The sequence below is a fragment of the Eschscholzia californica genome, unplaced genomic scaffold (genome assembly GCF_041429995.1).
Source record: "Eschscholzia californica isolate CP2 unplaced genomic scaffold, dmEscCali1.0.p SCAF_3, whole genome shotgun sequence".
NCBI classification, from domain to species: Eukaryota; Viridiplantae; Streptophyta; class Magnoliopsida; order Ranunculales; family Papaveraceae; genus Eschscholzia; species Eschscholzia californica.
The window spans coordinates 22,853,350-22,925,438 of NW_028238420.1; the positions used below are offsets into that span (position 1 = coordinate 22,853,350).

At 41.2% G+C, this 72,089-nt stretch overlaps 5 protein-coding genes across 5 annotated transcripts; 4 read left to right on the forward strand and 1 right to left on the reverse strand.

The window, feature by feature from the left end:
* The first annotated feature begins 1,155 nt into the window (after nt 1-1,155).
* LOC147549073 (uncharacterized) lies at nt 1,156-2,932 on the forward strand. Its single transcript, XM_086668216.1, has 2 exons — nt 1,156-1,755; nt 2,270-2,932. The coding sequence occupies exons 1-2, from the start codon at nt 1,156-1,158 to the stop codon at nt 2,930-2,932; spliced, it is 1,263 nt and encodes a 420-aa protein (XP_086524342.1).
* Nucleotides 2,933-13,637: 10,705 nt separating this feature from the next.
* Nucleotides 13,638-14,390, forward strand: LOC147549074 (uncharacterized). Its single transcript, XM_086668217.1, has one exon. It carries the CDS (start codon nt 13,638-13,640, stop codon nt 14,388-14,390), a length of 753 nt encoding a protein of 250 aa, XP_086524343.1.
* Nucleotides 14,391-23,995: 9,605 nt separating this feature from the next.
* LOC147549075 (uncharacterized) lies at nt 23,996-24,833 on the reverse strand. The gene is made up of 2 exons (XM_086668219.1): nt 24,466-24,833; nt 23,996-24,251 (listed from the first exon to the last, which is right to left on the reverse strand). Exons 1-2 carry the CDS (start codon nt 24,831-24,833, stop codon nt 23,996-23,998), a joined length of 624 nt encoding a protein of 207 aa, XP_086524345.1.
* A 223-nt stretch (nt 24,834-25,056) lies between these two features.
* Nucleotides 25,057-25,809, forward strand: LOC147549076 (uncharacterized). The gene has a single exon (XM_086668220.1). The coding sequence runs from the start codon at nt 25,057-25,059 to the stop codon at nt 25,807-25,809; it is 753 nt and encodes a 250-aa protein (XP_086524346.1).
* A 30,209-nt stretch (nt 25,810-56,018) lies between these two features.
* On the forward strand, nt 56,019-56,969 carry LOC147549077 (uncharacterized). The gene has a single exon (XM_086668221.1). It carries the CDS (start codon nt 56,019-56,021, stop codon nt 56,967-56,969), a length of 951 nt encoding a protein of 316 aa, XP_086524347.1.
* The last annotated feature ends 15,120 nt before the right edge of the window (nt 56,970-72,089 follow it).

The window sequence follows — 72,089 nt, forward strand, 5'->3', positions numbered from 1 at the left end:
CCTTCTATTTACCCTTTTAGCCCTCAACTTTCCACTTTTTACCAATTTTAACCCCAACTCAACCCTAATCCTATATAAACACTTTTAGAAGACCAACCAACTTCTCTTTTCTTAGCCCCTCTTTCCTCCTTCTTGTAGTTGTAAAACCCTAACCCTTCTTTTCCCCTCTTATCCTCTCTTAGCCTCCTTTTCTCTCTACCTCTTCTCAACTAAAAACCCTAGCCACCATTCTTTTCTCTACCACCTTCATCTTTTCTCTAGATTTACTTTCTCCTTCTAATTTCTTCTTCTAACCTTCTAATTTCTCCATACCTTCTTCTCTAAAATCTCTTCTTCTTCTATCTCTCTTCTAAATTTCTCTTCTTTTATCTTCTAATAAGCTATTATTTGGAGTTTTGAGCAATATTCTTGAGATACTTGGAGCTTAAATTGGACATCAAAATGGAGATACATGGGAATATGGATTGTGAACATTCTTGGTGATTTCTTTCCATTAATCTTTTGTAATTTCATTTATTTTATGAATTCAATGAATGTTATTTTAGATTCCATGAGTAGCTAAATTTTGTATCTAGGGTGTAGAGGAAACCCATATTTGGGCTTATTTTGAGATATGTTGAATCCTTATTTTGAGCTTCAATGCCTATTGATTGTCATTTCATGTTGATTCTATAACCTTGTTATCATTCATGTATTATAATTAGATATTTAATGCTTTTATTGATTTATTAGATGAGATATGCCTTTTAGATCTTGAATGATAGTGTAGGAAATTAGTTTTATATGGTAGTCAATCATACATTCTTGATTTTGAATTGTGTTATTAAAGAATATATTCCGAAATCTAAATAGTTTATTATGTTAGATTTTGAGTTATACATGAGAAAAGGGATTTGTTAATTAATGCATGTTTTAAGTAGTCCATTTATGTGGTGAAATCGAAAACCCTAGATTCTTCTTCTCATCTTGATTTCATTCTCATTAGTCTATTAGTATTGCTTTCTTTTTTTCATAGTAGTTTCCAAATCAAATCAAAAGTTTGAAAGGGGGTGTAATTCGAGATTTAGATAAAATAGCTTGTCCTTTGGAACGAAACTCGACTTATTAGAAGTACTATAACTTGACCCCGTATACTTGCGGGAATAGGCCTATTTTATGGCAGGTCAAGTAGATGAAGCTAGGAACCGTATGCATGAATGTCAGGAGGAGTTATTTGGTGACCCAATGAATCCAGAATTACGTAGAACCGAGAGGAGATTGGTTCATGAGTATGTGGTGAAGATGACGGTTGAGAGCTCCATGAAGAGGCAGCAGTCCAGAGTTAAATGGCTGACCTTAGACGATCAGAATACAAAGTTTTTCCATAGTTCAGTAAAGGAGAGAAGGGCCCGAAACAACATCTCAAAGCTACAAAATGATGATGGTTCACAGGTAGCAGACCCTGATGTTATTCCAATGTTGTTTGTGGACTATTATATAGTTCTTCTTGGTACTGACTCCCCGAATGAAGAAGAAGACGTTATACTAACAGGGTTTGAGTTTGAGCATACTATTAACCCGGATTCAGCAAGTATACTTGAAAGGGTGGTGACGCGAGATGAAATTCTTGAGACACTTTCCACCATAGGTTCTGAAAAAGCACCTGGGGCAGATGGTTTCTCGTCCTTGTTCTTTAAGTCTTTATGGAAAGTAGTAGGAGATGATTTTACTCGAGCAATTCAATGTTTCTTCCGCTCCGGGCGGCTTCTTAGGAAGGTAAACTCAACTCTTATTTCATTGGTTCCTAAAGTGTCTAATCCTTCTTCTCTGAGTGATTTCAGGCCTATATCGTGTTGTAACGTCATTTACAAATGTATCACCAAGATACTTGCGAACAGATCGAAACAGTATGTAGCCACACTAGTGAGCGAAAACCAATCGGCGTTTATCTGAGGCAGGTTAATCTAAGATAATATTATGTTGGCGCATGAATTAGTTCATGATTATGGTAAGGCTCGGGGACTTGACCGATGCACGGTGAAGATAAACCTTCGGAAAGCTTACGATACAGTTCGATGGACATATTTACTCAAAATTTTACAGAAATTTGGGCTCCCGAACAGATTTGTTGGTTGGATAAGATAATGTATTACTACCCCACGATTCTCAGTTATGGTAAATGGAGGCTCCCATGGTTACTTCGGGGAAGAAGGGCTTACGGCAAGGCTGCCCGCTTTCTCCTTACTTATTTGTTATGGTTATGGAGGTTTTTTCGGTTTTACTTCAACAGGAACACCAGCAAGGCAATTTTAGATTGCACCCTCGTTGCAAAGACCCAGTTGTTACTCATTTGTGCTTTGCATATGACCTTATGGTCTTTATGAGAGGCGATGTCGGATCAACAAATGCACTACAATCAGTGGTTAGTAAGCTCTATAAGGGTACAGCCTTGGCTGTGAATATTAGCAAAAGCTCCATTTTCTGTGCTGGTATGACTGAGGATCGGAAGGAGGCAGTCCGGACTGTCCTCGGTTTCCAATTGGGTGTTCTACCAATCAGGTATCTTGGTGTCCCTCTCCTAGCTTCCCGATTGGCGTATAAAGATTGTATCCCACTTATAAATCAGGTACAAACCCGAGTCCAATCTTGGAAGGTCCGTTATCTCTCTTATGCAGGGCGTCTTGTTCTTATTAAGACGGTTCTGGGCAGTATGTTGGTTTTCTGGGCATCGGTGTTCGTTCTTCCAAAGAGAGTTTATAAAGAAATCGATAGTATCTTCAACAGATTTCTTTGGAAAGGGCTTGAAGGAAGTAACAGACCAGCGGTGAATTGGCTTGAGGTTTGCTTACCGAAAAGTGAAGGTGGGCTGGGTTTACGAGATATATCAACGATGACGCAGGCATTGAATCTTAGGCATATATGGGATATTATTAGTGAGAAGAACACTCTCTAGATCCGATGGGTGAAGCGGTATCTGATAAGAGGACAGAACTTCTGGACTATGAAAATTCCGACTAGCTGCTCGTGGTGTTGGAGGAGGGTTCTGGGCAACAGGGTGTTAGCTCAAAATTTGGTCACATATCTTATTCATGATGGTAGTAAGACCTATTTTTGGCGGGATATATGGCTTCCTACAGGTTCATTAGCTGCGAGTTACAACCACTATCGTTGTTTTGATACAAACATAAGAGAAGACTCTCTAGTGCCGGAATACATAATGGATGGTAGCTAGGTTTTTTCGGACCAGGTCCGCCATGCTCTCGGGGATATTTTCGACACAATACAGCAGGTAGTAGTGGGTGGTCTGACGAAGGATACTATTGTCTGGAAAGTCACTGATTCAAGGGAGTATACAATCAAAGACACATACAACTCCATTCGGCGCAAGGGTAGCAACGTACAATGGTCAAATCTGGTTTGGTGCAATGAAGGGGTCCCAAAACACTCCTTCACTACCTGGATTGCACTAAAGACGGGCCTAAAAACAAAAGCAAAATTGAGGGAGTGGGGTTTAGAAGTGGATTCTATATGCCCTCTATGTCATAATGAAATAGAAACAGATGAACATCTTTTTTTGGCTGCGCTTTCTCACTCTCTGTTTGGACTGAGTTGTTATTGTTATTGGGTATACGAAGACATCATACGGATATTTAGGCTGAAGAATTGAATTGGTGTATCAATACGTTCCATGGAAATTCCATTCTTGATCGACTGTGGAGCCTGATTTTTAATGCATACTTCTTCCATATTTGGACAGAGAGAAATCATCGTATTTTCCGGGGTGCAACATGCACATGGCAGATACTTCTTCAGGTGATTAGTAGTGAGGTCAAAGTAAAGACAACATCATGGAAGAAGAGGCCTAGTGCGGCAGGTGGGGGCCAGCAGATTCTCAATAATTGGAACATTACTGTACCGGTTTCCGTAAAAACACCCAAAATGTGTAAATGTCAAGGCCCATTGCCAGGTCAAATACTAATTAATATTGATGGTTCGTTTGCTGACTCCCGAATATGATTTGTACCACTCCCTGGCACCTCATCTTCAGACTCCCGAATAGGGTTTAAAGAGTCTGAACCATCTGGTTGTGAGAGAAACGAAAAAGAGTTACCTGAAACGGGAGTATGTTGCCTTTCTCGACCATGGACAGGAACGTTCATCCTTGCCATTTTTCGACGCGATTGATCGGGCTTATCGGGTTGTCCAGCTCCTACACTGAACTTATAAGTTTTCAAAATCACCATTGACCACCCCTCGTCCTTCTCTTGATTCCCATGTCGGTTGTGCTGATTTTGATCTCGATCACTAACTGTGGCTGGTCTCTTTTTTCCCATACCATTTCTCCGATCAGGTTGGTTATTGGTTTGCTTCCCGGTGTTGTTGCTGCCCGGCTTAGTCATCACCGAGTTTCGCTGGCCTGATCTGAGTGGTTGAGGGTTATTAGCTAAGTGGGTGTTATTTGGTCGCATAACACGGACTGGTTCAATTCCTATAGGGGCAGTAGGTTTCGATTGTTTAGGGCAAATGGACCCCTCGTGCCTAAACACTTGCACACCCCACACTTAGCCGGTTTCCACGAGTACTCCACCTGTACCTTTGCCTTGTATTCTGACGTACCATCCTTAACTTCAATATCTATCTCATCCAGTAATTCCTTTTTCAACACTAACTTCCACGCATACTCGTGCAAACGCCATTCGCTCTTTCGATTTCGTACGGCTATCCTGCCTTAAAGGCACACCCAACCCACTAGCTATTCGAAAAATACTTTTAGAATCCCAAAGAATGAGAGGTATGTTTATCAAGTTAACCCAGATTGGCATTGATTTCATTTCTCGTAACTCTTGTTCCACGTTTAGGCGCCAAGGTCTTACTACAAAAAGTCGACCAGCAATAAAGATAGGCTTGTGTTCAAGCGCTCGTCGTCTATCATTGGAAGAAGAAAACTTGATTACGTAGGCTGAGGTTCCATGTACCGTGATCTTCATATCTCCTTTCGGGGTCCACTTGTTCGAGAGCACACTATAAACCAGGCCATATGCTAATCTCTCACCAACAAAGCTCCCTATGATCATGTCCTCAAACGATTTGATTTCGGTTGCAAAGTCTGAAACATCAAATTCGGCTACTACACCACCCTCCATTTCTCTTGGTGGAATATAGGTTAATACAAAGACAATGATCAAAGCATTTATTAAACTTAGCAGTTTGGACGTTGTTCTTGCTGAATTCTTCCCTTGGACTACGAAGAACTCCAGCAAACAAGTTATCACGTATTGCATCAACAAAAGGGTTATTACCCAGGACTTTGTTTTTTGCAGCAGACACATTGGTTCCCTTTGCACGAACAGCACTTCCATTAACTTGACCAGACTTTTGATATTGGTTTCCTTTTGATCGTGATGCATACTCGTCCCTTAGGTTAGATGGTTGTGCTGTTGCTTGGAACTTCATGCCAACTAATGCAGGAGCAACAGTGTTTGATCAACCAGGGCTGGAATAATCAGAGCTAGAGCAAGCAGCGCTGGACAAGCCTCCCAAACGTTACTTTGCTGAAGTTGGACCAACTAAGCAATGATTAAATATGGGCTTTAAAGAGGATTATCGAAGACTTGAAGAGTCATTTTCGTTTTTAGTAATCTGCATTAAATTTAGTCTCGTCTTTCTACATACATGCATTTAAACTAAGTTGTTCCCAATGTAACTAGTTTCTATGCATGTAGACTAGCTTTTATTTCTCATTTAATGTATTCTCCTCTATATAATGAGGCTTATTATGAATGGAAAAATCAGAGAATATTGAATTGGAAATTATAGAGTCTTTATGACTTTGGATCTGTTTAGATCAACTCCTTTATCCTCTGGTTTTGGAAGAGCCATTGGTGGTGGATTTCGAGCGTCTTTATCATCTGGTGGTGGCAACTTTATCCAGGTGTGGTGTTAGCTCAACCGGTTTCTTTATCACTTTGTGGTGGCAACTTTATCAAAGTGGGGTGATCCGGATCTTCCTAGTTACTTGTTACGATTTTACATTCACTCCAAACTCACACTTCCGGGAAAACGCATCAAGTGGTATCAGAGCTCTAATTCAGGTTGGTGGAGTGAAATTATAATTCAGAAGCTTATAATTCAAGTGGTATCAAGTGAAATTATAAATCTCCTGTTTTGATAATATGGAATTTCCAAGAGGATTGACTCTCGACCAAGCATACGCTGAGCGTATTGGTAGAGAAATGGAGGAAATGAGGCAGCAAATGCAATAAATGGTTCAGGCTTTTAATGGCATGAATGTGCAAGCGCAGCCAAGAAGACAAAGAGTTGGAGATAACCATTCATCTTCTGATGAAGACGGACGTGTTTCTCTTAGTTCTAATGATGATCATAGTGTTAGTTCTGGACGTGGGAGAAGAAGAGATAATCGACCACATCAACAACACACTCGGCAAGCACCAGTGAGAGAAAGGCAGTGAGATAGAAAGGAGAGAGAAGGAGTGAGGCGGCGCATTTTTTTAGGATTTGACGGCGTGTGTTTCTGGCTGGGGCTCCGACCAAGTTTCTTGGAGCTGGTGTGTCTCCTTGGTTTCCGTGTGGTTTTGTTGTCTGTCTGGTTCCGACAACTTCCTCTTTGTTGGCATTTCCTTCTTCTGGGGTGAATGCCGGTGAATGAGGGAGCAAAGGTTCCTCTCTCTTGGATCGGCTTCCCTCCCTCTGGAAGGTGATGGTGAAACCTCAAAATGATCCATGATGGATGAGGGGAAGTCGATGGATTTTGGTTCTGATCAGGAGAATAATCGTTTTGGCCGTTCTAGTTAGGCTGGGTTGTTTAGGCAAGGTGCTGCCAGTTCGAGGGCAAAGCTTAAGTTCTCCCCTCCTGTTGTGATTAATGGTGAGAAGGTTGCTCTGGTTTCTGTGCGAAATTTTTCTTCTCAGATTCGTCAATGTGAGAAGGTTCTGTTCGGTTATTTTCTGGGTGATAGGTTGTCGTATATGGTTGTGTCTACTGCTCTTAAGAAGGCTTTCAAGCTTAAGGGTGGAATGTCACTTACTGTGCATGGGGTGTCTGCATTTGTGCTCAAATTTGATTTGGATGAGGATCAGAGGTTGGTTATGGACCATGGTCCTTTATATATCTCTGGTCGGTTGTTTGTCATTCGACCTTGGAAGATGCATATTGAGGAAGAAATTGAGGAGAGGGTCTCTGTCCCTGTTTGGGTTAATCTTCATAACCTGCCTTATGTTCTTTTCAACCCTGAGGGAATTGGCCTTGCTGCTAATGTGCTTGGTACTCCTATTATTCTGGATGTTCCAACAGAGAAACAGACTAGGATGGCTTATGCTCGGGTTTGTGTGGATATGGAGCTTGACCACTCTATGCCTAGTACTATAAAGCTTATGATTGATGAGGAGTAGATTATTGAAGTTGATGTTGACTACTCTTGGAAGCCTGAGAAATGTCAGACTTGTGGCGTTTTTGGCCATTCTGCTAGAAGGTGCCCTCAAGGTGTTCGAGTTAATTCCAAGCCTAGGGGTGGACCTGGTGCTCGGCCTATGACTGGTGGTAAAGGGGCTGTTCCTGGGAAAGGGTCAGCTGAGGGGGAGGGGAAGACCCCTATGCACCCTGTTGCTGGAGAGGTAAATGAGCGGAGGGGGGCCCTCCTGGAGATATGGTACCTGTTGGACAGGGGGATTTGCTCATGATTGAATCATCTGAGCCACTGTCTATGATTACTGATTCCACTGGAGTGGCTACTGACTTATATGCTCAAGGAGGGGGTGAGCAGTGGTCTGTGGTTAGCCACAAGAAGAAAAAGGGGGTCAAATCTGGTGTGTCCACCTTGTCAATTAAGAAGAAGGAATTGAATATGAGTGCTACCAAGAGGCAATGTATTGGTACTAGCCAGGGTAGTCCATGGCCAGGTAAAGGAGTTGGTGGCCTTGTTCAGAAGGTTGGGAAGGAGGTGCAATATGGAGTTGGGACTCAACAGGAGGGTGACACTAAGGGTATAGCAGGTAAGATATCACTCTTTAGCTCTACTGCTAAGTCTCTTAGGGCTACTGGTGGGTCTCTTGAGCAAGAGCAGAGTTTAGATAAGCTAGGTGAGGGTTCTCTCCCATCCCATCTTGATGGATAAGTTAGCTTGCTGGAATGTGAGAGGACTTAATGGTTCTCTCAGAGTGAAAGAGGTCAGAGACCTCATTAGATTTAATAAACTAAGTTTGTGTGGCTTGTTGGAAACAAAAGTTACTAGGTTCATAAATGTAGGGTTCAGAAGAGTATTAGCCCTTATTGGTCTTTTCTTGATAATGGTGTTGAGGCTGAGGGGGGAAGGATTTGGCTTGGCTGGGATCCTCTGCAAGTTAATGTTGTTCTTATTGCTAGTACCAGCCAAGCCATTTTTGCTAGCATGGACCTGCCTGATGGGGAAGAGGTCAATGCTATGTGTGGTTTATGCCAGAAACACTGTACCTGAGAGAAGGGAGTTGTAGAGGGATGTTCAAAGGTTCTGTTTCAATTATGATATGCCTTGGATTGTCTTAGGGGACTTCAACTCTATTTTGAGCACTGAGGAGAAATGTGGAGGTGAGGTTGTGAGGTCTGAAAACTATGCTGAGTTCTTGGACTTCACTCAGACTGCTCAACTTTTTGAAGTGGCTTCGGATTCTGCTTTGGTGGTGATGCTGCTGTCTGATGTCAACAGGGAAGCTCCATGGAAAGTATGGGGTATTCTTAAAGAGGTGACAGATATGTGGAAGACTTTTGAGAGCTGCAAGGTTACTCATGTGTATAGGGAGACAAATGAGGCTGCTGATTTCTTGTCCAGGCTGAGCAGCAGTGGAGTGATTCACTTAAATGTTAAGCAGTTGCCGAGCAGACTTGCTGATATTGTTTCACAGGATGTGAGAGGTGTCATTAGACTTAGGAAATTTTGGCATGTAGAGTCTTAATTGTTGGTTTTTTTCTTTGGGGTTGTTTGGTTCGTTATAGTTTTTCTACAATGAGAGTTGTATGAACAATAGTGTTTTTGTTTCAATAAAAGGGTCGGGGTCCCTTTAATCCCCGCTGACTCTTTCAAAAAAGAAAAAAGGGGGGTTGAGAGTTAGAAAGAAAGCTTGGGGAGAGGCAAAGAGAGAAGAAGGAGAAGGGGGCCGGCCAAGCTTAGGCCGGCAAGCACTAAGGCCGGCCAAAGCTTGGCCGGAACAGCAGCTCGGGACAACATATAACAGCAGCCCAAGCTGCATCCTAGAAGATAAAGCACGGGAGTTGCTCGTAGCACGGGACGCGACCACGGTAGCAGCAGCAGAAGCGACCAGCAGCTGCTCCGGCACGACAGCATCTCGGGTGGAAGCTTCCCATGCCCGGATCTTCACGGGATGCGGCTGCTGCTTGCTTGGGACGCATCCGCATGCTCGGGACTGCAAGGCTGCTTTCACGAGACGCTTCCACAGGATGCATCCGGCTCGGATCTAAGTTTTCATGGCCGGATTCCATGTATTTGGCCGAAAAATTGGCCGGATTTTCTTGTTTTTCCGGCAACCTTCTTGGTCCCAAAACTTAGGGCTTTTACTCCCCTCATTCTTGGCTAGCTTCCCATGTGGTTTGATTTGATTTTGGATTACAAATTTCTAGAGAGAGAAAGCTAGGGTTAGCTTTAATGAAGGTTGTGTTCTAAATGGAGAAGATGATGGTGGTCGCTATGGGGAACCCATAACTTGCTAAGGGGAGATCGGCTGCACCTTAAAGACTTATTTTTTCCGACGATCTTAGCCTCGAACCACATCGAAAAAGGGGGATTCTCTCATCATTTTCTTTTCAATTCTTATTCAATCACCATGTTAGCTAACTTTAGTGTGTCGATTATATGAGATGAATTCGTGATTATGTTTAATATGATTTGATGTTTTGATTACAAATTGATGTTCATTTATTTCGATTATCGTTTCGATCGTATTTTCATGTGTCTTGTCAAGCACTTCACATAGTTAATAGACGAAACGAAGTATTCGATATCGATCGTAGTCTAAGTCATATTTTCATGTGTCTTGTCATGCACTTCACATAGTTAGGCGACTAGACGACACTTTCGATGACTCGGGATTAACCGGTTTAGGCGTTTGTTTGACTAAGTATGATCTCCGGATATACGTAGTACTTAGAAACATCTACTTTAGGAGTCGAATATCGATTGTACCTCGACACATTAAATCGGACTACACATAGGCGTAGGTTTATTATTATGGATTCCCAGACCTCGACACCTCTCTAACTTATTTGTTTCCCGACTCTTGTTGCCTCCCGACTCTTGTTCCTCCGAACTCTTCTCTCGAATCTCTCTCGCCTATTTACATTAGATTATCTAGTTAGTTTTACTTGTTTTATTCTCTTATTACTTATTCGATCGAAACCCCCATTTATCTTTGTTCCTTTCCTTTTTAGTCTAAGTTAGCCTTTAATATCTAGACCGAGGGATAAGACCCTTCGATATCCAAACTACCTTCATATCCTCGGATCGATTCCGGTTTTACCAGTTACTACTTGATACCTCCGCTTGGGTGTGCAACTTTTTCGGGTGCATCAGTAAGCAGCTAAACACATGATGTTCTACCAAAGATCTTTGAAGCTTCAAGCGTTTCTGAACCTGGGCTCTGAAAGTGGTTTTTGAACATATTTTTTATCCTTTTGGTGCTATTGCAGGTGGACATTGTTTCTTATGTTCTCATCTCATCTCCATTTAGAGCTTTCCGAGTAACTAATAGATACTTGTAGATAAAAAACATAAATCGCCTGGTTTTTATTCGACCCAGTTTTCAATGGAGAAAATTTTATGGGTTTGTTAAGTTTACACTGCTCATATTATTAAATGTCCTTTACTGAAGTAGTACTTTTCATTACAAGGAAATGGATTTGAAGGTCTCACTTCCAAAAAGAGGCATTTCTACCATGTCCTTATGGTTGGTTGACTTTCTTATACGCTTGAATAATCAGTTTGATTTTCATATAATACTTTTCATTAGAAGGAACCCGAGTTCGAAGGTGAAAGTTCTGAAAAGAGGCATTTCTACCATGTTCGCATCATGGTTAATTACCTAATATGCCTGAATAATCAGTTTGATTACAACATAAGATTGCATACTATGATCTGGTGTAACTTGATATTTGCTAATTCTGCTATTATGGTCTGAATCAGATTAATAATTATGGTTTGCTTCCCTTAGTTGTTGTTGGTTCCTGACTTATGTTCGACAACAATTGGATGATCAACTGAAGGAATCCTAATATGTTATGATTGTCCTTTTTATTTCCACCCACAAATGATATTTGAGCATCTTGAAAACCTTAAATTTGATCTTTTCCAGGGATAAGGAGTTGCTTGCGTGGCTTCGCCAAGTAAAGGGCACACCATGACGGTGTTGTTGTACTTGCTTTTGAAATTACTAGCAGCCACAAATTTCACATTTCTCTTGCTTCATAGCTGCTTTGAAAACTCAGACCGGCATGTGATAAGGTTCTTTTTTGGTTGTCACATGTATTTTTTTCCCTTTTAATGGTATTGGTAGACGCTAAACAAATAGGTAGAGATGCCACAAGTAAAGATCATATAGCCTAATTGACTGCAAGTTGAATAAGCTACAACCGTCTTTGAATTGTTCTTCAATATTCCAGTGGTTGGTAGTGACGTAAGGAGAGAGAAAAGGGAAGAGAAGAAGAAAGGGTTTTTGCTGCTTGTCTTCTAGGTTTTCTGATCGACAAAGTTGCTGTTTTGGTCTGTTCTCCGGCCATGGAGGAGGCTCTTCACGGAAAAGAAACAAGTCTAAGGGATGAGGGAGAGATTGGTGAAGGCCGTTTTTTGCTTGCTGGGAACCGTGTGCATACTGAAGAGGAAGAGGATGAGATGGCAGAAGCAAACTCTTTGGTTGGTCATGGGGATCAATTGAGCACTGTTCAAACAACTAATGGTTTAGTTGGTATGAGGTTTCAAGCAACAGAAAAAACAACAAACCTAGGGAATGAGTGCATCACGTATAAAGTCTAATCAAACACAAGTTTCTGTCCGTGCTAATGGAAGCAAAGTGGCTGCTGTAAAAAATAAGGTCATGGGCAATAACTCTTATGCTAATGCTATACGTGATAACTTGTTTGTCGGAGTTCTTCGACGTCCGAGTGAAGACTTAATCAAGAACACAGTTCAGTCAGACCTACACCAACAATTCCCGGCGGCAACAGAAACACACAAACATAGCAGCAGTTTTCCGGCATACCCAAGGGTTCCGTCAGTTGCTAGGGTTTCTGTTGAGCCGGGCCAAAGGGAGTTACCGTCATTGGTCCAGGAAGCTAGGAGTGTTGCATCCCATGTAGAGAATCAGAACTCTAACTGGGCTCGGCTATTCAACAAGGTAACCTCCCCACATACAACTCAACTGTCTTACACTCCTCCTGTAGAAGTAAATGGAGAAAGGGTAGCTGAGTTTGATATTGCTGATTTTGGTGATCGAGTTAAGTCATTTGATGACATTTTGATTGGAAATTTTGATTGGAAATTTTGTTGGAGAGCGACTGAGTTACAGCCTGGTACATAATGTTTTGGTCAAGAAATGGAATCCTAAGGGTGGGCTGAAACTAACCATCCATGGAACCTCGGCGTTTGTGATTAAATTTGCATCAATGGAAGATAGACAACGAGCAATGGAACATGAGCCCATTTTCATTGTCGGAAGACCTTTCATCGTCCGACCATGGCGTCTTCACATTGAAAAGGAATTACAGGATATGAAAACATTACCAATGTGGGTTAATCTACGCAATATTCCACTTATTTTCTGGACTCCCAATGGTATTAGTCGTATTGCAAGTATTCTTGGAAAGCCGATCATGCTAGATAGTCACACTGAATCGCAAGAGAGGATGGCTTATGCTCGGGTATGTGTTGAAGCTAATGCGGAATGGGAGTTACCAAAAGAACTCAGCATTCGTGTCAAAGACGGATCACAAGATGAGGTGGTTAAAGTGGCAGTTGAATATTCATGGATGTCTGCCCGTTGTGCCACGTGTAAAGTGTTCGGACATGATGATACGGGGTGTCCCACTAAACCAAAACAGCATGTAACACTAGACACACATAATAGTTCGTTTCGCACTACCAAAGAGGCTAACCGAGGAGTAACCGCAGCTCAACAACAACAGAACCCGAGACATACACAATTCCAGCAACCTAATGTAAGAAGAGGTCCTAATATGACACAAGAGGGGGGTGGAAAAGACCAGCAACGGGAGAAGGACTAGATTCACAGATTGCTCGTAATGGGAAGAACAAAGGCGATGCTGAGTGGACGATTGTCACAAACAAAACAAAGCAATTTCAGCCAGGTTCGGGACATAATGAAAGAGTGGATCAGCGAAGAAGGAAGATATTAAAGAGGTTACCATTACAACACCAAACCAGAAAGAGTGGGAGCACCCGAAGCCAAATAGGTAACTCTTTTTCTGCTTTGTTATCTATTGATACTTTTGAGAATGATGTGCATGAAACCCATGATACTAATGATACTTCCTGCGAGTCGGAACCTCAAGAGGACATAACCCAACCAATGGAAGATCAGCAACCGTTATTGTGTAACTCCGATAGCTCGGAAGGAGTTACAAACAACCCCCCATTAGTTTAATGATAAATCTTGCTTGTTCGAATGTGAGAGGTCTTAATGACGCTCTCCGTATGAAGAGTGTACGTGATTTTATGAGATTGAATAGAATTGGCTTATGTGGATTGTTAGAAACTCATGTTCAGGAGGTAAATATGACTCGTATTCGGCGAAGTCTTAATTCTAACTGGACCTTTATTGATAACTATGTGGCTGTTCCGGGAGGCCGGATTTGGATCGGATGGGACCCGAGTAGGGTTGCCTTTACTGTGTTCCATATTGGAGGGCAAGTTATTGCAGGTAGTGTTCAGTTTACCGATGGTTCAGGTTTTAATTTGGCAGTGGTGTACGGAAGTAATAGTACTGTTCATCGCCGGGAGCTTTGGAAGGACCTTGAGTTTCTCATGACGGGTTCTGAGGCTCCGTGGCTGGTGCTAGGTGACTTCAACACCACGATGCTGGCTAATGAGAAGAGAGGGGGTAACAACTCACCATCTCAAGGTTCGAATGAGATGTTTGATTGTGTTACCGATTTGGGATTGTTTGACTGTTCGTATACAGGTTGTTTCTATACTTGGTCTAACAGGCAGATGGGTGTGGCGAACATCAGTTCTAAGATTGATCGGGCTCTTATTAACAGTGGGTGGCTGACCTGTTTCCCTTTAGCTAAAGCAGACTTTCTACCGGCTGGGGACTCAGATCACTCTCCTATTATTATACCGCTTGCTGCACCTAACATACACCGGAGAACTCCGTTTCGGTTCTTTAATGCCTGAACGGATATTCCCACGTTTAGAGCTCTTGTTGCTGATGTATGGAAGGAGTCAGTACGGGGGTAACCTGATGTTTTGTATGGTGACAAAGCTCAAGGTTTTGAAAGCTCGGTTGAATGACTGAAAGAAAGTTCGGTCGAATGGGGTGATGAATCAGGTAACCATTAATCGAAATTTCTTACATTCAGTGCAGGTTCGATTGTAGGGAGATCCAGAAAATCCGGCTTTACGGAGGCAAGAGAGAGTAGCTACTGAAAACTATAGTAGCGTTATTCGGGCTGAAACGACAATGCTCCGACAACATGCTAAAGTTGAATGGCTTACTCTTGATGACAGCAATACGGCTTATTTTCACAACTCTATTAAAGAGCGGAAGTCAAGGAATGCTATTACTCGACTTACCAGGGAGGATGGTTCGGTGGCCGAGGATCTAGTGGAGATAGCTAATATGTGTGTGGACTTCTATCGGGATTTATTTGGTCGAGATGATGAGGATAATGAAGCATTAGATCCCATATCTAATGTGGAGTTCTCATGCCCGCTGACGGAAGCTGAAGGAGCCCTTCTCATTACGAGGGTGACGAGAGATGAGATCTTTGCTGCTTTACAGACTATTGGTTCTGATCGATCGCCGAGCCCGGATGGGTTCTCTTCCCATTTTTTAAGGCGTGCTGGGACATCGTGGGAGATGATTTTGTGGAAGCTATCCAGAGGTTTTTCAGCTCAGGAAAGCTTCTCCAAGAGGTAAACTCTACTTTCATCACTCTTATTCCTAAAATAGATAACGCTTCCTCAGTGTCAGATTTCAGACCGATATCTTGTTGTAATGTGTTGTATAAATGCATTGCCAAGATTCTTACTATACACGGCTGAAGGAAGTTATTTATTCGATGATTAGTCCGAACCAATTAGCCTTTATTTCTGGCCGTACTATTCAGGACAATATCATGCTAGCCCATGAGATTGTTCGGAATTACCACCGACCAGACACCTCCGCTAGGTGTACGGTCAAGATTGACCTTAAGAAGGCATATGACACAGTTCGTTGGTCTTCTTTATTCTCAGTCCTTGGTAAGTTTCATTTTCCAAGGATACTCATAGAATGGATACGTGCCTGTGTGACTACGTCTAAATTCTCGATTATGGTTAATGGTGAAGCCCATGGTTATTTTGATGGGAAGCGAGGTGTACGGCAAGGTTGCCCGGTTTCTCCATATTTGTTTGTGTTAATGATGGAGGTATTCGCGGTTCTTATTGATCGAGAGGAGAGAGCAGGTCGGTTTCTGCTACACCCTAAGTGTCGAGTTCCGAAAGTTACCCACCTTTGTTTCGCCGACGATCTCATGGTTTTCTTCCGAGGAGACGCGGGTTCGGCTCAATCTCTAAAAGGTGTGCTAACTGGTTTTAATCGGGCGACGGGGTTGCAAGCTAATGTGCTTAAGAGTACAGTTTTCTTTGCTGGTCTTTCGGTCCAAGGTCAGAGAGATATCACTAGTATTCTGGAATTCGGTAATGGTTCTCTTCCTATCCGATACTTGGGTTTGCCTCTCATTTCGTCTCGTCTCACCTATAGGCACTGTATTCCGTTGATTGATAAAATCAAGGGACGAATCCAATCTTGGAAGAGTCGCTTTTTATCGTTCGCGGGGCGGGTTCTCCTCGTAAAGGTGGTTTTGAATAGTATGTTACTATATTGGGCAGCAGTGTTCGTTATTCCCAAGAGAGTAATAAATGACATCAACTCCATCTTTAGCAAGTTTTTGTGGTCTGGTGTGGATATGGGGTGTAAGAGAGCCCTCATTGGCTGGGAAAGTCTCTGTTACCCCACTGGCGAAGGGGGACTTGGTTTTCGTAATATCGAGATGTTGTTCGAGGCGTCAAATCTTCGTCATATATGGGAGCTGGTTAGTGGTAAGACGACTTTGTGGGCTGAGTGGGTGAGAAATAATCTCATCAAAGATTAGCACTTCTGGACTTTATCAGCTTTGAGTAGAAGTTCTTGGTGTTGGCGCCGGATTCTAGCCAGCAGGCCGACGGCTCAGCGACTCATTTGCACTTCTCTGGGGGATGGTCATGATACTAATTTCTGGACTGATTTATGGCATCCTCGTGGCCTTCTTTTTTATGCATTTGAGGAGACACATAGATACAATTCTCATCTTCACTTAAATGCACGGGTTTCTCAGTTTATTGGGCAGTCAGGATGGGTTTTTCCTACTCATATAGCAGCTATGTTGGGGACTATCGAGGTTGAGGCTAGAGAGGTGGTGGTAGATAGTACTCTCAGAGATGAGGTGATCTGGATGCCTAGCCAGAATGGAGAGTTTACTCTCAAAGAGACGTACGAAGCAATTCGACCCAGAGGAACTCGGTTGAGCTGGACTTCCTCAGTATGGTCACCGGGCTTGCCTCATCACGTGGCTTGCCTTTCGAAGACTCCTCAAAACCAGATCTCTTCTGGCTTGTTGGGGTATGGTTATAGACACTACATGTGTTTTCTGTGGGATAGATGAAGAAACGGATTTCCACCTATTCTTTGGTTGTTCGGCTACGAAGAATATATGGGAATCGCTATTACTCAAGATGGGATTTCAGAGGTTATGTGCTGTCGATTGGGAAGAGGAGTTACAGTGGTGTCTGAATCACTTTGGAGGGGGTTTTATTGCTGCCCGGGTAGGTCGTCTGCTTTTAAATGCCTATGTCTATCATATTTGGAAGGAGCGGAATAACAGGGTATTTAGAAGTAATGTCATGTCACCGGGGCTGATTGTCCACACTATTTGTGATGAAGTGCGGATCAAGCTGAATACCGTTACCAAACGGTTTGAAGATACCGAGGAGAATCGGAGGACCATCGATCGCTGAAATCTTACTATCTCTCTGCAAAAGCCGGTCTATACTTCATGTAAATGGACTCGGCGGATGGCAGGGAGATATATGATTAATACCGATGGTGCTCTAAACGAGGTGGATGCGGGGTATGGAGCCATTATTCGAGATTCAGAGGGGATTGTTGTTAGAGCAGCCACTGGACAGGTTGATGGGCAGACTATCTTTATACATGAGCTGCAGGGTGTTGAGTTGGGGTTGGAGTTAGCACTTAGTGCTGGGCTGCAGGAAGTTGAACTTGGTCTTGATTCGATGAATATCAAGTTACTTCTTGCAAAACCACATCAGAAATTACCATGGAGGGCGAGGCGTTTATGGAAGAGAGTTCAGAGGCTACGGAGCCAATTTCGGAGTTTTCGGGTATTTCATGTCTATAGGGAAGCAAACCAAGCTGCTGATTACTTGTCAAAGATGAAGCTAGGACCGGGAGTAACTCACGTGAATATTAGTCAACTGCCGGCGGAGTTAGTCAATATTGTTAATGCGGATTCAAGAGGGACAGTGAAAATGAGGAAAGGGTGGGGCTAATGATATGATGTAATTTTGATTTCTTGCTGTTTTTTTGACTTCTTATTTCTTTGTATTCGGTTCGGGCTTCTCCCGCTTATCATTATAAAAAAAAAAAAATTCCAGTGGTTGCCACAAGAATGACCTCATAGCTTCTGGAGAAGTATTTACAATCAAAGCTTGTACGTTTTCATGCTATGCATCTCTTTCTATCAACCTTTTGCATCTCATGAGCTGATATAAGCTTAGACTATAGAAGGTAAAGTGTGAAAAACAAGGAAACCTTGGTTGTGGTTTGAGGGTTTGCTCAAATATGATTAGCAAGAACTAGTGTCCAGTCCTACCAGTGCAAAAGGGGTATGTAAATTGTATGTCGTTTATGTAGTTTATTTTGCTGGTTATTTATGATTTATATGTGCTACCTCGCAGACAGAGGCATTTACTTGTTTCAAAATTATGTTAGTAGATCGTGAAAACATAATCAATGATGGATAATTATGTTAGATGCTTTATTTTATTGCCTCACAGATAAGACTAAACTTAACATCTCAATATGTTTAATTGCATGTAACCATCAAATTTTTACATGTACTTAAAGTCAAAGGTGTTCTTTCATATTTTAGACACTGTCAATGCAATCATATTTCAAATTGAGCTGAGTCTTACACAAATATATGCGATCATTTAGAGTATTATATATGCGATACATTAAGCTGAGTCTTACACAAATATTTGACTTCGGTTCTTAGCTTTAATAAACAACAACTTTTATTATTATCGTCAAAGAAGTTTAAGGCACATTCTGAAGAATGCTTTATTGCATGTTTAGGTGTGATCCTTTATTTGCTCTTGCAAGAAATTTACTTCTAAGCGTTTTGGTGAGTCGTCCACAACTCCCTTATATCTTTTTCACATATGCATATTTACCTTCATTTTGGTAGAAAAGGCATGCTATTCATTTTTCTGTTCTTTGTTTAGGAGAGAGGTACTGTGGTCTTGTTGCTTTAGAACATGTTAGAACTTAGAAGTGGTCGCACGTGGCACGGTGATTTATGAGAATAGGTAGGTGGACTATGCTTTTTCTTTTTTCCTCCTTTGTTTGCACCTAAGGTGATGGTACATCTTCTTTACGTAGAGAAAATGTATGGTTCCTATATAATTAATATTGATTTTTCACTCAAAGTTATAGTGGGCCCAAGTTCTTATTAGTTAATGTGTGATTCCTCCTTTTGATAACTTGTCTTCTAGCCAATGAGTTCTAATTAGCTAATGGGTTCTCATTAGCTAGAAGACAAGTTTTTGCTTGTACTCACTTAAAATCTGCTATTGTACTCCCCTCTGCAATTGTAGCGTAACTGAACGAACATGTATATCATTTTCCACATAGTTTATTTTTTTTATTATAGTGTAATTTATAGTAACAAATTACTCAGCTGCAATAACTTTCTGTCAAAGAATCCGTCTCTTTACTTTTTTTAATTATTAAAGTATCTGCAGTTGTTGTGCCACCAATACTAGAAGCATGTAAGAGGATCAATTTCTGTACAAATTCTTTAGAAGCAAGTAGGAAGATCGCTTTTTCTGCAAATTCTTTAACTTATTCTACGCCTTCATCGATGAAGCTCTTGACGGTACAGATTTTAGTTTGTACTATTGCTGATGAATGGGTCTGTTATTTAAAAAATAGTTCAACGACACATCCACTTTCTGTTAGAAATGTAAATGTAACCATGTAGTAAAAATCCGTGATCAACGACACATCCACTTTTCTGTAAATGACGGGATAATGTGGGTCTTGTTGTGAAATTAGGATTAAATTGCCTTTCTTTTTCCTGTTATATAGGTCGAATGAGATGGATACTGAAGTTAATACAGATGTCACCCTTCCTGCTCGGTGGTAAGTTAATTCCCCAAGTTTCATTTCGTTTCTTCTAATATAAGTTGATTCCCCAAGTTTCATTTCGTTTCTTCTAATATTCTAGTACAATATTGGTAATTAATGTGTTTCTCAGTACTTAATACCACCGGAAGTCTAATTATTTGAAGTGTATATGTGCTGCTTTTGAATACTACGAGTTGTGTAAACTTTTTTCGTGCCTTTCGAATATACACTTAGAAATATCATTCCTATTTTGAGTGTCTTCTTGGAATTTTATTCATTAGATAAGTATTACATTCTTGTTTCCCATACAAGGAATGCAAATTGTTGCAACTTACATACAGTTCTAGAAATCATCGACCATCTCTTGTTGAAGTTTTCTATCAAGGAATCTGTTACTTAGCATGCTTATGGAGCTTAAGGCAAGAAATTGATGGAGCTTTCTTGAAGAATGTTTCTTGCATGCTTCTTTGTGAATCGTTTACTTGCTCTTGCATGTTTCTTTGTGAATCGTTTACTTGCTCTTGCATGAAATTTATAGTACCAAATTACTCAACTGTGATAACTTTCTGTCAAAGAAAGCGTCTCTATTCTAATTGTTTTTTGTAAAAGTATCTGCTATTTTTTGCCACCAAAACGGCTTTTTCTATCGTAAGTGGATCACTTATTTCACAAAGTCGTTTGAAACACGCATGGAAATCGCTTTGTCTGCAAATTAACTAGACATATTGTAACTGTGATAGGAAAACTTCAAGGAGAGAGTGAGTTGTAAACCAGAATGTGAGGTTTGTCCAAGTGAAGAGGATACGTTGATTCTTCAACGTTGGGTCCCTCTAAGACGGCAATCACACTGCTGAACTGGTAACTTACGAACTAGTTTTTCCTTTCAACCCATATTAACTGTTACAGTTTTATGAGGTTTACACTTTGCAGTTCGTTATTCCTTTAAGCCCGAAGGGATTTGAATCTTGAAGCGTTCCTCAACCTGGCCCAAACAAAGCCCCAAGCAGTCCACAAGAAAGATACGACAACAGACAAGCCATCAACCTAAAACCCGGCCCAAACAAAGCCCCAAGCAGCCCACAAGAAACATATGATCCCATAAGAAAATTACAACCATTGAGTTATAAAAAAGAGAGGAAAAAACACAACAAAAAAACCTCTAATCATTTCTGCCTCAAACATTCTAGGACTGAACATCCTGACACACCAATCTATCATAGAGTCCCAGGAGGTACAAGGACCTGTCTAAGCACCAACATCTTGAGTAACTTCCTCCAAATGCCTCTAGAATAGCTGCAATTAAAGAATAAGTGAGTATCATCCTCCTCCTCTTTGGAGCAGAGGCTACATGTTACATCAATATTGAGACCCCATTTGTACAATTTCAATTTAGTCTTCACTGCTCTATGCAAAACAACCCAATGCATGTTCAAGGCTGAAATCACTGAATTTGGCCATGTTGCACTTGATACGTCTCCACACTTTCAAGGACTTCCAAGGAGGGACTGCATCAGGTCTATTCAGCAAATCACAAGCACACTTAGAGTTAGTAGCCACTTGCACTCTATCAAACCCATAAGCCAAGGCAGTAATCAGGCCCACCTCAATAGGCTGCAGCTCATGGTGAATAACACTAACAGGAGTAGCCCCTGCCTGATCATCACATACTATATACCTGCAAAATCCCTCAAAACACACCCAAAACTAGCCTGGTCTGCACTATAAGACCCATCAGTGTTAATACGATAAAGCCAGGCTTAGGAGCAATCCAAGAACAAGGAGTGAGCTTAGGAGGAGTGGCAATCAACTGAAGGTTCCAAAGCCCAGCAATTTCATCCATTCTAGGACTGCTAACAGTGCAACACCTAAGACAAGTCATCTTCATTCTAACTTCTTCCATTATTCTCCTCAGCAGACCCTCCTGAGAATCACCAGTGCTAGAGAAAACTCTTATGTTCCTCTCACACCAAATGTGATAAATGAAATTAAAGGTCAATTTGCCAATAATAGCAATCTTGTCTTTGCCACTGAACATCCTGACACATCAATCTATCATAGAGTCCCAGGAGGTACAAGGAACATGTCTAAGCACCAACATCTTGAGTAACTTCCTCCAAATGCCTCTAGAATAGCTACAATTGAAGAATAAGTGAGTATCACCCTCCCCCTCTTTAGAGCAGAGGCTACATGTTACATCAATATTGAGACCCCATTTGTACAATTTCAATTTAGTCTTCACTGCTATATGCAAAACAACCCAAGTAATAAAGTTGTGCCTTGGAATATTATGACTAAACCAAACAAGAGAAGACCAAGAAACAGAAGGGGAGACCTCTCTCAAAGCCTCATATGTACTCTTCAAGGTGAAATCACCTTTATCATTAGCTATCCAGCTCCTAGAATCCTCATAGCCCTCAGCCACACCCACCTTATGCAAATTGCTAGCAACAGGACCCAAGTAGATAGAATGAAGGTAAGATAAAGCCCAATTACCATCAACCATACAGTCACTCAACTTAGCATTAAGATGCAGAATACTATCATGCCTAAGCTGTTCAGAGAAGAAAGGAAGCAAAATTCCCATAGGGTGCCAGGGATCCTTCCAAAACCAAGTGTCCTTGCCATTCCCAATCAGAACTGAGCAGAATCTCACTCCCTGTTGCCTATATTGCAAAATTCTGCGCCAGCACCAGGAAGCATCACACTTCACTGACAAAAACCAAAAGCATTTATCCTTAATCAGATACATTTGAACCCATTGGACCCACTGAGTGGGTTTGCTGATGAATAACTCCCAGATATGTCTCAAAGTACAGGCAACATTCAAGGTTGCTAAGTCTCTCAGGTTAAGACCCCCTTCTCTAAATGGATGGCATATAGTGACCCAACTAACAGAAGCACCCTGAGCAGACATGTCTGGCCCATCCCAAAGGAATCTCATAAAAATCCTATCTAGCTCATTAATCACCCTCTTAGGCAGAACAAAGACACTGAACCAGAACAAAACCATACCATCGAGCACAGCTCTAATAAGAGTCATTCTCCCTGCATAAGATAAGAACCTCATCTTCCACGACTGAATTCTACTCAAAACTTTGTCAATAAGAGGCTAACAGTCATAATAGCTAAGCCTAGAAGAAATGAGAGGACCCCCAAGTATCTAACAGGGAGGGAGGCACAAACAAACCCAAGGCAGTCCCTTAACTCATGAGTCATCTCATCAATCAAACCAGCAGAAAACATAGAACTTTTAGCCCTATTAACTTTCAAATCAGTTCCCTCAGCAAACAAGTCCAAAACGTGTGAGAGAGCTCTGGCTGAGCCTAAATCACCCTTCATAAACACCAGAAGGTCATCAGCGAAGCTCAAATGGGTGATCATAGGGTTCTTACATCTAGGATGGAGCAAAAATCTACCCTTAGCAGCCTCAGTGACCAAGAGCACATTAAAGACCTCCATAACCAATACAAAGAGGTAAAGGGACATAGGGCAACCTTGCCTAATACCTCTCTGACCCTTAATATAACCATAACAACACCCATTGATCATAAAAGAGTATTTAGGAGAAGATATGCAAACTTTAACCCATTGAATAAACTGCTCAGGAAATCCAAACTTAGCCATAATTTTCAGAAGAGAACACCACTTAATAGTATCATAAGCTTTTTGCAAATCAATCTTGATTGCACACCTAGCAGGACCCTTAGTCCTAAGATAGTCTCTAATGAGTTAATGGGCCAAAAGGATGTTATCTTGAATGGCTCTACCAGAGATGAATGCAGATTGGAAAGGGCTAACAAGATGGCTTATAACATTCTTCATTCTCAGGGTCAAAATCTTGGTAATACATTTGTAAATGACATTACGACAAGAGATAGGTCTAAAATCAGTCATTCTAGAGGCACCATCAGTCTTAGGAACCAAGGAGACCAAAGTAGAGTTTACCTCTCCAAGCAACTTCCCAGTTTTAAAGAACCTAAATATAGCATTGACCACATCATCTCCCACAATTTTCCAGCAATCCTTGAAGAAGTGGGCAAAGAAGCCATCAGGACCAGGGGCTTTATCACTACCAATGGTGGAGAGAGCAAAAACCACCTCATCTGTGGTCACCATAGCAGTTAAGGCATAAGCTTACTCAGAAGAAATTAACCTGTCAAAATTAACAGAATCAAGCAAAGTTAGGCCATTTCTATTTAAATCAGAGGTACCAAATAGTCTTGTGTGAAATCCACACACTCATTAGCCACATCCTGATTAAGCACCAATTTGACACCCTCTTCAGTATAAAGGAATGGAATGTTATTCCTAAATATCCTCTCTTTCATAATTAAGTATTCTGATCCCCCAAGTCAATCTTCTGCACCCTGGACTTCTGTCTAATCATTGACTCCTCCGTATTAGCAAGCTTAGTATAAGAAGCTACAGCTACCCTCTCCTGACTCTTAGTAGCTGCATCAAGAGGATCCAATTGCAGTCTGGTCTGAAGAAGCTCGACAACCTGCTTAGCTTGATGTACCTGAGAGCCAAACCCAGCAAAATTTGGCTTTTTCCACTTCACCAAAGCCTTCTTTACATTCTTTAACCTGCACATAACTTGAAACATAGGATCCCACATACTGGCAAAGCCCAAGCCTTCTTAACAATCTCTATAAACTCTTCATCTTGAGTCCAAGCATTAAAGAATTTGAAAGGTCTAGGACCTGTACCCATCCCCTCAAATAAAGAAAGCACAAAAGAAGAGTGATCGGAGACTAGAGGATTAAAAAACTCTGTCGTAGCATTGGGGCACAAACTAACCCACTCAATGTTAACAAGGACTCTATCCAGTTTCTCAGCCACACACCCTCACCAATTTGTTTATTGGACCAGGTAAATTCACACCCAGAATAGGCACAATCAAAGAGATTGGCTCCATGAACAAAGTTCCTGAAAGCAGCCAATCCCCTTTCCCTCACAGCAGCACCCCCTACTTTATCTTTAACCTCTAGAATAGTATTAAAGTCTCCCATCACCACCCAAAGACAGTGATATAACTCTATTAGATTGTTCAAAGAGCTCCAAAGAACCCTTCTAGTCACAGCATCATTGCTAGCATACACAAAGCTAAATAAAGAAGCCTTACCATCAACAAAGGTAGCCATCACAGAAATATGTTGAGCATTCATGTCAATAACTTGCATACTCCCAGCAATGGGAAATGGATATTGGGGTTGCTTGTGGTCTGTGTGGCACTAGTACTGAAGCTGAGTTCCATCTCTTTTTTGAGTGTTCCTTTTCTCAAGAGCTCTGGCTGAGGCTGTTAAATGCTCTTGGCTTTCATAGGCAATGCTTGGGCTCTTTGGAGCTGAGATAGATTGGTGAATTGCTCATTTCAAGGGTGAGCCCCTAATGGCTAGAGTGGGTAAGTTGGTTTTTAATGCTTTCCTCTACCATGTTTGGGTTGAAAGGAATTCTAGAGTGTTCAGAGGTAAAGCTCTCCTTGTGACTGATGTGTATTCCCTTATTGTCAATGAAGTCAGAATCAGGGTTTCTTCTTGGACCTGTAGGATTGAGGATAATGAGCCAAATTCCACTTTTGCTAGCTGTTGGAACTTAAATGTGAGTCTCTTTAAACCTAAGCTCATAGGTCATAAGTGGGAGAGGCCTCCTTTAGGATGGTTCCTTCTTAATACTGATGGGTCTCTTGGTGATGATGCTGCTGGCTATGGTGCCATTATAAGGGATGCTACAGGAACAGTGGTTGCTCTGGGTGCTGGTTCTTCCACTTGCCAGTCGTCGTCCATTGTGGTTCATGAGCTGCAGAGCATTGAACTTGGTCTCAAGTTAGCTAAGAAGCACTTTTGTGACCAAGTTCTTATTGCTAGTGATTCCATGACTGTGTGTCTTCTCTTATCAAATTTTGACGGATTGCCTCTTTGGACTGCCTGGAAGGTTTGGTTGAGTATAAAGAGTCTCTGGGCTGATTTCAGATTTTGTAAAGTGAAGCATGTTGTTAGAGGGATAAACCAGGCTGCTGATTTTTTAGCTAAGATGAAGCCTGTTGCAGAGATTGAGCTTGATCCCATTGCCTTGCCTCCTGGTTTGAGTGTGATTGTGCAGGATGACTTGCGAGGCAAAGTTAGATTAAGGAAGCATTGGTAATGATTGTATAGTTTTTTTTGCTTTTTGCTTGTTTCTTTGTTTCGGGGCCCTTAAACCCTGCTCATCAATGCAAAAAAATAACTTGCATACTCACAACAGAAGAGTCCCAAAAGACCCATATTCTGCCTGCACTATCAAAATCATAATTATTCACCCAATTCTGAGTGGGAAGCAGCCTCCTCCTAACCACTTCACTCCTACCAACATCAATATGAGTCTCAAAAAGACTACACAAACACAAATTATTGTTCCTAACAAATTTAGTAACCTCCCCAGCTCTAGAAGGAATATTCATTCCCCTCACATTCCAACCTCCAATATTAATCATTTAATAGCATGAGAAGACCCCTTCCTAGGCTTAGGTTCTTTAGCCTCATTCAAAATCTTGGTCTCAAAGACCAAAACATTGTCACCAACAAGATTAGATTAAGAACAAGACAACTTACCACTTTCAACAACTGTGTGATGAGATGTCCCCTCACCAGGAAAACACACACCTTCCTCAACCACCATGCTGGGCCTCATAAGCAGAGACCTCTCCTTCCCACCAAGATTAATCTGCTTAGAGTTATTAACAAGTTCCTGGCTAGACAATTTACCAGCAACACCACCTAACTCCCTCCTACCCTCATGAGCACCAACCACAACTTTCTTACCAGCTCCACTATCACCACCGTCAAAGCCACCTAATTCCCTTTCTTTCCTCTTCATACTCCCTTTATGCTTCACCTCAGTCCAACCCTCATCAGCAACATTAATACCCTCCATAGGCACCACTGTATCAGCTAAGGGAACATTCCTAGCAACAGGCTCACCAGCTTTTGCACTTTCCACGGGATCATGCATTTCCTAAGCATCAGTATTCTTCTTGAACTTGGCAGACTTAAGACAGGAACCAGAGTTGTGACTTAATTCACAACAATAAACCTAATACCTTGACCTCCAAGCATACTCAATCTCAATATCCAAATCTTCACCATCCACACACAGTTCCAACACATGAGGTAGTTCCCTGTCCATAGGAATCTCCACACAAACCCTGACATAGGCCATTCTCAACCCAGAAGAGGTAGGACCATCCAGAAACAAAGGCTTACCAAGAGAGCTAACAATATCAGCTAACCCTTCTTCATGCCACGAATGGATAGGAACGCCCTTAAGTTTAACCCGAATGGAAATAGACTTGAGTCTCATAACTTCCTTTTCAAGAAAAAGAGTTCATGGTCGAGCAATAAAAATTCTGTTAGCCACAGAGATAGGTTCATGCTCCAATATCATTAATCTATCCTCCTCCAAAGAAGCTCTTATGACATACACAGAATCATGAAACATCCCCATTAGATTTCCAAATATTTAACAAAGATCTCTTAACAACCATAAATGGAAGCTTACTACCAAAAACATTTCCAATAATCAATTTTCTACAGTCCTCAATCTGCTCCTGATAATTCGAGGAAAAGATAACAGCCCGACCATTAACTAAAATACGATCATGAAATTCTAAAGATCTCCTACCAGAGCTTCGATTTTTAGCAAAAAGCTTAGCCCAATCCAGAGAAGTATGCATACCTTTCTCCTGAGACACAGAGGAATAGGTAGAAGGAAGCTCTGACCTATCACCATCAACAAATCCACCGTCAAAATGAGTAGTAATTGGAAATCTCATTGGAGCATGCAAAACCCTAACCCCACCACTAGAAGCCACTGAATTCACCATCCCCTCAACAACACTAGCCTGTTTTGACAGTTTATCTGATCCCTCAAGACCAGGAGAACCATTGCCAGGAGCTTGGAGGGAACCCTTCGTCTCCACCACCACAAACTGTAGCTCCAATGAGCTAATAGTGAGGAGGAGAAACTTGAATTCGAACAAAAGTAGCCTTAATCTGAGAAAGAAGGAGAAAAAACCCAGTAAAAATCGATGTCGGCCAAGAAGAAACACTAACTACCACTGTCGGAAAAGAGAAAACCGCCGCCACCAAAATCGCACCAGCCGGGACCTTCTCTCCCCTCTCTAGGGTTTTTTAGATTCGTACGCTATGTAATAGATTCTTAAGGCATATGAAACATATTGGATGACAAAATTCACAATTCGTGCGAAAAAGTTCGTGTCACAGTTTGGTGCAGTTTTTTTTTGAACAATTCAACAGGGATTATAGGGACCCTGACCCTAACCATTAAACAAAAAAGCTAATACAAAAGGTCCCACATCATAGCAAGCCACAATGTTCCAAAAAAAAATAACTCAAAGAAAACAACAGAACAACACTCAACTCTCAGTTGGCCAAAATCTACGAATGCGAACCACACCTATCCTGTCTTGATCCATTATAGAAGTCAGCTTGCTTGGGAGATGCTCCACATCCAAGTGGATAACTCCATTACTACTAAGACGCGACAGAAAGTCTGCAGCCTGGTTAAGTTCACGAAAAATATGGTGCACCACACATTGCTCAAACTACATCATCAAGCTTCTAATCTCCTGCCACAAACTCCAAGCAGTCCAAGGGGGCTTCTCTCCATCAGATTTTAGCACAACAACCACATTTGTTGAATCAGTAGCAAGAGTCGCCATTTTAAGACCTCTAGCACAAGCTAGTTTCAGACCCAACAAGACCCCCTTGCAACTCACAGACCAGCAAGCACACTACTAGGATCAGCTCTCCCAGCCCAAGCTGCAATTACTGTACCAAATTCATCCCTGAGAATTGCTCCATAACCTGCATAATCCTTATCATAGGCTCCATCAATATTTATCAATACTGAACCTGCAGTAGGAGCCTTCCATTTGAACCCCTTCACACATTTAGACATCATAAACTTAGTAATGTTCAATCTAAGCAAAAGACTAGTGTTCTCTGGCACAACTTCAATTCTCCCAAAATTGATGCCGAGGAGAGAGAATCTCTCGGGCTGAGCGACTTCCCTAGTTTCTTGGAGTGGCGGCGGTCCTATTTTTCGGCGAGTGTTCATTGTTGATTGGCCACTGGTTTGAAGTTCGTTTTTTCTGTTTTTTTCATCGTTCTTCTCTCTCTTTTGTTACTGATTGCTTCCCTTCTTCCTGGATCTTCTCTCTTGAGTGGATCTGGCGAAAAGGGAGACGAAGGTTCCTCTTCTTTCCTCTGGTGATGGATCTCCTGAACCTGATTCTGGGGATTGATCAAAACAGGGGGTGAGTGAGGGGAAGTCAGTAATGTTTGAATCGATGAGCTCTTCTGCTGCTTCGTCTGATGGAGTTGGTGGCCTGAGTAAGTTGAGAGGACCTATGAGGGTGGTTAATCCTGCTCTTGGTAATCCTACGAATCTTCCTTCTGGTGCTTCTGGTATGGGTTCTTCTTTTAGGTTTGGTGCTCGCAAGGTGTTTGATGAAAGATCTCAAACAGAACTCCCTTCAAACCAGAGAGGTGTTGGTGACAATGAGCATTCTACTACTAACTGGGCTAGTTTGTTTGCTCGACACAATGTTCCAGGTAGGAAACCTTTATGAAGAAAAGAATAAGTTGTTCCTTGGAGTGCTATTGTGTGGTTTTCTCATAACATACCTAGGCAAAGTTTTATCACCTGGGTAGCTATGAGAAGGGACTTGAAGACCAAGGATAAGCTTCATAAGTGAGGTGTTATCCCTGACAATACTTGTGTATTATGTGCTTGTTATGTGGAGATGATTTTCATCTTCTTTTCTCTTGCAGCTTTTCTTGTGTTGTTTGGAAATCTATTTTGGAACTTCTTGCTGTTTCTAAGATATCTAAGTCTGATTGGACTCAAGAAGTGGCCTGGTTAGTCAAGCTATTTGCTGGAAAGGATATGGTTGCTCTTGTTGGTAAATTGGCCTTTAATGCCTATGTTTATCATATTTGGCTTGAGAGGAATAGAAGGGTCTTTGCTGGTAAAGCTGAATCAGAGAGGGAAGTTTTGAGGAGAATTGTAGCTGATATCAGGATGAAGTGTTCTGGGTTGAAGGTTAAGGCAAAAGATAATCAGAGGAGGAGGAGGGTTGCTCTCAACTTTAATCTAACTTTTGAGTTTGCTGTTGCTGCTGTTACATTGTGTGAATGGAAGAAGCCTGCTGTTGGGTTTGTTATGCTCAATGTTGATGGCTCCTTTTGCAGGGATTCAGCAGGTTATGGTTGTGTGATGAGGGACCATAGAGGTCAGGTACTTGCTGCTGCTCATGGTGCTGCTGATCCTGTGTCTGTAGTGCACCATGAGCTTCAGGGGGTGGAAAGAGGGCTCCTTCTAGCTGTTAAGTATGGTTGTGATAAGCTGGTTGTTGCTACTGATTCAAAGATGGTGTATCATCTTCTTACTAACAGTAACTTGGCTCCTCCATGGCAGTCAAAGTTTTTGGTTGCTAAGATTAGGAAATTGATGGGGCAGCTGACTTATTGCAACATTATTCATGTATTTCGTGAGACTAACCAGGTTGCTGATTTGCTGGCTAGTCATAGACCTATTCATGGGGATGAGGAGCTTGGTCCTTTAGACCTTGGTATGGAGCTTCAGAGATTGATCATGGAGGAGCAGCAGGGAGCTGTGCGCCAAAGAGTGAGATAGGTTGTTGTTCTGTTGCTGGTTACTACTCTTTGGTTGCTGGTCTACTTTGCTTTGTTTGTTTTGTGAGTTTGTGTGTTGTTAGGTCTGTCTAATAGCTTTGCTGCTTGGTTATATTTGAGTCTCATTATAGTTGTTATAATGAGGGATGACTGTTTTGATCTTTTAGTTCAATGAATGGGTCAGGGTCCCTTTAATCCCTGTTGATTCCTGCAAAAAAAAAAAAAAACTTCAATTCTCCCACACCAAGCCTGCACTTTAATCACAGTCTCCTGCTTGATCATAGCAAAAATGGTACTTGCACCCCTACTAGCATGTTGGAAAACTCTCAAGTTTCTTTCCCTCCAAATATGGTAAACATAGGAGACAAACAACATACAACTCACTTTATGAACAAACTGATCACCCCTGAAATGAGTTAAACACCACCTAATAGCACTGTCCCAATCATAAAACAAGCTAGGCCTCACCCCAGCAGCCCCAACAGGTCTCTCCACACCTCAGCTGAATAAGAACACTAAAAAAGTAAGTGGAAATCAGTCTCATTTACCAACCCACACAGAAAACATCTTTTCGGTACATGAAAACCCCTAGGAGTTGAGCTTCATGGTGGTCTTCAAACCCCTCCGCATAGCAACGCAAGCAATAAAGGAGTGTTTAGGGATAGCCATGCTAGACCACACCAAGTTATGCCAGTCCACCTTACCACCCTTCTGTCTAATAAACTCATAAGTAGCCTTCACATTAAAATCACCATTCTTGCTAACTGTCCACACTGATGTATCCTCTTTAACTTTCCCAATCTAAATGTCCTCCATGGACCTCAATATTGGTAGTGGGTCTCAGATGGGTTGGAACATTCCAAACACCATCCTTAATAATATCAGAAAGAGGCATAGAAAGAGGAAGGTTAGCAACAAACCTCAAGTTCTTTACATAAGCTGGGTAGAGAACTCCCTGGGGGTGCCATGTATCCAACCACAACTTAATCTAATCACCCTTGCCAACCAGATGAAAGATAAGAGCTCTAGCCTTCTCCCTACTCCCAAGAATCCTCCTCCAACACCAAAAACAATCATGGAGGATCTCGATGAGCCAGAAACACTTCCCCTTGATCAGATTCAAATGCACCCACCTGACCCAAAGAGTATTTTTGCCACTCACTAAGTCCCAAACATGTCTAAAGTTCATAGCCTCATTAAGATTCTCAATACTCCTTATTCCCACTCCCCCTTCTTCTTTAGGAAGAAAAGCAATGTCCCTCTTAACAGCAGGCCTCTTTACTCCCAACTCCACCCCACACCATAAGAATCTAAAAAAGATGGAACTAATCTCTTTAAACACCCTCCTGGGTAACACAAAGACAGAGGTCCAATACACCACTACCCTACACAAAACTGGCTTAATCAACAATCATCTACCAACAAAAGAAAGGTACCTTGCTTTCCAAGACTGCACCCTCCCCTGAGTCTGCTCAATAAGAGGAGCACACTCATTATAAGATAACCTAGAAGACACTAGAGGAACCCCAAGATATCTAATAGGAAGAGAGCCCCAAGCAAACCCCAACACTTGCTGAATTTGAATCATAGCCACATTCTCTGGGCCAGCCCAAAACATAGAGCTCTTCTCACAATGACCCCCAATCCAGTACCCTTCTTCAAACGACTCAAAACCCTATTTAAAGCACATGCAGAGTCTTCATCCCCTCTAAAAAACACCATAAGACCATCAGCAAAACACAAGTGTGTGATCTTTGGCTTCTTGCACCTAGGGTGTAAGTGAAAATGTCCCTCTCCCTCCTCCTTCAGAATCAAGGCAGAAAAAACCTCCATCACCATAACAAAAAGGTAAGGTGATATTGAATCACCATAAGCACCCCCATTAACCACTATAGAATATCTAGGAGAAGAGACATACTAAAAAATCCACTTAACAAACATCTCAGGCAAATTAAACTTCTTAAGAATCTTGAGCAAGGAAGACCACTTCACAGTGTCATATGCTTTCCTAAGATCAATCTTTACTGTAATTAGAGATGAGGAGGGATCTGTCTTATGCCTAGGGGCTGGGACAGCACCATGTCAGACCATTGTTCTTCATGAGCTTCAAGGCATTGAATTGGGTCTTAGACTTGCTAGACAGTATCATTTTCCTAAAGTTTTGGTGGCCACTGATTCTATGACAGTGTTTAGGCTTCTCTCAGATTTTGAGAAGTTACCCCCTTGGGTAGCTTGGTAAGTTTGGAATAACGTTAAGAGTCTTTGGGCTGAGTTTGAGCAATGCACAGTGAAGCATGTTATTCGAGAGCTGAACTGTGTGGCTGATTATTTGGCTAAGTTGAGGCCTGTTGCTGAGTATGAGCTAGACAAGGACAGTATTCCTGTGGACTTAGCTAGGCTGATCAATGAGGACAGGAAGGGCACTGTGAGGATAAGGAGGAGTTGGGAGTAGCTGCTGGGTCGTTTTACTTGTTGAGTTTTTGATAGGTCTGGAAGGACCTCTCCTCCTCCAACCAGAAACCCCTTGAGAACCACTAACACCTTGACCAAATAGTGCAACCTTGGTTGCCATACCTACAGAGGCTACACTATCACCTTCTTCCATATCAGTCACTCCTCCACCCTTGGACTTGAACTTCTCCTTCCCTCCAGCACTTAGCTCACAAGTATCAACCACACACTGCCTCTTAGAGGCCTTCACTTTCCCTCCATCTTCCAAAAGAGTGGGCAGAAAAGTTCTTCTATTACTCTCATTCTTATTATGCTTCTTAGACCGAACTTCAGTTCAACCACCATCCTCTATCACCCCCCTCTGGCAAGGCAAGAGTTGATGATGAGGCCTCTCCAATAACACTCTTTGCAGGAAAAACCCCCACGGGGTATTTTCACCTGAACACAAGTGTTATCAATAAAAGAGGAGCTCTTAGCAGGGGATACCTCAGGAGGTTTCAGACCCTGAGCACGAGCAAACACTTGGGCTGAACTCTGCTTCTCATGGAAATCAGCAGCATCATCCATATCAACATCAGGATTCACTGGGGAATTTCGTCGAACAGGTTCCTTGCATCTCCCATGAACATGACCAAATGAACCACAATTTGAACACTTAAGTGGCCTCCATGAGTACTCAACACTCACCTCAAACTCCCTCCGCCCCTTTCACCATAAAAGGAAGCACATCAGGCATAGTACAATCCTTTGAAATTTCCACACAGATTCTTGCATAACCAGTGCGAGTCTTCTTCTCAGTTGTTCATCAAGCATAATTGGCCTTCCAATCTGACTAGCAAGTCCTTTAGGGTTCCACGGGAACATAGGAACTCTTCGAAAGCAAACCCATACAGGCAGAGTATCCATTGAAGAAATATCTTCCTCAATAAAAAGCTCCCAAGGTCTAACAATGAATAACCTATTAGCAATGAAGAAAGGTTCCATTTCAAGAACTTTAGGGTTCCATTTCCAATCTGACTAGCAATCCTAGCAAGTCCTTTAGGGTTCCACGGGAACATAGGAACTCTTCAAAAGCAAACCCATACAGGCAGAGTATCCATTGAAGAAATATCTTCCTCAATAAAAAGCTCCCAAGGTCTAACAATGAATAACCTATTAGCAATGAAGAAAGGTTCCATTTCAAGAACTCTCTGCATGTCCTCCCTCCAAAGAAAACCGAATCAGATAAGTTGAATCACCATGGACGGTAAGAAGCATATCACCTTTCGGTCGCCAACGAGCAAGGAGAATCCTTCGAACCACTGGAAAAGATAGTCGTTGTCCAACAAATGAACCTATCAACAAGTTCTCACACTCCTTAATCTCCTCTTGAAATTCCTTGAGACAAATCTCAGGAACACCCTCCTTAGACAACTTTGAAGGAGAGTATTCCAGCTTGGAACAAGACTGTCTCTCTCCCTTCTGAAACAAAGCTGCCCAACTCGAACCACCTCCATGACAATTCGAAGCTTCTTCTCTCTTCCCCTTCAAATCCTCAACTCCAAGATCAAAATCTCCTCCCTCCAAGGTGGAAGGAGGCATCAGTAGTAACTGTTCCCCAGTCTCCAGCACCACGGCCGCCACCACAAACCCTAAAAGATAGGAAAAAATTGTCGGAAAAATTACCCACAAAATTCGCTCCACCTGGCTCTTTCTCTCTCCTCAATTTTTAGTAGTATCGTTCTGGAAAATATATATATTCATTTGGATTTGATAGAGATTTCGAAATTGTTGATGCCAAGGTTTTATTTTGTTTCTCATTATTTGATAAGAATTTTTATGATCTTCTTATTAGCTACGATTTTCTTATTCACGTCAATCTGTCCATTCCTTACTTCTATTTCACTGGTACATAAAATTAATGATGTGAAAAATTTTTTTTTTTTTATCTTTTGAGAAAAAGAAAGTATATTTGTTTTCATAGTATTTCACTTACAAATCTTTAATTTCTTCTTATGTTCGGTTAAAGTGTTTGGCCACTCATCATCAAATGGGGTTACCAGAAAGTCAAATTTCAATCATTGTCAAGAAAAACATTTATTTTTCAAGAAGTATACCCATGTTTTTCTACTATAGTCATCGATAAAAGTGAGAAAGTAATTGGCTTCAAATGGACCACAAACATCGGTATGCACAAGCTCTAGAGGATTGTAAGCTCTCCACTTTCCTTCTTTAGAGAATGTTGTTCTATGATGCTTCCCAAAGATACATCCTTCACACACTTTATTTGGGTGATCAATATATGGTAAACCCCATACCATGTTCTTGTTTGCCAAAGCTTTCATTCCATCAAAAGTTAAATGTCCAAGCCTCAAATACCACAATCAAGATTTATCTTTCACAATAGAGTTTAAGCATTTCGCATCACCATGTTGAATGTTTAAAGGAAATAATCTATTCTTTGCCATTTTCACCTTAGCAATTAGAGTTCCACTTTTATCTCTTAATGTGAGATGAAGATCCTTCAATCTTATATCATAGCCTTTTTCCAAAAGTTGCCCCAAACTTAAAATGTTATTTTTCATTGCGGGAACACAATTAAACATCGGAAATATAGTTATGTTTTCCATTTTTGAGTTGAATGAGGATATTACCTTTCCCTAGCACCGGAATCTTTGAGGAGTCACCGAACTTTACACACCCTTTCACACTTTCATTCACTTCAACAAACAATTCTCTTTTCCAACATATATGATTACTTGCATCGGTATTTGTTTGTGATTCATCAAGTCCATCATAAGAAAAAAGCAATGTAGGATCTACATTAATTTCTACATCATTCTCAACAAGATTTGCATCTTCACGTACCTCATTTCTTTTGTTACCAACATTCATTACTATAATGTCCAAGTTTGTGACAATTATAGCATTCAATATCTCTTTTATCTCTACCTTGCCTATCATAAGGTCTAGTAAAGTTTTCCCTTTCTCTTGGTTCATTTGTTCTTCCTCTATTAAAGAAATTTCTTCTTCTTTGGCTTTCAAAGCCACTTCTACTATTATCATAACCTATACCATAATCCTCATAGTCTTTTTCTTTTTGGGACGAATATTGTTTTTCTTCTAAAGTGACTTTTGCTTGAAGTATTTGATCCATCGAATAATTTGAAGAGCTTGCAACATTTCTATTCACCCTTTGTTCATGAATTTGCAATGTTCCCATCAATTCATCCACCGTCATAGATTCCAAGTTTTTTGACTCTTCAACAACAATGACCACATTATCAAAACTTAGGTGTCAAAGAGCGTAAGATCTTCTCTACTACCCCAACATCATCACATTTTTCACCACACCTTCTCATTTCACTAACATTACACAATACTCTTGAAACATAATCGGAGACAAGTTCCCTTCATTCATGCTTAACCTTTCGAATTCACCACGCAAAATTTGAAGACGAGCCTTTACCACTTTATCAACTCCTCTAAATGAATTCTTAAGAATAGTCCAAGCTTCTTTCGATGATTTTGCTTGAGACTCTTTTTCAAATGTAGGAGCATCAATTCGATATATGAGAAATAAAGCTTTTTTACCATTCTTTCTTGATTCTTTAAGAACATTTTTTTGTAGATCATTCATAATATCCTCTTCTTCTAAACTTGGTTCTACATAACCATTTTGAACAATATCCCACAAATCTTGAGATCCCAACAATACACTCATTTGGATAAACCAATGTCCATAACTTTCCTTTGTTAACCTAGGTATTTGAGATTGTACCATATTTGCCATATTTCTTACAAGATCCCCAATTTTTTTACTAACCCTAAATTCTCAAAATGTTGAAATGATAAGATAACCTGGCTCTGATACGAATTTGTTGGAGATTAAAGGTGTAGATACATCAATACAATCAAATAAATTCAAAAGGTTCTCATCAACATACTTTCATATATAATAAAGTTTCTTTAGATCTACACACTCTCATAAGCAAAACATACAAAGTTTTCTCACAATAATAAACTAGATATTGAAGTTAGTTCTTTTTTTTTTTTATAATGATAAGCGGGAGGAGCCCGAACCGCATACAAAGAAATAAAATATCAGAAAATAGCAAAGATATCAAATTACTTCATTTCATTAGCCCCACCCTTTCCTCATTCTTACTGTCCCTCTAGAGTCCGCATTAACAATATTGACCAATTCCACCAGAAGTTGACTAATATTCAAGTGAGTTACCCCGGGTCCGAGCTTCATCTTCGACAAATCAGCAGTCTGATTGGCTTCTCTATAGACATGAAAAACTCCGAAATAGGCCCCGAAGCCTTTGAACTCTCTTCCACAAACGCCTTGCCCTCCATGATAGTTTTTTATGTGGTTTTGCAAGAAGTAACTTGATATTCATCGAGTCTAGACCAGGTTCAACTTCCTGCAATCCGACACTAAATGCTAGCTCCAATCCCAACTCAACACCTTGTAGCTCGTGTATGAAGATAGTCTGTCCATCAACCTGACCTGCAGCTGCTCTCACAACCCTCCCCTCCGAATCTCGAATAATGGCTCCATACCCCGCATCCACCTCATTCAGAGCACCATCGGTATTAATCATAAATCTTCCAGCCATCGGTCGAGTCCATTTACATGAAGTATAGACCGGCTTTTGGAGGGAGATAGTAAGATTCCAGCGATCGATGGCCCTCCTATTCTCCTCAGTATCCTCAAACCGTTTGGTAACGGTATTCAGATTGATCCGCATTTCTTCACAAATAGTGTATATAATCACCCCCGGTGACATGACATTACTTCTAAATACCCTGTTATTCCGCTCCTTCCAAATATGATAGACATAGGCATTTAGAAGCAGACGACCCACTCGGGCAGCAATAGAAAGCCCACCAAAGTGATTAATACACCACTGTAGCTCCCCTTCCCAATCAGCAGCACATACTCTCTGAAATCGCATCTTGAGTAATAGCGATTCCCATATAATCTTTGTGACCGAACAACCAAAGAATAAGTGGAAATCCGTTTCTTCATCTCCCCTACAGAATACACATGTAGTGTCTATAATCATACCCCAACTAGCCAAAAGCGATATAGTTTTGAGGCGTTTTCGAAAAGCAAGCCACGTGATGAAGCAATGTTTGGGGATACCATCCGGTGACCATACTAATGAAGTCTAGCTCAATCGAATTCCTCTAGGTCGAATTGCTTCATACGTCTCTTTGAGAGTAAACTCTCCATTCTGGCTAGGCATCCAGATCACCTCGTCTCTGAGAGTACTATCTACGACCACCTCTCTGGCCTCAACCTCGATAGTCCCTCACATGGCTGCAACATGAGTAGTAAGGACGCAACCTGACTGCCCTATAAACTGAGATACCCGGGCATCTAGATGAAGGTGAGAATCATATTTATACCCCTCCTCGAAAGCATCAAATAAAAGACCACGAGGATGCCATAAATCAGTCCAAAATTTGGTATCATGACCATCCCCTAGAGAAGTGCAAATGAGTTGCCGAGCCGTCGGCATGCTGGCTAGAATCCGACGCCAACACCAAGAACTTCTACTCGAAGCCGATAAAGTCCAGAAGTGCTGATCTTTGATGAGATTATATCTCATCCACTCAGCCCACAAAGTCGTCTTACCACTAACCAGGTCCCATATATGACGAAGATTTGACGCCTCGAACAACACCTCGATATTACGAAAACCAAGTCCCCCTTCGTCAGTGGGGTAACGGAGGCTTTCCCAGCCAATGGGAGCTCTCTTACACCCCATATCCACACCAGACCACAAGAACTTGCTGAAGATGGAGTTGATGTCATTTATGACTCTCTTGGGAATAACGAACACTACTGCCCAATATAGTAACATACTATTCAAAACCACCTTTACGAGGAGAACTCGCCCCGCGAACGATAAAAAATGACTCTTCCAAGATTGGATTCGTCCTTTGATTTTATCAATCAGCGGAATACAGTGACTATAGGTGAGACGAGATGATATAAGAGGCAAACCCAAGTATTGGACAGGAAGAGAACCAGTACCGAATTCCAAAATACCAGTAATATTGCTCTGACCTTGGGTCGAAAGACCAGCAAAGAAACCCGTACTCTTGAGCACATTGGCCTGCAACCCCGTCGCTCGATGAAAGCCAGTTAACACACATTTACAGATTGAGCCGAACCCGCGTCTCCTCAGAAGAAGACCATGAGATCGTCAGCGAAGCAAAGGTGAGTAACTTTCGGAACTCGACACTTAGGGTGTAGCTCTCGATCAATAAGAACCGCGAATACCTCCATCATTAACACAAACAGATATGGAGAAATCGGGCAACCTTGCCGTAGACCTCGTTTCCCATCTAAATAACCATGGGCTTCAGCATTAACCATAATCGAGAACTTAGACGTAGTCACACAGGCCCGTATCCATTCTATGAATATCCTTGGATAATGAAACTTACCAAGGACTGAGAATAGAGAAGGCCAATAGCTCCCTTAGAATAAGATTGCTCCCTTATGGAGGGGTCAGTGACATTATGGAGGGGGGATCCTCTCCACACACCTTAGATCGATAAGATTTCTTGTTGGAATGTGAGGGGGCTTAATAGCTCCCTTAGAATAAAGGAGGTCAGGGACCTCATAAGAATTAATAAACTTAGCATGTGTGATTTAGTGGAGACTAGAGTTTTGAGAAAGAATAAGGATAGAGTCCAGAGGAGCATTAATCCATATTGGCACTATCTTGATAATTATGATGAAGATGAAGGGGGAAGAATTTGGGTTGGGTGGGACCCCCATCTTGCTACTGTTGACCTTATTTATAGGTCCATCCAATGTGTGGTAGTTAGTATTCTTCTGGGTTCTGGCCGGGTTCATGCTTGGCATGGTCTATGCTAAGAATGAGGCTATTCTGAGGAGAGAACTGTCGAATGACATGAGAAGACTCACTTTTAATTTTGATAGCCCTTGGATGTTTCTTGGGGATTTCAATGCCATCCTTAGTGCTGAAGAGAAATTGGGAGGAGAGCAACTGAGGACTGACCATTTCCAACTGAGGACTGACCATTTCATTAATTTTTTGGAATGCACACAAGATTCTCAACTTTTTTATTGCGCTTTTACTGGCTGTTACTATACCTGGACCAACAAGCACAGTGATTCTGCTAATGTTTGTGCAAAACTTGATAGGGTACTTGTTAACATGGAGTGGCTACTCCTTTTTCCTGAGGCTAAAACTGATTTTCTGCTCCCTGGTACATCAGACCACTCCCCTGCTGTGACTTCTCTCATGGGACCTATTTGTAGAGGAAGGAAACCTTTCAAGTTCTTCAATTGGTGGCTGGATGAGCCTAGATTTATGGATATGATTGAGGAGGTTTGGAGTGACAAGGTTGTGGGGAACCCTATGTTTAGATTGGTTACTAAGCTTAAGGCAGTGAAAGCTAGGTTGGTTCAGTGGAGGAAAGACATGGCTGTAGACTTGCCTGGCCAGGTAGAGCAAGCTAGGAGGAATCTTGAGGATGTCCAGGTTGTTCTTCAGGCTGATCCTCAGAATGTAGATTTCAGAAACGCAGAAAGAGAGGCTATTAAGTCTTATGCACATTTGGCTAAGGCTGAGGCTTCTCAGTTGCATCAAAAATCAAGGGTGAAGTGGCTCACTTTAGATGATCACAATACTTTTTTCTTTCATTGTTTTATCAAAGAAAGGAGAGCCAGAAATAGTATTTATTCTCTGATGGATGGCAATGGGAATAAGCTGGAGGATCAGCAGGATATTATTGATGAATGTGTGGGGGTTTTTTGAGGATCTGTTAGGATCTGATCAGCCTTGCCTTGAGGAGGACGAGGTGCTAGGGTCTTTTCAATTCCCTGCCCCTTTGCTAGTGGGTAGAGAGGATCTGGAAAGGCCAGTGACCAGGATGAAATTGTCTTTGCTCTCTCCTCTATTGGATATGATAAAGCTCCTGGGCCTGATGGCTTCTCTTCCTTGTTCTTTAAGAGATGTTGGGAGATTGTTGGAGATGATTTTGTTGCAGCTGTTCTGAACTTCTTCAAATCAGGGAAGCTTCTCAAAGAGGTAAATTCCACCCTTGTGACCCTAGTGCCCAAAACTTCTAATGTTGTTTCTATGTCAGATTTCAGGCCCATCTCTTGTTGCAATGTTGGGTATAAGTGCATTACTAAAATCTTGACTGAAAGGCTCAAGGGGGCGATCTTCTCCATGGTGAGTGAGAACCAATCTGCCTTTATCTCTGGGAGGTCTATTCAAGACAACATTATGCTAGCTCATGAGCTTGTCAGGAACTACCATAGGAAGGATGGGGTGGCTAGATGCACAGTGAAGATTGATTTGAGAAAGGCCTATGATACTGTGAGATGGTCTTCTTTGCAGAAAGTTTTGGAGAAATTCAACCTTCCTCCTAAGTTCATTGGTTGGGTGATGGAGTGTGTGACTAGTCCTAAATACTCTATTGTGGTCAATGGAGGTGCTCATGGGTTTTTTGCAGGCAAGAAAGGACTGAGACAAGGCTGTCCTATCTCCCCCTATCTTTTTGTCATGGTTATGAAAGTGTTCTCTTCTCTTTTGGCCAAGGAGGAAGAGGAGGGTAGATTCTTGCTTCATCCTAAGTGCAGGGAGCCTAAGGTGACTCATTTGTGTTTTGCTGATGACCTCATGGTCTTTATGAAAGGGGAGGATGGGTCTGCTAAGGCCCTAAGCCATGTTCTCTCTAAGTTTCAACAAGGTACAGGGTTGGCTGTTAACACCATGAAGAGTTCTTTGTATTGGGCAGGGAGTGGAGATGGTGGCTTGAGCTCTAGGGCCATCTTAGGCTTTGAAGAGGGGGTGCTTCCAGTTAGATATTTGGGTCTTCCTCTTATCTCCTCCAGGCTTTCCTATAATGATTGCCTGCCTCTTTTGTCTAGGATTCAAGCTAGAATTCATTCATGGAAAGCAAGATACTTATCTTTTGCTGGTAGAGTGTTACTCCTCAAGGTGGTGTTGAATAGTATGATCCTCTATTGGACAGCAGTTTTTGTGTTTCCTAAGAGGGTGTTTAAGGAAATTAACTCTATGTTCAGTAGGTTTCTATGGACTGGTCTTCAAATGGGGACTAGGAAGGTTGCTATCAAATGGGCTACAGTGTGCTTGCCTATGGAGGAAGGAGGGTTGGGTATTAGAGATATGGAATCTCTTAATAAGGCTATAAACCTGAGACATGTCTGAGATCTAGTCAGTGGCAAGGAGACTTTATGGGCTAGGTGGGTGAGGGGAAACCTGATCAAGTCAAAGGATTTTTGGATCATGGATACCCCTTATGATTGCTCTTGGTGCTGGAGGAGAATACTGGATAGTAGGGGTCTAGCTCAGAGGATGGTTATTCATTTGATTGGGAATGGGTCTTCCACTCTATTCTGGAAGGACATTTGGCACCCTCAAGGTCTCTTATGGGATCTCTTCCCCGAGGGATTGAGGTATAGTTCTATCCTCAATGTTGATGCAAAGGTAAATGAGCTAATTTCTAATGGTGGCTGGGTAATTCCTCATCATATTCTTTTTTACCTTGAGGAGGTTGTGGACCAGCTCCAGGAGGTCCATTGAGAGCACAATGGAGGACAAAGTGCTATGGACAGCTGCTCAGAAGGGTAAGTACACTCTGAAGGAGACTTACATGAAAATCAGACCATGTGGTGATAAAGTTGGCTGGTCTAAGCTCATATGGTCTAAATGGACCATTCCCAAACATGGCTTCATTGCCTGGGTTGCGCTGCTCACAGAAGGCTGCGAACCTGTGATAGACTTGTTGCTTGGGGAGTGCAAGTAGACCCTATGTGTGTTCTGTGCAAGAAGGAGATGGAGTCTGACCTGCACTTGTTCTTTAGATGTGATTACTCTTCGGTGATTCTAGATGGGTTATTAAATTTGATGGGATTGTCTAGGATCAGTCACAACTCTTGGGAGGAGGAGCTAGCCTGGGTCATTCAAAGCTTTGAGGTCTCTAAGTTCATGCTTCAGCTGGGTGGTCTTGTTTTCACTACCTTTATTTCCATGATATGGAGAGAGAGGAATAGAAGAATTTTCCAGAATGAGTGCAAACCTGCTGAGGACATCCTTCATAGTGTCATAAGTGAGGTGAAGGTAATCTTGCTAGCTGGTACAACATAGATTTCCCTGACTCAAGAGAATTTCCTACTGCAGCAGAGGTGGAATGTTGAGTTACCTATATGGGCTGCTGTTGCGCAAGGTCATGTTTGGGAGCCTCCCAGTGAAGGTTTCTATTTTATTAAATGGTGCTCTTAATGGTGGGTCTGCTGGGTTTGGAGCTGTGATTAGAAATAGAGAAGGAATTGCTTTGGCTGCTGCTGGTTCAGCAAGGGGTGCTCAGGTTATAACTCATGAGCTTCAAGGAGTGGAAATGGGCCTTAAGTTGGCTGCTGAGTTAGGTCTTCAAAGAATCATCCTTGCTTCAGACTCTACTTATGTGTGTAGTCTGTTAAATGGTCGAGAAAGAGACCCCCCTTGGGAAGTCTGGTGGATTTGGAAACGAATTGAGCAGCTTTGGAGGTCCTTTGAGCTGCGGGTAGTCAAGCATGTGGTGAGAGAGCTCAACCAAGCAGCAGATTGGCTCTCAAAGTTAAAGCCGAGCTCTGGTTTCCTAAAGCTGGATGTGAGCTGCCTTGATCCCACTTTGGTGGATATCCTAGAGAAAGATAGAAGTGGTTTTGGTAGAATTAGGAAGAGGAATTGTAGTTAGTTCCTGAGTTGAGTTTTGCTTGTTTTTTTCTTTTTTTGCTTTCCTTGTTCAGGGTCGGGCCCTTAATCTCCGCTTGCTATTGCAAAAAAAAAAAAAATAGAGAAGACCAACTAACTGTGTCATACACCTTCTTAAGGTCAATCTTAACCGTACACCTAGCTTAGGTGTCTAGTCGGTGGTAATTCCAAACAATCTCATGGGCTAGCATGATATTGTTCTGAATAGTACGGCCAAAAATAAAGACTGATTGGTTCGGACTGATCATCGAATAAATATATCCCTTCAACCGTATAGTAATAAGAGTAGCCCATGAGATATCGGTCTAAAATCTGACACTGAAGAAGCATTATCTATTTTAGGAATAAGAGTTACAAAAGTAGAGTTTACCTCTTTGAGAAGTTTTCCTGTGCTGAAGAACGTCTGAATAGCCTCCACAAAATCATCTCCCACGATCTTCCAACACGCCTTAAAAAAATGGGAAGAGAACCCATCCGGCCCCGACGATCAATCAGAACCAATAGTCTGTAAGGCAGCAAAAATCTCATCTCTAGTCACCCTCGTAATGAGAATAGCTCCTTCGTCATCCGTAAGCGGGGTTAGAACTCCACATTAGATATTGGATCTAATGCTTCATTATCCTCATCCTCTCGACCAAATAATTCCCGATAAAAGTCCACACACATATTACTATCTCCGCTGGATCCTCGGCTACTGAACCATCCTCCCTGGTGAGTCGAGTAATAGCATTCCGAGACTTCCGCTCTTTGATAGAATTATGGAAATAAGCTGTATTGCTATCATCGAGAGTAAGCCAGTCAACTTTAGCACGTTGTCGAAGCATTGTTGTTTCAGCCCGAACAACATTACTATAGTTTTCAGTAGCTATCTCTCTTGCCTTCGTAACACTGGATTTGCTGGATCTCCCTGCAATTGAACCTGCACTGAATGTAAAAAAATTCGGTTAATGGTTACCTGGTTCGCCACCCCATTGAACCGAACTTTCTTCCATTCATTCAACCGAGCCTTCAAAGCTTTTAGCTTTATCACCATACGAAACATCGGGTTACCCCGTACTGACACCTTCCATACATTAGCGACTAGAGCGTGGAACGTGGGATCCTCCGTCCAGGCATTAAAGAACCGAAATGGAGTACGCCGGTGTATGTTGGGTGCAGCAAGTGGTATAATAATAGGAGAGTGATCTGAATCCCCAGCCGGTGGAAAATCTGCTTTAGCTAGAGGAAAAGAAGTCAGCCAACTACCATTAATAAGAGCCCGATCAATCTTGAAACTAATGATCGCACCTCCCGTCTGCCTGTTAGTCCAAGTATAGAAACAACTTGTATACGAGCAATCGAACAGTCCCAAATCGGTTACACAATCAAACATCTCGTTGGAACCTTGAGATGGTGAGTTGTTTCCACCTCTCTTCTCATTGGCCAACACCGTGGTGTTAAAGTCACCTAGCACCAACCACGGAGCCTCAGAACCCGTCATAAGAAACTCAAGGTCCCTCCAAAGCTCCCGACGATGAACAGTATTATTACTTCCTTACACCACTGCCAAGTGAAAACCCGAACCATCCGTAAACCTAACACCACTTGCAATAACTTTTGACACAATAAAATCGACCCTACTAGGGTCCCAGCCGATCCAAATCCGGCCTCCCGAAACAGCCACATAGTTATCAGTAAAAGTCCAGTTGGAATTAAGACTTCGCTGAATACGAGTCTTATTTGCCTCCTGGACATGAGTTTCTAACAGTCCACACAAACCAATTCTATTCAATCTCATAAAGTCACACATACTCTTCGTACGGAGAGCGTCATTTAGACCTCTCACGTTCCAACATGCTATATTAATCATTTAGATTATTGGAGTGTAATTTCGACCTCCTCAGAGGTCTCGATGTTACTCTCTACTCTCATAGTACTCAACATTGGGGTTGGTTTTGTCCATTGGTTTTGAATCAGTAGGCTGTCCTCCTCATGGTAATTATGATCCATACCTAATGCCTCCCCCTCTAGCTCTCGGTTGGGACCCTCATGAACAACATCATCGGAATAAGATAAAACTGAAAAAGAATTACTTGAAAGAAGACCAGTTGAACCCGTTGCCACCTGATGTTGCACATCTTTCTTGGCCATTTTCCGACTTGGCAAGTCAAGTCTGTCCGATTGGCCCTTGCATATTGTGAGATGTCTAGTTTTTTATTGCACCACCGACCAACCTCCATTTCTGTCACGCATCTCCTCGGGATGTTGTTGAGTTAGGTCACGATTTGTCACTGTAGCGGATCTTTTTCTACCACCTCCCAATTGACCCGTACCAGCCCCTTGAACACTTTGGTTACCATTCTGCCGCCCATTAGGGTTTCTAATGTTCTTCGTCGGAACCAAGCCTCTCTGGCCAAATTGATTTTTAAACAAATTTGCTGTTGGTTTATTGCCATTCAATTGTTTAGAATCATCTATTAGGACAGTATTGCTTCCAGGAAGGATCGGATTCTTTGGACAGTCCGAGTCATCATGACCGAAAACCTTACACCTCTCACACCTATCAGGTCGCCACGAGTACTCTAGCTGTACCTTAACCGTGTGCTCTAGCAGCCCCCTCTAGGGATGTCAACGGGGCGGGTTTGAGACGGTTCATCCCCTTCCCAACTCCGTCCCGTTAGCAAACAGGTTTTACCATTACCGTCCCAATAATTAATCGAGGTGGATATTCAATTACCTTACCCGCCCCAAGTAAAAATTGCTAAACCATTACTGTCCCGCCCCGCCCCGTTTAATATAACATGAGTCGGGTCTGGTCGGGTTCAAACAAAATATTTTGTGTTTCGTTTCACAAAAGTTATTTTAGTTTGAAGTAACATAACAATCGTTAACAAAATCTTATAAGACTTTGAGTTTATCAATCATAAACACTACAACTACTTAAATAATATAAAACATAACATAGTTAAGTCGATAATATAAGATTAAAGTTTTAGAAACATAACCTTAAATAAAACATATATTCAATATATATCGTACTAATCGGTTCGGGGCGGAGTATACTATCTAATATCAAACCCGCCCCGAACCCGATTATTTTTTAAAACTTCATACCAATCCCAAGGTTGTACTGGAATAGGTAAAGGCGTGTACAGACCTGGTTGGAAATGACTTTTCATCTTTTGACACGTTGCACCTCTTTCTATGATTGAATGAACATCTCTGATCATCTTGGGCCAAAAGAAATGCTCCTGAAGCATGTCCAATGTTTTGTTAGTTCCAAAATGATCAGAAAGACCTCCGCCATGTGCTTCACGAATCAGCAACTCCCGGACGGAACTCCTTGGCACGCAGAGCTGGTTTCCTTTTAAAAAGAAATCCATCTTGCAAATGGTACTGATTTGTAACTCCCTTTTTGCACTCATTATAGACTTCAGCAAAGTCTAAGTCTTCATTATATAAAGTCTTCAATAAATCGAATCCCATAGTTCGAGAATCCAGAATAGAGATTAAAGCATACCTCCTAGAGTGCATCAGCAACAATATTAGTTTTTTCAGCCTTGTACTTTAACACAAATGAGAAGGATTGTAGAAATTCTACCCATTTAGCATGTCGGTTGTTTAGCCTGTGCTGGTTGTTTATAAACTTCAGCGCCTCATGATCAGAATGTAAAACGAACTGACCTGGCCTCAAATAATGCTACCAATGAGTCAAAGCTCTTACAATAGCATAAAACTCCTTATCATAAGTTGAGTAGTTCTTTTGTGCTCCTGTAAGCTTCTCACTGAAATAAGCTATAGGATGTTGTCCTTGGATAAGAACAACTCCCATACCCACTCTACATAACACTCAACTTCCAACACTTGATTAAAATCTGTAAGTGCTAAAATAGGTGCTCCGCATAGCTTCTGTTTCATCACTTCAAATGCCTTTTGGGAAGCACTGCTCCATTCGAACTTGTCCTTCTTCAAGCATTCAGTTATTGGCGCCACGACAGTGCTGAAATTCTTTACAAAGCGTCTATAGAATGATGCAAGTCCATGAAAGCTTCTTACATCAGATTGGGTTGCCGGGACTGACCAACTCCTTATAGCTTCAACTTTACTTTCATCTACTGAAATGCCCTTATCTGAAACAATATAACCAAGAAACATAATGCTAGAAGTAAAGAACTCACACTTCTCTGGCTTAGCATATAGCTTGTTTCTTCTCAACAACTTAACTTCCCTGAGGTGTATAGCATGCTCTTCTTCAGTTTTGTTGTAGACAAGAATATCATCAAAATAAACCACCACAAACTTTCCAATTAAATCACGCAGAAGCTGATTCATAAGTCTCATGAAAGTGTTGGGGGCATTTGATAATCCAAATGGCATGACTAGCCATTCAAACAGTCCATTCTTCGTCTTGAATGCAGTCTTCCACTCATCACCTTCCTTCATTCTGATCTGGTGATATCCACTCCTTAGATCAATCTTCGAAAATACCTTTGAGCTATTCAGCTCATCTAGCATGTCATCCAACCTGGGTATAGGATAACGATACTTGATGGTTGTCTTGTTAATAGCTCGGCTGTCTACACACATCCTCATCGAACCATCTTTCTTTGGTACAAGTAGAGCTGGTACAGAACATGGACTTGTGCTCTCTCTGACATACCCTCGATCAATCATCTCTTGCACTTGTTTCTGCAACTCCTTAGGTTCTTCTGGATTGCATCTATAAGCTAGACGATTTGGCAAAGGGGCACCAGGTAATAAATCAATTTGATGCTCAATAGTAATTTCGAAATCTAATAGACTCAATGTAGGAGTTGGCCAGCCGGAAAAGCCCGACCGACCAATCACGTCGAAAAATGGCAAAGACGAATGCTCCTGTAAACGAACGAGATGGGCAGTATAATCCCCTTTCAGGTAACACTTTTTCGATTCTATCTAGTCAAGAGGGTTCAGACTCCTTAAACCCGAACCGAGAGGCTGGAGAGGAGGTACAGGGGAGGGATGTGAGTCACATTGACTCACGGACAGATCAACCCCCCACTTTGCATACAATGAGTATAGACGACACCTGAGAGACCTCTGAGGAGGTCAGAATTAACCCCCACTTTGCATACAATGAGTATAGTTATTTAAGACGACTTTGTGGGTAGAGTGGGTGAGAAATAATCTCATCAAAGATCAGCACTTCTGGACTTTGTCGGCTTAGAATAGAAGTTCCTGGTGTTGGCGTTAGATTCTAGCCAACAGGCCGACGGCTCAGCGACTCATTTATACTTCTCTGGGGGATGGTCATAATACTAATTTCTGGACTGATTTATGGCATCCTCGTGGTCTTCTATTTGATGCATTTGAGGAGACACACAGATATAATTCTAACCTTCACTTAAATGCACGAGTTTCTCAGTTTATTGGGCAGTCAGGATGGGTCTTTCCTACTCATATAGCAGCTATGTTGGGGACTATCAAGGTTGAGGCTAGAGAGGTGGTGGTAGATAGTACTCTCAGAGACGAGGTGATCTGGACGCCCAGCCAGAATGGAGAGTTCACTCTCAAAGAGACGTACGAAGCAATTCGACCCAGAGGAACGCAGTTGAATTGGACTTCCTTAGTATGGTCACCGGGTGGTATACCTAAACATAGTTTCATCACGTGGCTTGCCTTTCGAAGACGTCTCAAAACCAGATCTCTTCTGGCTAGTTGGGGTGTGGTTATAGACACTACATAGGTATTCTGTGGGGTAGATGAAGAAACGAATTTCCACCTATTCTTTGGCTGTTCGGTTACAAAGAATATTTGGGAATTTTTTTTTTCGCATTGATGAGCCCAGACCCAAACACAAAAACAAGCAAAAAGCAACAAAAAAACAAAAAAAACAAAAAAACAAACTAAACAATCAAGCCCAAAACTTTCTCAATCTCACTCTGCCTCCCCTATCCTCCATAACTATCTTGCTCAAATCAGGAGGTAACTTAGTAGGATCAAACTCAACTTCACCAAGAGGCTGCATCTTGGCAAGGAGATCAGCTGCCTGGTTGACTTCCCTGTAAACATGCTTAACACAACAGCAATGAAGAGACAGCCAGAGCCTCTTAATTGTCAACCACAGAGACCAAGCATTCCATGGAGGAAGATTCTCAAAACTAGAAAGAAGCAAAAAACACAGCCATGGACTCTGTAGCAATCATAACCTTCTCATGCTTATAGGCCTTAGCCAATCTCAGCCCCATCTCCACACCCTGAAGCTCATGAACCAAAACAGAAATGCCAGGACTAGAGCCAGCCCCCAAAGCCACCACAACACCATTCTCATCCCTAAGAATAGCACCATAGCCAGCAGCATCTCTAACTAAGGAGCCATCTGAACTAAGGAGAACCCATCCATTAGGAGGAGGAACCCACTTGCAGCCTCTAAATTTGGTTCTGGACAGGACCACATTAAGACTCCAGCTAGAAGCAAGAGTGAAGTTTTGTACATTATCCTCCAACCTGCCTTTCCATGCTGCCATCTTAAGCTTTACCTCATCAATAATAAAAAAGAAGACCACAGCAACAGTTCTAGCTTTGTTTCTAAAAAGTCTTATTATTCCTTTCCTGTCAAATATGATAGAAGAAGTTATTCATAACAAGTCTGCCCAATCTAGCAACAAGAGAACCACCACTGAAATGGGCAACACACCACTCAATCTCAGCCTCAATGGGAATTGTTATTACTCAAGATGGGATATCAGAGAGTAAGTGCTGCAGATTGGGAATGGGAGCTACAGTGGTGTATTAATCACTTTGGTGGGCTTTCCATTGCTGCCCGAGTGGGCCGTCTGCTTCTAAATGCCTATGTTTATCATATTTGGAAGGAGCGGAATAATAGGGTATTTAGAAGTAATGTCATGTCACCGGAGCTGATTATACACACTATTTGTGATGAAGTGAGGATCAAGCTGAATATTGTTACCAAACGGTTTGAAGATACGGAGGAGAATCGGAGAACCATCGAGCGCTAGAATCTTACTATCTCTCTCCAGAAGCCGGTTTATACTTTATGCAAATGGACTCGGCCGATGGCTGGGAGATATATGATTAATACAGATGGTGCGCTGAACGAGGTGGATGCTGGGTATGGAGCCATTATTCGAGACTCGGAGGGGACTGTTGTGAGAGCAGCTACAGGTCAGGTTGATGGACAGACTATTTTCATACACGAGCTACAGGGTGTTGAGTTGGGATTGGAGTTAGCACTTAGTGCCGGATTGCAGGAAGTTGAACTTGGTCTTGACTCGATGAATATCAAGTTACTTCTTGCAAAACCACATCAGAAATTACCATGGAGGGCGAGGCGTTTGTGGAAGAGGGTTTAGAGGCTTCGGAGTCAATTTCGGAGTTTTCGTGTCTTTCATGTCTATAGAGAAGCCAATCAGGCTGCAGATTTCCTGTCGAAGATGAAGCTCAGACCGGGGGTGACTCACTTGAATATTAGTCAACTTCCGGTGGAATTAGTCAATATCGTTAATGCGAACTCTAGAGGTACAGTGAGAATGAGGAAAGGGTGGGGCTAATGAGATGATGTAATTTGACTTCCTTGCTGTTTTTTGGTTTTTTTGATTTCTTATTTCATTGTATTCGTTTCGGGCTTCTCCCGCTTATCATAATAAAAAAAAAAAACTTCTCCCTGGTCTTGAGCCCTCCATTCAACACAAGCCAAGTGATGAAACAATGCTTAGGAATGCACTGAGAAACCCACAGCAATTTACTCCAACCCACCTCCTGGCTCCTAGGCCTAACGGCCTCATAAGTATCTTTGAGAGAATAAATCCCTCTAGAGTTCACCCTCCGAACAATCCTGTCCTGATCAGCAACCTGCAAATGGACCTCAGGGAGTGTAGAGAAAACAGTAGGTAACTCATAATGCAAAAACTCAAGAACAAACCAGTCCCCATCTCTAATAAACCCAGAAACCTTGACATCCAAATGCAAGAAGGAACTATATCTGAACTGAGGTTCAAAAAGGTCAATAAGGGGGCCAAGGGGTGCTAAGAATCTGTCCAGAAAGAGGTAGCCTCCCCATCACCAAGAGTATGCACTAAAAACTGTTGTTCACTTTCTACCCTCAAGAATCCTCCTCCAACACCAAGAGTAATCCTGTGGAGCATCCATGAGCCAGAAATTGTGATGCTTTATAAGATTATGTTGAACCCACCTCACCCAAAGAGTCTCTTTATGGGTGACAATATCCCAAATATGTCTAAGGTTGAAAGCCAGGTTGAGAGTCTCAAGATGCCTCATTCCCAACCCACCCTCACTCTTGGCAAGGCACATAGTCTGCCACTTAACTATCTTCCTCTTGGAGCTTAATTCAATACCAGTCCATATGAACTTATTGAGAATACTGTTAATTTCCTTATACACTCTCTTAGGTAAAATAAACACAGACATCCAATAAATGAGCATACTGTTGAGCACAACATTAACAAGAAGCAATCTGCCAGCAAAAGAAAGATATCTGGCTTTCCATGACTGAACCTTGCTCGAAAGCTTCTGAATGAGAGGGAGGCAATCAGTGTAAGCAAGTCTGGTGGAAAGGAGAGGCAAACCAAGGTACCTAACAGGCAGGGAACCCTCTTGAAACCCCAGGATACTCATCAACTCCAATTTGCAATCATCAGCCAGGCAAGCAAAGAACACAGAACTCTTCCTATTATTAGCAGACAACCCAGTGCAAAGGAAAAATTCATGTAAGACCTCTCTAAGAGCAACAACAGAAGCAATATCACCCCTCATAAACACCATCAAATCATCTGCAAAGCAAAGATGGGTGACAACAGGTCTCTTACATCTAGGGTGGAGGTGAAAAGCACCAGAACTTTGCTTCCTAAGGAGAAGGACAGCAAACACCTCCATCACCATCACAAAGAGATAAGGATAGATGGGGCAGCCTTGTCTAAGCCCCTTCTTTCCCTCAAAGTACCCATTAGCAGCACCATTAACAACCACAGAGAAACTTAGGGGTAGTGATGCAAACTTCAATCCACTTGACAAACCTATCAGGGAAGCCATACTAAGGATCTTTAGAAGAGAGCTCCACCTCACTGTGTCATAAGCCTTTTGCAAATCAATTTTAACACTGCACCTAGGCTGGCCATCCTTCCTACCATAGGCCCTAACTAATTCTTGAGCCAACATGATGTTATCTTGTATAGATCTACCAGAGATAAAAGCAGACTGATTTTCACTAACCAAATTCTTAACTACCCTCTTGAGCCTGACTGTTAGTAATGGTCTTATAAATCACATTGTAACATGCAATAGGCCTAAAATCAGCCATAGTATTTACATTAGAAACCTTGGGAACTAAGGATAGAAGAGTGGCATTGACCTCACCCAGTAATTTCCCTGACTTGAAGAAGCTAACAATAGATCTAGTGAAATCATCTCCCACCACTGACCAACACTTCTTGAAGAAAAAGGAAGAAAAACCATCAGGGCCTGGTGCCTTGTCAGAGCCAATGGTAGAAATAGCAAAGACAACTTCATCTCTAGTCACTGACCCCACTAAGACTCTCATCACAAGGAGAAAAAGTATTAGCAAAAGAAAAAGAGTTAAGGATCTCATCCCCATCCTCTCCACCAGCAGTACTACCAAAAAAAGATCTATAGAAGCCCACACATTCATCCACAACAAGCTGAGGCTCCCAAGAACCACCCCCTCACTATTAGTAATCTTGAAAATGCTATTCCTGGCTCTTCTTTCTCTAATGGTATTATGATAAAACTTAGTGTTGCTATCATCATCATTCAGCCACTGGATACTAGCTTTCTGCCTCAACATAGAAGCCTCTGCACTGGCCAAATGAGATAAATCAGCTACAACCTGCCTCTCACTTCTTCTAAGGTCCACATTATGAGGATCAGCATGGAGATGCCCTTGCACTTCCTCCACCACCCTCCTAGCATCAACAGCTTTCTCAGAAACATGAAGAAAATTGGCCACCTTCCACTGAACAAGCCTAGCCTTCACCCATTTCAATTTAGTAACAAACTGGAACACAGGTGTGCCCTTAACCTTTCTATTCCATTCCTCCTTCACAAGATCTAGAAAGCCAGGCTCCTCACACCAAAAATTGAAGAATTGAAATGGCCTTCTCCCAATAGGAATCACATCAACAAGGGAAAAGACAGCTGGGGAGTGATCAACCACCCCAGGTGGCAGGAAACACACCCTAGAGCTGGGAAACAACCCCAACCCCCGCTGACCACTTCAAAAAAAAAAAAAACAACCCCAACCAATCAACATTGATCAACACCCTGTCTAGCTTACAGAACACACTTGCATCCCCCTCTTGCATATTATTCCAAGTATAATGGCAACCAGTGTAAGGGCAGTCCATTAACTCAGTATCAGAAACACAAGAAGCAAAATCAGTATAATGACCCATGTTAACAGGGTCTCCACCCACTTTCTCTTCAACTTTAAGAATAGAGTTGAAATCACCCATAAAAGACCAAGGGCCAGGGAACCTACTAATCAACATCCTCATATCATGCCACAGCTCACACCTCTGGTGCCTAGAGTTATGCCCATAAGAAATAGCAAGCATACACTCTTTGGACTCATGAGTGATTACCCTAGTGGCCAAAATATGATCAGAACAAAACACAAGACTCACATTCAACATATTAGCATCCCAACCAACCCAAATTCTACCTCCACCACCAGCTGAATAGGTATTCAGATGCTCCCTAAAGGGATTGATAGACCTCTGAACAGCAACCTTATTTTTCTCAGAAACCTTAGTTTCAACCAAACCACACAAACACAACTTATTGATTCTCTAGAGGTCTTTAACCTCTTTTATTCTTGGGGATCCATTAAGGCCCCTAACATTCCAACATCCTAGGCTAACCATTGACAAGTCTTAATAGTTTCCTAAGGACAGTCCCCTTCACTCCAGCAACACCCTTGATTAAGCCTCTCTCCCTCTGATCAAAAATGGCAACAACATTAGCAACATTGTCAGTCTAACCCACACGCTGACCACTAGCCTCATCACTACCCACAGCTAAAGGAGAATGCCCTTCCTGTCCTGAGGCAAAATTGTCATCCTCCTCCATAGACTTAGCCTGACCCCCTTTAATAGAACTATCATTAGCAAGACTGACCCTTTTGTGACCAATCTCATTATATTTAGCACCTCCTCCACTCTTATTCTTCCTTTTGAACACAGGTGTCCACCCATCATCTTCCATATGAACACTAGCATCCACAACAACATGACTAGGTTCACCATCAGTCTTAGGATGCCCATCCTCCTCCACCAAATTAGTGAGCACTGAGAACCTAGTGCTTACATGACCACCATCAGAAAGTTTTGGAGCCTGACCATTCTTAGACACAGGCACATCAATAGACTTCCCTTTACCCAACAAAACTTCCTGCTCCTTCCTGAGGTTCACATTAGGTTTAACATGAAAGCTTTGCCCCTTACCAGTAGTTGCAGCACCAGCTACCATCTTCTCTCTGGCATTCTGTTGAGCAGGTGGAGACCTATTCTTACGAAACTGCTCATTCCTCCTCATAATAGCAGGATGAGGCTCCTCCTCTCTAGGAATCAAGGGACACCTACTTAGGATATGACTAAACTCATTGTATCCTGCACAAATAGGAGGCCTCCATGGATACTCAACTTTAACTGGCTTCACTACCAGCCCATCAATGAGCAGAGGAATTTCACTCGGGTACTGGCAGTCCTTCCCCACCTCAATGCACACTTGAGCATAAGCCATTCTAGCCTTTGTTTCAATAGGTTGATCAAGCATAATTGGCTTACCCAAAACACTCGCAAGTCTAGTGATACCCTTTGGGTTCCAAAATAAAGAAGGAAAATCTCTAAAGCAAACCCATATAGGTATGGCGACCAAATTTTGCACTTCAGACTCAACAAAGGGAGTCCAGGGTCGAACAACAAAGAGGTGATTCATTATGAATAAAGGCTCATGATCAAGAGCCTTCTCCCTATCTTCATCAAGGGAAAATCGCATAAAGAATACAAAATCACCTTAAAGAGTTAGCTTCATCTCACCTTTAGGCTTCCAAGCCTTAACAAGAGCATTGAGAACAGCTGGATAAGAGAGGCGAGTACCCACAAATGAACCAACAAGCCAGGACTCACACTCTCTTCTTTCCTCCTCAAAATCAGACACAGAGAAGTCAACCACTGTTTTACCCTCAAGAACAGTGGGAGCAGTGTACACCAATGGAGTTCGAACAGTAATCTTCTTACGCAGAAATAATGAAGCCCAGTCAGGCCGATGAGGATAAGCACCCTCAGCAGCTGACTGATCCGATCCCTTCTCACCAGTAGCACTCTGTTTTGGCAAAGAATCATATCCAAATGAACCTGGTTCTTCACCACCAGGTGAAGGGAGAAAGAGCGTCGTCTCCCCCTTACCCGACATTTCCTCTAAAGAAGGTCGTGCCATGAATCAGGGAGACAATCAGACATTATTTCCAAGACCAGTAATCATTGTAGTAAGTCTCTCCAACAAGAGACAATCCAACAAGAAAGGAGAAGAAAGCAAGAAAGAGGGAAAAGCTATGGTGCTAGGCATTGTGAATGTTACCAGAGGTGACTGGGCCAAGGAAGTGGAATGGTGCTCTTCTATGTTTAGAGGGAAGGATGGCATTGCCCTCTTAGGCAGGTTGGCTTTTAATGGGTTTATCTATCACATTTGGTGGGAGAGGAATAGGAGAGTGCATTTGGAACATGCTAGGAGTAGCCAAGAGGTGTTGGGGCAGATCATTGCTGATGTGAGGATGAAAGCTCAATCTGTAGTCATCAAAGGTGTTGATTCCATGAGAGGCAGGAGGGTTGCTGATGAGTGGAATCTTGATTTCCATTTTGCTATTCCTGTTGTTGTGGAGTTAAAGTGGCAGGGACCTGAGGAGGGTGTTGCTCTTATCAATTCAGATGGGTCTTTTGCTATTGACAGTGCTGACTATGGTGGTGTTGTGAGGAATCATTTGGGAGAGGTTTTGGATGCTGTGAGGGGAAAAGCTACTCCTAAATCAGTGCTCTATCATGAATTTCAGGGTATTGAAGTTGGGTTAAGGTTGGCAGCTTTGTTGAGGTTATCTAAGGTTGTGATTGCCACAGACTCCATGGTGGCCTGTTCCTTTCTCATTTCAGATCACTTGGTCCCTCCTTGGGAAGCTGGTTTTCTGTTTAGGAAAATCAAGAAGCTTATGGCTATGTTTGAGTTCAGCAGGGTGCAGCATGTTTTTAGAGAATTGAACCAGGTGGCTGATTGGCTCTCCAAAAGCAGACCAGTTGGTGAAGAAGAAGTCTTGTGGACAGATGATATTGAGCCTGAGTTGGTGCAGCTTATTGAAGATGATAGGCTTGGAGTTGTCAGGAGAAGAACTAAATGATGCATTTTATTGTTTTAATAAGTTTGTGTGAGTTTTTGTTTATTTTTGGTATGGTGGGTTATATTTTGTATCTTGGGGGCATTTATGGGCCTGTTAGGGGAGTGTTTCCTCTTAAGGGCATAGGCTGGGTCTTTTTGTTTTTTGACTGTTGTTTTTTGGTCTGGCTCCCTTAGCCTGCTGATTAATACCAAAAAAAAAAGATTTAAGAACTCCTGTACTCTCTCTTTATTTCTCTTTTCACCAAAACTAAGTTCTGTTAAAGAAGAAGAAGATAATTTATAGAATTCTGCCTCTCTCTATAATTCTCTCTTTAAAAGAAGAAAATGAAAACACTGTTTACAGTTCTCTGTCTCCAACTCTCTACTCTATTTTCTTCTATAGAACTCAGCAAAGAAAAAATGAAGAAGGGAAGAAGCCTCTCTACTGTTCTTCTTCTTTCTCTAGATATTCATGAAGCTCAGAGAAGAACTCTGAGACAATTGTTTGATCAAGTCCTAGTTGTTGTCCCTCCTTCATCCCCCTTGATGATGCCTCTGTTATCTGTTTATATAGAGAGAAGAGGAAGAAGAAGAATTAGAACTGGTTCATCCTCTCTCTCTCTCTGTCTATACTGTTTACTCTAATAATGGAACCTCTATCTTCCTTCAATCAATCTATCTTCTCCAATAAAATATTCAGCTGTGAAATCCTCTCTCTAAGAATCCATCAAACCAGCAAAATCAACCAAAGAGAAAAAGCATTCCCAATCTCTCTCTAATCTTCACAGCTCATTCTTTCCATCTACTGTTATTTCATATAGAAGAATAAAATCGGTTACATCTCTAAGAAAATATTATTCAGCCTAGAATTCCCTCTCTCAATTTCTTAATCTCTTTCTGGAAATATTATGGAATCGACTCTCTCTCTCTCTCAAACTCCTATAATTAGCCGAAAGCTCCATGATTCTCTTTCAAAAAGATCATCTTTAACATCTCACTGACCTTATCTCTCTCTCTCCAGTTAATAAGAAGATTTTCCTTCAATCACTCTCTCCCATCTCCTCAATCTCTCTTTCTATTTCAAGAGATTGAAGAAATCTCTTCTTGATTTATGCTTCTCCCTTTCTCAAATATCTCTGTGATTTACTTCCCTCTACATAAAATCTAGTCGATCTTCCCCTTTCTCTGTCTAAAAATTGATCTTCATGACTTTCTCTCTCTACTGTATTGTGGAAGAAATCTCCTTCTGCTCTCTAAATATCATATTAGATTTCTTAAATATTCTCAGAAATCTGCTTCTCTAATTTATCCATCGAACCCAATCTTCTCCCTCAATCGATTTCACAAATCCCTCTTTCCATTTGAATCTCTGTTATTTCTTTGTTAGTTTTCTTAAAAAGAAATCTTTCTGTTAAAAGAGGATTAGATGATAAGAGAGGAGGAGAGAAATATCAACCAATCGGTTAAAGTGGGCTGGCATTAAGGGGAGATTCAGTGAGTCGCGGGCTGCTGAAAAGAGACGAAACACCAACTGGATGACGCCACGTGTTGACATAGTGAAACCGGTCGATAGATCGTTGCGAGCTACTTAGTTATCTTGCTCCGCGTTGCATGGAGTTAATAACTTAGAAAAATGCCAGAGACGTCCCACTTCTTCACAACAGTGTACCGAAATATCATTCCCATCGTCGGATTGCTTCACGTCCTCCTGCTAGATCGGTGCCACGTGTTACAGAAAGATTCGATTTTGATCCAAACTTTAACTAGCTATAATTCTCTCATCCGAACTCCGATTTGACCTCTGTCTTCGCTGTTGGACTCGTCCTCGACTCTACTTTTCATTCGAGCACCAAAGTTGACCAAATGTCCAGAATACCCTTAGCACCAAAGTGACCAAAATGCCCCTATTTTATCTATTTTTCAAGCTCAATTCCACAGAAGACACCTGGAAAAGAGAAACACGTAATTTATCAGAGTAACTGCCCAAAATGGACTAACTAACGAGTTAAGAGATTCAGATAGGACATTTTCATGTCTCATCATTTAGTTTACTTGCTTCCTTTATTCTTTTTGTTACTCTTTCAATCAAAACCCCCATTTATCTTTGTTTCCTTTCCTTTTTAGGCTAAGTTAGCATTTGATATCTAGACTGGGGGATAAGACCCTTCGACATCCAAACTACCTTCCTATCCTTGGATCGATCCTGGCTTTGCCGGATTACTACTTGATACTTCCGCTTGGGTGTGCAACCTTTTCGGGTGCATCAACTAGTATGGCCATAGAAAGTGTTTCTTTATTCTTGTTTTAAGCACAGATGGGTGCATAATTTGTAATTAATTTTAATTTCAAGTTTATACGATCTGCGAATCGTTAGAGTCTTGTAATTAGAGTTTAGGGTCTATGAGTCCATTGAAGAAACTCGAGGAAGGAATCCAAAGGCGAGTGGGAGATATCAATGGAGGTTCAAAGATGGAGATCTAGACGAACCAAAAGACGAAACAAGAAGCAAACCGAAGGAGATTAGATCGTCTAGGTTAGGGGCCATACTAGGATCCATGTCTGCTTGATTTACTTTCTCGCGCGTATTTACTTACTTATTTACGCTTTATCTCGTGGATGTTAGTTAGGCTAAATAGTTCACTATAACAAACGTCAGACTAGCGTAAAAGTCCCTCAAAGTAATCTTGAGTAAAGTGCCTATCTAGATTAAGACACCTTTTGCGCCCTTGTTCGAGGAAGGTGGGTCGGCCTTCGCAGAGTACCTCCTCTACCTTGGGACAGTGCGGGTAAGTCTATAGAAGAGGCTTACATGTCTAAATGGTTCTACTCAACGAGATCAGCAAAAGAGTTTTGGATACTCGAGGCAAAAGGATAGATTAGTCATTCATCAATGAAATATATCAACCAACACTCATAAGGGTATGATCAGTGAAGTCATAAGGGCAGGGCCCTAGTCCGCTTTACTCCGAAGAACTGGGGTCTTGGAATCACTTATTCAATCGGGGACGATTTTTATATTGAATTATGTGTGAAAACTAATGTAAAAACGGTGACAAGTTTTAAAACTTTGCCATTTCTTTATGTAGAATTAAGATGACAAATGAGATTTTCAACTTCCGCTCACTTCTCGAGAAAGAGAAGCTGAATGAGCACAACTTCCTCGACTGGGAGAGGAACCTGGGAATAGTTCTCAGGATGGAAGGCAAGCAAAATGTACTAGAAATTCCTCAAGAAGAGAAAGATAATGAAAAGAGTATTCGGAAGAAGGCAGAGCCAGTAACGTGCTTGATGCTAGCAACCATGGAACCAACTCTTCAAGAGCAGTTCATAGATATGGATGCTTACTCCATTATTCGACAACTTCGGGAAATGTTCCAGAAACAGTCGAGATTGGAGAGGTTTGAAACCTCTAAAGCACTTATGGACATGCGCCTCGAGAAAGGAAAACCAATAGGGCCTCATGTTCGTCACATGATCAGGCTCATTGGTAAGCTGGCCAAACTGGGTTTTCCTTATAGCCAACAGACGGCTACCGATACTATCCTCTATTCCCTCTATAGTGGTTTCAACCAGTTTAAAATGAACTACAACATGAATGGATGGGACAAGACATTGGAGGAACTTCATATCATGCTTCTAACGACCGAAAAGGATGGTAGCAATAGTGGATAATAAGAAGGATGTTCTTATGGTACAAAAGGACAAGGGTTTCAAGAAAGATGAGCAACAAAAGAAGAAAACTACGTCAAAAGGAAAAGGCAAACGAGTTGCCAAACCTAAAGACAAAGGTCCTCCTTCTGACACCAAATGTTTCTACTGTGATTGCAAGGGCCACTGGAAGAGAAACTGCCCTAAGTTCCAAGAGGACAAGAAGAACGAAATGGTAGTTTCCGGTTCAGATATTAACAGTTAATTTATCAAATACTGTAAAATTCCTAATATGGTATTGGATACCTAACATGCCCTATCATTGTGAATGTACAGGTGCAGCTGGAAACTGAGTATTTGGCTAAAGGAGACAAGATCCAAGAACGAGCAGAAGCCTAGACTGCTAAGGATGCTGAAAGGGACCGGAGTCTACTTTAGGCACTAATCTAGATTAAGTGTTTTTCTAGTTTTTAACATCATCTCTGTACTAAGTATTATGGAGAACCAATAAAGAAGTTTATTTCTATATTGAGATGTTATAAAGTGCTAATTTAACAATACATACCAAAAGATTCTAAACTTGGTTAAACCTGCAAAGAGACTTATGACTCTCATAAACAGGTTCATCCTAATCACAAAAGGATGAGGACGGTATGTCCAAAATAACCAAGAATGCTTAAAGAAGCAATGAATCGACCGACAAGAAAGAAAGTCTTGACTCAGAAAAAGATGGTTGATCGTCGGTGTATTTCTAATCTATCCAAATTTGGAATGTCCAAAATAAAGATTAAATAACACGAATCAAACCCTATCCTCCAAAATCCACTAAGTCTAGACATAGCATCCCACTAATTTACCGAAAATCCGTCCAACAGCTAAGCTTGTAAAAGTGTTACAAAATTTAGCTTGTAGAAGAAATTTGGCTTTTTCCACAACCGATCAAGAGAACAAAAGTGTTTGTTGCTCATGATAGTATTCTTATAATAATTAGCATACCTAGTATTCTGGGAGAAAAATACTAATTATTACAAGAATAAGTGAGAGAAAAGTACAAGTCGAATTAATTCGATCATGAGAAAAATCATAAAGAGTCATGAAAAACAATCATGAAAATTGTACAAGCCGATTAAGTCCGACCAAGAGCAACAAAACTGTTAAAAGACAGTAAAACCGCGGTTCCTCGGAAAAAGGAAAAGGTAGAGATTGGATCTTAAAACCTACTACACAAAAGCGAATGTAATTCGCAGGAGAACTCTCAAAGTAGTTGAAAGTGTCTCTAAAGGAAAAATCTCCAAGTAGTTGAGAATATTCCAAATTGTTGTTCAAAAGCCCTAAAAGGTCAAAAGTAAAATTTCAAAGATTCAAAAGATAAAGGTTATTTCTGAAGCGATAAAAGACCTGTGCAGAGAAGGAAACTGACTCTAGATTTTGGCTAGAAACAAAAAATCATCATGGAATCCATATCTCATCAAGACATGTAGCTTGATAATTTAAGTCAACGGAAGACCTAAATTAGTTTTCTAGAATAGAAAACTGAGAAGGATGGAGACATTCGAGTTTCCCGAAACTAGACAAAAGGAATTGGATTTCCCTAGTCCAGTTATGTCCATACACATGCTTAAAGAATCCATCGACGGATTAAAGCACGCAAGAGTCAGAATCTTCGATTCATAAAGGCAATCAAATGGTTTTGATCCCTGAGGAATGAAGAAATTCAGAATCACGTACTTCAAGAAGGTAAGTGGGAGCAACAAACCTTCCGGGTCCGTATGCAGAGTACATACAAAAGATTGAGTACGACATAAGATGTTGTGTAACAGTAAACGTACTGACTCAATAAAAGGACCACACACAAGGATAAAATGTCATTTTGGGCATCTAAAGGTCTAAAAGCGTAGATCATAAAAGATGATAGGATTAGAAAAACTCAGTACGCTGAGACGCTTGAGATCCAAAACCGAAAAATCTAAGACTCGAAAAGTCTAAAAGAATTTCGACCCAAAAACTCATGACAAAGAGCATTGCAAAACCCGGAGTCTGAAAAGACACCGATGAGCAAGCACGCATGAGAGAGACACTTATGTTAGAAAACATAAGGTCAATCATGTTGGACATGATTAACATTTAGACATCTAAATTCGGATTGGAAAACCGAAACACTACTTAAAACATCCTAGAAGGCTAAAGGATGAAGTAGTACAAGAGTTGAAACAAGTCATCGTAGCAAACTTCCAGACATGGAAGGAAAGTAGGATAAAAGTGTTTAGGCGGGGAACTGTTGCAAATACTACATGAGAGTTAAAAGCCTTACTCTAGTAAAGGTTACTAGAAATTATCAAGGTTGAAGATAGCAATCTTCAAATTAATTGATAATTAGCAAAGTTTAAACTGGATTACATCAGTAGTCAAACTAAACTGTCACCTAAGACAAAGTATGAGACTCATACACAAGTCTAAAGGCATGGGGTGCATTTAGAATAGACCTAATCACATTAGGTACAAAGTGTCTCAAGGCCACTTGATGAGTAGCAACTGAAAATGCGTGGCCACGCTCAAACGGATTAGGAGTTAATCGTTTGTCTTTCACAGTTGTACACGGATATCAAGAAAGTTTAAATGATATGATATATCAGATGGGATACTAATTGGCACGGGAATCGAGCATTGCACTTGTTCTAAGTCCAAGTGAGAGTCTGAAGGAGTTGAAGGAGATGTCCTTCAACCAAGGTGACAATGCGAACAATTTGTCGGATAGGACAATTGATATAGAAGGTCATCAAGTCCGATTGATTTAGGGATCGTAGAGTTTAAGCTAGTGACCAACTACGATCGTCGAATTACGAAGTAATTCGCGGCTAACTTCGATCGGATCCTACAACGGGTTACACATAAGAGTGACAATTTGATCAAGGGTATGACTAGTGGGAGTGAGATATAATCATGGGAGTGTCCCATAAACATATCTCGTAGGCCTAAAAAGGAATTAGGCAAAGATAGTACAAAAATGCCAAAAATAGGGTTTTGGGGCCTAGGCCGATTCGGGCACTTCTAGGGCTTGGATTGGGCTGAATTTTTTGAGGGGAGATTTCTGATATATACAGCAATATGTATACAAAATTTCGTGGTGTTTGCACACCCTCTTCTTAGTTTGGGAATTGAGAAAATATCAATAGTTGCTATTTTCGACAATTTCCCTAAATCTTAAGCTTTCTTACTCTACCACATCAAGTAGAGAGGGGAAAGTGAGCTAATTCTCATTACTATCTATCTAGTCAAAGAAGAAAGGTGTTCTTCTTCCAACCACCATTGGTGTGCTAGGTAACAACAAGGTGGGAGATCAAGTTGATTGCTCGTGTACCAAGTAGAGGAGCTACGTTTGAAGCTCTTGGTCTTTCAAAAGCAATTGGAAAGGTTCGAGGGAAAAACTAGCGAATAAGGTATTCATCTTCTAGTTTTGCTTAGTATTATTATGGGCTTATGCATGTGATCCTGGGAATACTGATGTAGACATTAGATGTCTTATTTCCACCATTGACATTAGTATAAGAGTGTAAAACCCAACAGTTGGTTCATCCATGGTGGTATTCAACAATGAGTATACTTCATAGCTTCAGATATGAGTGCAACAACAATGTGAGATTGCTGCACAATTTCGATGAACTTTCCCCGTTGATAATGGTCACCGGTGATGTTATGACAATTCTGGTGGAAGAAGAGGAATGCCTAGGGATTTGGGTTTTGGGAAGATTTATAATTTTCACAACTAAATTCCTAACGTGGGTGAAATACAGCTTTAAAGGGGGCTTGTTTCACCCATTCAATTGGGGGCCCTTTAACCAAGCTAAGTCAAAGGCATTTTACAAAGTCAATGGAGCCATGCGGGGTCCTTTTTAACAAGAACGAAGGGGGCTCTAAAATCTCCCTATTCATTAACTGTAGTCACCAAGTGGGTAAGCTATTTACACATCAACTCCTTGTAAATTTGGTTATCTTCTTCATGCCTCTGATAAATTGCTTGACTGCAAAACGTACCTTGCTTGCAAAAACTATTTAACATAATTAATTTCTCCAAACTTAGCGACTAACAAATGAAATTTGAAGACAAATAATTAGTTCTAAAGGACTCATTAGTTAACTGTATTAAAAGTCAATGAAGCAATCTGGCAAGATTTTTTATTCTTTTGGAGATTTTAGATGAAGTCTTTCATCAAACACCTTGCTTGTATATATAATTTAGCTCTAGTTAAGAAGACATGGATGATAGCTGAATAGATTTGGGGATTCATTAAAGACAAAACACAACATGACTAATGACTTGCTTCCATTAAGACCCTCACCTTCTTCTTCTTCTCTCTCTCTCTACTTTCTCTCTAGAATTTGCACTATACGATGTTCTTGATCCAAAGCTTTTGATTACTCACGAAGATCATTTGTCTCAAGATTTCTCTCTCTATTTCTAATCCTTGAAGAAGTGGAAGACTTGAATATTGGAAGAACAAGAATCGAGAATAAGAAAACCTAAAATTTCTAACGTTTTTTAGAGAAAATTTGAAAATAACCTTATTAGTAATTACTCGTATTATTTCAAACTTAATATATCATTCATTACCTAGGGCCAGTGTTTTGGGGAAATAAGCGAAGTTTCCGGGGCAATAAGTTTTGGGTGGAAACAAAAAGTTTTTGTTTCCTCCAAACACTTATTATTTTCAGCTTCTTCCCTTTTCTTCCTCTCTCACTTTCACCATGAATTCCGGCGACCTTCATCGTAAATTCCGGGGAGACTCCCAAAGACGTGCGAGCCTCTCACTTCTCCATATCTTCTCTCTCTCTCCTCCCTCTCTCCTCTCTCTCCACTCTCTCTCTTTCATCTCTCTATATCTCCGGCGAAGGGGAGAGAGAGAGAAGGGAGAGAGAGAAGGGTGAGAGAGAGAGAAGGGAGAGAGAGAAGATAAGAAGTCGCCGGCCGTCGTCAGACACTTCTGGTCGGCGACATTTTGCCGGCAACGCTTAGGGTGTGTTTGGTTTATGTTTTTTTAGATTTTCACCTATTTCCCCGGAAACTATATTGGTTTCCCCAAGGCGCTAGCCTTACTTAGAATATTGTGGCAACTTCTGATTAATAGAAAACGTACAGGTTTTTTTTAGTTAGGTGGGTGATTTGGGGAAATAAAAAACTTATCCAGGGTACAAAGTTTTGGGTGGAAACAATTTTTTTTTCTATTTCCTCCAACCACTATCCACTTTTATTGTATTCTTTTTTCTTCTTTCTCCATCTTCCCCTTCCACCACCATAACTCAAGCAACCATTAACTTCGACAACACCACCGACACTAACTCCGGCGACCATTAACTCTTCTTCTCTCTCTTTTCTCTCTTCTTTTCTCTCTCTTCTCTGTCCTTCCTTATTAGCATATATGTAATAGGGAATTGAGATGAAGTTGATGTACCAAACAAGCCCTTTCTCCTAAAATTTCACCGGGTATCTCTTCAATGGATTTATCTCGTTGTTTTTCTTCTTTTGTTCATCTATCATCTTTTCCAAGTCTCAACACAGATATTCAGTGATGAAGTTTTAGTGAAAAACAAAGAGAATTTTTTGGACATGAATTGTTCGACGTTATGCCTAACTGAAATTTTCTGCTAATATTGTAATTCCATGGACGGATTCATTTTTAGAGGAAGAATCATCCTCCCATTATTTATACCCAACTCTCCTATTTCTTATACAACATGTAACTTTTATATCTGGCCGGTTATTAGTAAGGGGCGTTTGGTGAAATATTTTTGGTTTTTCACTGTCTTTTCCGAAAACTTTTTTTGTTTCCCTAAAACATCGACCTTTAGTTATTATGATTGTATTAATTTCGGAGATTTTAAAGGCAATGCTCGAAGTTGTTATAGGCAATCTATTTCATATTTAGATGGTACTAAATTGGGAGGTGTGGTGGGAGAATCCATGTCTTAACCCCTATCCTTCATATGTAGTTTTTTTTTATTTTGATAAGCGGGAGAAGCCCAAAACGAGTACAAAGAAATAAGAAATAAAAAAAAATCAAAAAAACAGCAAGGAAGTCAAACTACATCATCTCATTAGCCCCACCCTTTCCTCATTCTCACTGTACCCCTATCCTTCGTATGTAGTTTTTCTTTTTTTAATATATTCATCCAAAGTTAAACAAAAAAAAATCACCACTTTCTCCAAGCCTTCTCCATATTGTGTCCTTGGCTGATTAAGTACGAAAAGATCACAGAATTAAGTACTAGTTCCAAACCGACCTGAACGAACAGTGGTCATGAATGAATATGTTAATTTAAATTTTCAAAAAAAATGAATATCTTATTTTGAGAAGTTGATGTCTTGAGTTTTCCTCACAACAAAGAGTGGGCGTGCCCGATCTTTACTTAATCCTCCAACACTCGATGTACTTTCTTTATACACATTAGTTAGTTTAACGGATGAAGCCACTAGTTGCAATCAGTCTAATTCTTTTCTTCTTCTTCGTCTGCACTTTTGTGTTCGTAACAATGTCAGTTTAAGAATAGATAAATATGTTTCAACCTGCCAACTTTAGTACACAATCAAACTCAGTATACGTCATTGACTCATTGGGCCTGATTTAGTTAAAGATTTCCCATACTTAATGCTGATTTGTGGCGCTTTGGGAAAACAAAAATATTTTTTGGGAGTACAAGTTTTAAAAAGAAATTGTGAACTGGGACAACAAAATTTATTTTCTAGCTTCATCTCCTCCAACTCTGGCCACTACCAACACTATTTTCCTCTTCCCTCTCATCCCTTTCTTCTCCTTCTGCACAAGCACCGTTTACCCTTCCTATCTCTCTCCTCTCCCCCTCTCTCCTCCTCCGTCTCTATTCGCAGTTTTGCACCAATCTAGGTGGGAAATGTTTGGGTTTCCCAAACCACAAAACCACCAATCCGTTTGGGGATTTCCCAAATCAGCGTAGTTGGGTAATTCCCCAAAACCACCAACTTGTTTATGGTGCGGTTTGGGAATCCCCAAAACGCTGAAGTGGTTTGAGGAATGCCCGAAATAGTTTGATGTTTCCGTTCGTCAGAACACTACTAGAGAGAGCGGAAAGATGAGAGAGATAAATGAGGGGAGAGAAAGAAATGTTAGAGAAATGATGGTGGTAAAAAGAGACATGGAAAAAATTGTCAACAAGGCTAGGTGAACCGGCCAAAAGGGGAACTGCCCAAAAGAGGAACTGCCCAAAAAGGGAATCCCCCAAACCGCCTGAGAGAGGAACCCATGTTTCTCTCTCCTCACGTGTGAAGTCACGTGAGGAGAGAGAAACATGGGTTCCTCTCTCAGTCGGTTCCCTTTTTGGGCGGTTCCCCTTTTGGGCGGTTCTCCTTTTAGGAGGTTCACTTAAGAGTTTTTGAAAAATTATAGGTCACCGTGGCAGTTTGCTAGCAACCTTCACTGGTGTGGGGAGGAAATGGTGGTGAGGTGCTGGGAGAAACAAAAAAATTGCTAAAAAAATTTCACCCAAAATTCTGTATCCCAAAATTTTTTCTTATTTTCCCAATACGGCGACCTTTTGTTTTCTCTCCAAGTAGGGTCTGAAGCCTGAATTAGTTCCATCCAATTCTACAAAAGTTAACTCATACTTTATTCGTCTATGTTGTTGATTCAGGTTTATTTCTAGGTCCATTTCAATCTTCTGGCTGTTCACTTTAATTGTAGAGGAGATAAAAACTAACACCACCTAATAATGTTAGAAGTTAGTTTGTTACCTAGAGAGAAACCCTCTATATCTAAAGAGTGAACAACTATAAGAAAAAAATTGGGAGTTTTTTTTCCCTTGATTGAAACTCTCTCCACCTTATGGAAATGAGGTATGCAGTTATCAGAGGGTCAGCCAGGGCAACTTGCATTGAATAAAACAGATATTTGAAACTCCACCGTATGGTAATAAATTATATATCACTGAGTGTCAGTTGGGATAGGATTGCGCTGAAAGAGGGTGTTTATTAATAATTATGATTATTAGATTTAAATTCCTAATAATAGGATTCCTTTCCCACAAGTAGAACATGACCTCGAGATACTTGGTAATATATGCATGATGTTTGTATGTTAGTTAGATTCATGGCCTATAGGGCGAGTATTTTTTCATCTCATGCAAGATAACCATGCAAGTATTGTTATACATTCTATAAGTAGTGTTCATAAGACAAGTTCGTAATTCAAAATTTTCTCATGAACACACAAGAACCTAGGGACTCATGTTTGTCACAAAATCAATATGGAAATATGAACATTAGGTAATTATTAACATGAAATATATATGTACGCATGATATATATACACATATATATATGGGGTCCCTTTGTGCATGCACGGACGGACTTTGTCAGTCCCTTTGATCCATGCTGATCTATGGGGTCCAACTCCTGTTACTTCTTCTTCTGGGTTCAAATATGTTCTCCTTCTAATCGATAATTATACTCGATACACATGGATCTATTTCCTACAACAAAAATCAGAAGTTAATAAAATTATAAAACAATTTAAAATTTTAGTTGAGAATCAATTTCAAACAAAAATTAGGATTTTTCAGTCTGTTGGAGGAGGAGGATTTGTTAACAATCAACTATCCTAGTTTTTCACTGACTCAGACATAGTTCATCGTCGCTCTTGTCCTCATACCCCCAACAGAACGGTGTTGCTGAGAGGAAGATGCGTCATCTTGTTGAAACCTCTCTCACACTTCTCCATCAATCCTCTGCTCCCACTAATTTTTGGCTAGATGCCTTCAGCATTGCTATCTACACCCTCAATCGTCTACCACTCCCATTCTTCGTGGTTCCTCCCCCTTTCAAAAAAGATCTCCAAATTATTCTGATTTACGAACCTTTGGGTGTAGGTGTTATCCTCTTATAGTTCCCTATAACACCTCTAAACTTCAACCTAAAACTAAGCCCTGCATCTTCATTGGTTACAGCTCGGATCACAAGGGATATCGATGCCTTGAAGAAAATTCATCTCGTGTTTTTATGTTCTCTTTGATGAGGATGATTTTCCTTTTCGAAATCACCTTTCTTCGTCTTCTCCACAGTCCAATCCACCATTGACGAACTGTGGTGTTTCTCTCTCATGGACTGTTTGTCCTCCAGCTTCTTCAGAATAAAGAAGTACTTTTGTTACTCCTGTCCCAGCTAACCCTCCACCTGTCCCTTTGCTACGAAATATCTCTACACCTGTGGTCCACCCTCAACCAGCTGTACATTCAGATTCCCCTTTCACTACAGCTGTTACTAATTCTCCATCTCCACCACCATCTGTCCCCTCGCCTGCCACTTCTCAACGGATTCTTGACAACGTACGATCAGCTAACCCCACTCAGATTGGGTCTTTGTCACCTACTACTTCTGCCCCACCCACTACTTCTGTCCTACCTGTTCCCATGTCTACTGTTCCTACGTCTCAGATGGGAGTCCGGTCACGACATCCAATGGTCACTAGGAGTCGTGATGGAACACGTAAGCCTAAAGTTTTGTTCACCTCCTCGTACAATTTACCTTCTTCTCTTCTATCCGAATTCGAAAACCCTAATTTCACTAAAGCCTCATCCTATAATGAAGCATCTAAACTATCTCACTGGAATCAAGCAATGAAAGAAGAGATCTATGCTCTTCATCAAAATAACACTTGGGATCTGATTGCTCCTCAACCACATATGAACATTACTGATAATAAATGGGTCTACAGGGTGAAACAACGATCGGATGGAACAATGGAAAGATTTAAAGCAAGATTGGTAGCTCGAGGTTTTCATCAACACCAAGGAGTTGATAATAGTGAGACGTTCAGTCTAGTAGTTCGACCAGCGACAATTCGTAGTGTTCTTACTCTAGATGTCAATAATGATTAGCCGGTGAGACAGCTTGACATTAAAAATGCTTTTCTTAATGGGGATTTGAAGGAAGAGGTCTTTATGTCTCAACCTCAAGGATTTCAAAATCAAGATTTCCCTACTGATGTGTATCGATTGAAGAAAGCGATCTATGGCCTGAAACAGGCTCCAAGGGCTTGGCATCATAAATTTGCCTCTTCTTTACTGAACATGGGATTTCGACAATCAATTTCTGATCCGTCAATGTATTTTCGTCGAAATTCTAATTCTTTTATAGTTATTTTGTTATATGTTGATGATATTCTGATTTCAGGGTTCTCCAATTCAGAGGTCAATCATCTAATCTCTCATCTTCATCAGCTTTTTAAGCTTACTGATTTGGGAAATTTGACCTATTTTTTGGGCATGGAGGTATCTCGTTCCTCCGATTCGATTACTATCACTCAGAAGAAATATATTCATGATCTCCTAAAACGTTTTGGTCTAATTGATTCAAAACCAACACCAACACCAGCAACATCAGGGGCAAAATTATCTTCTAGTGATGGTGATTTCATCTTTGATCCTAAAACATACAAAAGTTTAGCTGGAGCATTACAATATCTGAATCTTACTCGACCGGATATCACATATGCTGTCAATCAAGTCTCCAAGTTCATGAAATCTCCAACTTCAGTTCATCTCAAGGCTGCGAAGAGAATTCTTCGCTATCTGAAAGGTACAATCTCCGATGGTCTTACTCTTCGTCGATCGTCGTCGTTACGTTTGAAAGCTTACTCCGATGCTGACTGGGGCGGGTCTCCTGATGACAGTAGATCCACGTCAGGTTTTTGTATTATGTTGGGTCCCAATTTGATTAGTTGGACGTCTAAAACTCAGCCAACTGTCTCCCGGTCCTCCATTGAGGCTGAGTTCAGGGTCGTGGCCCATACTACTGCTGATGTCCAATGGATTAAAAATCTTCTCTATGAACTTGGTTTTTCTCTAGAGGCACTTCCAGTCATCTTCTGTGATAAAGTAAGTGCAACCTATCTTGCCGTTTATCCAGTCCTACATTCAAGAACGAAGCATGCAGCGATTGATGATTCATTTTGTTCGTGAGCTAGTTACAAATGGGAAACTAAAGGTTCATTACATCAATGGGGTGGACAATTTTGCTGATATTTATACAAAGGGTCTCTCCACTCCAAGATTCTCGATGTTGAAGAACAAGCTTTCACTTGGTCACCGGCGTTCAGCTTGAGGGGGGATATAAGTGTATATTTGTGTAGTCATCTTCATAGTCCTTTTTCTACTTTATTAAGGGTATTTTTGGCCCTTTTACAATTGTATCTTTCCTCTATTTAATAGAATTGTTTAGCCCTCTTTAGGGCATCTTGATCAAATACAATCTCAGTTATAACCTAATTGCCTACCCACGAATGTCATATTAAAAAATCTGGTACCTTTCTTCCTCTAGCGTCGAAGAGAAAAAGTATGATTCAGGTTTCGTATATCTTTTAGTTTCTAGCTTGTATAAATTTAGAAATTTGCTCTATATTATATTCCTAACGTGTTGTGGGACCCTTTGATCACCTTCAATAGTTGTTGTGCTGGTGGTTTAAACTAATAA

Bases quoted from the DNA above. Each gene is read 5' to 3' on its own strand.
- LOC147549073 (XM_086668216.1), top strand. From the start codon at position 1,156: ATGGCAGGTCAAGTAGATGAAGCTAGGAACCGTATGCATGAATGTCAG. The intron at 1,756-2,269 runs GTAAACTCAACT...TTACTTCAACAG, and splicing joins CCGGGCGGCTTCTTAGGAAG to GAACACCAGCAAGGCAATTT.
- LOC147549074 (XM_086668217.1), top strand. From the start codon at position 13,638: ATGATAAATCTTGCTTGTTCGAATGTGAGAGGTCTTAATGACGCTCTC.
- LOC147549075 (XM_086668219.1), bottom strand. From the start codon at position 24,833: ATGAATGCTCAACATATTTCTGTGATGGCTACCTTTGTTGATGGTAAG. The intron at 24,252-24,465 runs GTTAGTTTGTGC...AGTTATGTGCAG, and splicing joins TCCTTGTTAACATTGAGTGG to GTTAAAGAATGTAAAGAAGG.
- LOC147549076 (XM_086668220.1), top strand. From the start codon at position 25,057: ATGGCTAGAGTGGGTAAGTTGGTTTTTAATGCTTTCCTCTACCATGTT.
- LOC147549077 (XM_086668221.1), top strand. From the start codon at position 56,019: ATGAATCAGGGAGACAATCAGACATTATTTCCAAGACCAGTAATCATT.